General features: G+C 38.6%; 3 long non-coding RNA genes across 4 annotated transcripts; 2 read left to right on the plus strand and 1 right to left on the minus strand.

The window, feature by feature from the left end:
- Nucleotides 1–4,582: 4,582 nt before the first annotated feature.
- On the plus strand, nt 4,583–12,321 carry LOC124902924 (uncharacterized). Its single transcript, XR_007063285.1, has 2 exons — nt 4,583–7,580; nt 10,771–12,321. It is a non-coding gene; the product is annotated as an uncharacterized LOC124902924 (long non-coding RNA).
- A 7,434-nt stretch (nt 12,322–19,755) lies between these two features.
- Nucleotides 19,756–24,967, minus strand: LOC124902925 (uncharacterized). 2 transcript variants are annotated; one of them, XR_007063287.1, is made up of 2 exons: nt 24,926–24,967; nt 19,756–20,135 (listed from the first exon to the last, which is right to left on the minus strand). It is a non-coding gene; the product is annotated as an uncharacterized LOC124902925 (long non-coding RNA). The 2 variants fall into 2 exon arrangements; XR_007063286.1 differs by lacking the exon at nt 24,926–24,967 and adding an exon at nt 23,956–24,157.
- Nucleotides 24,968–33,184: 8,217 nt separating this feature from the next.
- Nucleotides 33,185–35,383, plus strand: LOC107984466 (uncharacterized). The gene is made up of 3 exons (XR_001749082.2): nt 33,185–33,478; nt 34,072–34,252; nt 35,090–35,383. It is a non-coding gene; the product is annotated as an uncharacterized LOC107984466 (long non-coding RNA).
- The last annotated feature ends 36,706 nt before the right edge of the window (nt 35,384–72,089 follow it).

Below are 72,089 nucleotides of genomic sequence, written 5' to 3' on the forward strand. Positions count from 1 at the left end.
CATGCAAAGCTCCTCCTATTATCACATCCCCTACCAGAGTGGTACCTTTACTACAAATCTACATTAGCATGTTATTATCACAGTTTACATCAATCTTCATGCTTGGTGTAATTCTACAGGTTTCAAAAAATGTAAATGACAGAAATCCACCATCACAGTGCCATACAGAGTATTTTCATTGTCCTAAAAATTTTCTATGTTCCGCCAAATCATCTCTCTCCTCCTTCAAATCCTGTCAACCGCTGATCTTTTTACTATCTCCATAGTTTTGCCTTTTCCAGAATGTCATATAGTTAGAATTATACAGTATGTAACTTTCAGATTGAGTTCTTTCACTCAGAAATATGCTCTAAGGCTCCTCCATGTCTTTCTGTGGCTTGATAGCACATTTCCTGTTAGTGCTAAATAAAATTACATTGGCTGAATGCATTATAGTTTACTCTTTCATTTCGCTACTAAAGTACGTCTTGGTTGCTTCCAAGTCTGACAATTATGAATAAAGCTGCTATAAAGGAAGCTGCTCTTCCTTTCTTTATGTATATTCAAATTTCTGACATATTTTCCTTCTTTCCAATGTATTTTAAACATTTTCAAATGTTTTTATTTATTTAATATTTATTTATTACAAATAAATGTAAATATTATCTATCATTTATGTATGCATTATTACATATTATATTTAAATAAATATAAACATATTTGTTATATTAATCTTACAAATAAATATAAACATATTTGTTATATTTATCTTACAAATAAATATAAACATATTTGTTATATTTGTTATATCTTACAAATAAATATAAATATTGTCTTTACTTAATATTCATTAAATACTTTAAATATTTCACTTCACTCTCTTCTTATTTGCAAGGACAAAGTTGGCTATATTTCTTGTCTTTTATCCTCTATAGGTAAAGTATTTTTTTTCCTCTTGCTTCTTTCAGGATTTTTTTTAACCTTTGAATTTTTTGCAGTTTGAATATGACATGCCTCATTGTTGAGTTTTTTGTTTGTTTGTTTGTTTGTGGCATTTACCCTGCTTGGTGTTCTCTGAGTTTCCTCAATCTGTGGTTTGGTGTCTGACATTAATTTGGAAAAATCTCAGTCATTATTACTTGAATATTTCTTCCATTCCTTTCTCTCTTTTTCTCTTTCTGGTATTCCCATTATGCATATGTTACCCCTTTTATAGTTGTCCCACAGTTCTTGAATATTCTCTGCTGTTCTTTTTTTTCATTCTTTGTTCTCTTTGCTGTTTAGTTGTTCTTTGGATGGAATGGTGACTTCTAAGCTCCTTACATGCCGAGCCAAAACCAGAAGTCTTGTTTCTTTCTTGACTCTTCAACAAAGCTCCTTTATATTGAGTGCACACTGGATTTTTTGGAGTGCTGAGTCACACCTGGCGTTTTTGTTTTAAAAAATCACAAATGAATTTACTCAGCTTGTGGTGGTTTGTACAGGCTTGATTTGATATTTGACTCTTGAGCAGCTTCATGCCCTTCAATGAAGTGAAAAAGAAAAGATTAACCAGGAAGAGAGTTTCATGTCATGTTGCCAGTCACTGTCAATGACCCCACTCAATAGTGTGGGACTTCTAACATCCTGGGTGGCTCAGGACAAAGTCCAGGACAATCCCTTGCACTAAAGTGCCCTCTGCATTTCTGGTGTGCCTATATTCTTCCAATGATCAACGGGCCCAGATTATTCCTTCGTTTTAAAACATATCTCCTATAGGCATACTCAACTTAACCTGAAACCAAACATTCATTTGAAAACCAAAAGATTCCACTATTTTTTTTTCTGTACAAAATAGAGTGACTTGCAACATTTTCTTAGTAAAATTTTTCTCTCGAGTTAGTTGTCTGTTGCAAAAACCCAGGTGAGATGTCATTAATAGCTAAAGGTTTCTTCAGAAAATGCTGCCACCCTAATTATCAACTGCCTTAAAAATATGTATGTGCTTTGGACCAGCATTTTTATATCTAGTAATTGACCAAAAGGAAATTTTAATCCTAAGGAAACAGATATTTAGCTGAAAATGTTTACCATAGTGCTGTTTATTGAAAACAGTCCAAATGCTAAATGTAGAAAATGGTTAAATATTCTATGGTACCTTTATACACAGAAATTCTATGCCATCATTAAAAATGATGTTGTAAAATAACATTTATTTACCTGAAAATATATCATGAGAAATTGTTAAGTGCAAGGATATAAACACCTGGCCGGGCGCGGTGGCTCATGCCTGTAATCCCAGCACTTTGGGAGGCCGAGGCGGCCGGATCACGAGGTCAGGAGATTGAAACCATCCTGGCTAACACGGTGAAACCCCGTCTCTACTAAAAATACAAAAAAAAATTAGCCGGGCGTGGTGGCAGGCACCTATAGTCCCAGCTACTCGGGAGGCTGAGGCAGGAGAATGGCGTGAACCCAGGAGGCGGAGCTTGCAGTGAGCCGAGATCACGTCACTGCACTCCAGCCTGGGAGACAGTGAGACTCCATCTCAAAAAAAAAAAAAAAAAAAGGATATAAACACCTGTATGTCCTGAATGGTAATGCCTAGGTTTTCTTCTAGGGTTTTTATGGTTTTAGGTCTAACGTTTAAATCTTTAATCCATCTTGAATTGATTTTTGTATAAGGTGTAAGGAAGGGATCCAGTTTCAGCTTTCTACATATGGCTAGCCAGTTTTCCCAGCACCATTTATTAAATAGGGAATCCTTTCCCCATTGCTTGTTTTTCTCAGGTTTGTCAAAGATCAGATAGTTGTAGGTATGCGGTGTTATTTCTGAGGGCTCTGTTCTGTTCCATTGATCTATATCTCTGTTTTGGTACCAGTACCATGCTGTTTTGGTTACTGTAGCCTTGTAGTATAGTTTGAAGTCAGGTAGCGTGATGCCTCCAGCTTTGTTCTTTTGGCTTAGGATTGACTTGGCGATGAGGGCTCTTTTTTGGTTCCATATGAACTTTAAAGTAGTTTTTTCCAATTCTGTGAAGAAAGCCATTGGTAGCTTGATGGGGATGGCATTGAATCTGTAAATTACCTTGGGCAGTATGGCCATTTTCAAGATATTGATTCTTCCTACCCATGAGCATGGAATGTTCTTCCATTTGTTTGTATCCTCTTTTATTTCCTTGAGCAGTGGTTTGTAGTTCTCCTTGAAGAGGTCCTTCACATCCCTTATAAGTTGGATTCCTAGGTATTTTATTCTCTTTGAAGCAATTGTGAATGGGAGTTCACTCATGATTTGGCTCTCTGTTTGTCTGTTGTTGGTGTATAAGAATGCTTGTGATTTTTGTACATTGATTTTGTATCCTGAGACTTTGCTGAAGTTGCTTATCAGCTTAAGGAGATTTTGGGCTGAGACGATGGGGTTTTCTAGATAAACAATCATGTCGTCTGCAAACAGGCATGGGCAAGGACTTCATGTCCAAAACACCAAAAGCAATGGCAACAAAAGCCAAAATTGACAAATGGGATCTAATTCAACTAAAGAGCTTCTGCACAGCAAAAGAAACTGCCATCAGAGTAAACAGGCAACCTACAACATGGGAGAAAATTTTTGCAACCTACTCATCTGACAAAGGGCTAATATCCAGAATCTACAATGAACTCAAACAAATTTACAAGAAAAAAACAAACAATCCCATCAAAAAGTGGGCGAAGGACATGAACAGACACTTCTCAAAAGAAGACATTTATGCAGCCAAAAAACACATGAAAAAATGCTCATCATCACTGGCCATCAGAGAAATGCAAATCAAAACCACTATGAGATATCATCTCACACCAGTTAGAATGGCAATCATTAAAAAGTCAGGAAACAACAGGTGCTGGAGAGGATGTGGAGAAATAGGAACACTTTTACACTGTTGGTGGGACTGTAAACTAGTTCAACCATTGTGGAAGTCAGTGTGGCGATTCCTCAGGGATCTAGAACTAGAAATACCATTTGACCCAGCCATCCCATTACTGAGTATATACCCAAATGACTATAAATCATGCTGCTATAAAGACACATGCATACGTATGTTTATTGTGGCATTATTCACAATAGCAAAGACTTGGAACCAACCCAAATGTCCAACAATGATAGACTGGATTAAGAAAATGTGGCACATATACACCATGGAATACTATGCAGCCATAAAAAATGATGAGTTCATGTCCTTTGTAGGGACATGGATGAAACTGGAAACCATCATTCTCAGTAAACTATCGCAAGAACAAAAAACCAAACACCGCATATTCTCACTCATAGGTGGGAATTGAACAATGAGATCACATGGACACAGGAAGGGGAATATCACACTCTGGGGACTGTGGTGGGGTGGGGGGAGGGGGGAGGGATAGCATTGGGAGATATACCTAATGCTAGATGACGAGTTAGTGGGAGCAGCGCACCAGCATGACACATGTATACATATGTAACTAACCTGCACAATGTGCACATGTACCCTAAAACTTAAAGTATAATAAAAAAAAATTAAAAAAAAAAAAAACCCCAAATCACAAAACAATTTAAAAAAAAAAAAAAAAACACCCGTATGGAGTATGTACAATATGCTCCCGTCTTTGGAAAGTATATACATATATGCCTAGAAAAACATCCAGAAACCTATTAGACAAATGTCAACTGTGGTTAATTATTGGGTGGTGAAATTGAGTTTTAATTTTCTTGTAATTTTTAATTTATGTTTATTTTACAATAAATGAACAGTAATTACAAATCTTTAAAGACTTTTGGAAGACCTTTTGGAAAAAAATTATTGCTGCTCTTGTGAGAACCACTGATAGATATTGTTTCAGTCCTTCTGCTCTGAGAAGTATGCAAGTTATGGTCATAGAAACTCTGTGGGCTACGAAAAAGTGCACATTAAGGTTATTCAAAGGGCTGGAGTTTATAAGGCACCAGCATAACCTTGCCACAAACAGGTTTACGCTTATGAAACAAATCTATCTAGGTGGATTCATCTTTTACTAAATATTTCCCTGTTGACACAGCTTTACTCGCCAATGTTTAATTGCTTTGTATAATTTGTATTAAGCACTATAACATTATGCTACACAGTACTTCAACCCATAACAAGACTTGAACCTGCAATAATGTCATTCCCAAGGAAGATGACCCAGGATTTTTGTATAGGTACCTCCACAGAGCATGGTGGTTAAGGAGGTTCTGTCATAGGCTCTGAGCCTGTGTAGAAATTAGCAGGCAAACCCTAGGTCATGATGGAAGTATGCATCCAGCAGAATGGAGAAGGGTCATTATGGCCTTCAACTGCAGACATTAACAAGTGTGTCCTAACCTGCTTCATTCCTGGCATGTGGGAACAGAACCTTGAAGATCTGGATTCAAGTCAAGCTTCTTGAATGTTAAATATGTAAACATGTAAAAATCTGGAATCCTTTATAGATTATTACATTTTAAAGCTGATCGTTTACATATAGAGCATTAAATTAAATAGGCACATTCTTTATATATAAACAAACAAACTCTCTAGTGATTTATTTTCTCACCATGGAATTTCAATTTCTGATGGATTTTGATGCACATATTGCATCATTTATATAAAAATTTCATTTGAAGGTGCCCATAAAATTTAAGCTGCAGGTGAACTATCAAGAGAATACGTGAAAGTCATTTACAAAATTAGAACGAGCCCAAGACAGGATGGAAAAACCCAAGCTTCTATAGATATTTTCCAGAATTTTTAGGGTTCAGGATGATCATGTTTAATTCCCAAAGCCGCAATTCCTAGCAGCATAGGAGCTCTCAAATATGCAGAAGGAAATGATTCAGAACTGAAAGAGGATAAGTCATCCAATGAATGGTAAGAATTAAGCCTAATGTCAGTAGGTGGCATGCATGCCTTCAATTATTTGACATACAGTTACTGAGCACCTGCTCAGTAAATCATAGGGCCCAAAGATAATTTCCTGGAGGAATGTGTGACTCAAGGCTATTTGGTCTGCCTGTGTCCTTCCTCTGTAGCTCATAAGCACTCTACATGTGCAAAGTCAAGTTTAAATGAAAGTCAAGGGGAACAGTGAGAAAAGAAGCGAGAAAGGTGCAGCATCGTGTGAGAGTGTGTGTGTGTGTGTGTGTGTGTGTGTGTGTGTGTGTGTGTGTTTGTAATGGAGTGAGAGGTGCCAGAAAAATTTAGCTTTCCCTTCTTTCCAGGTCTCTTTGCTTCAGGAGCTGGGGAAGTGTTGCAGTCATCTCCTTTTCCCTTTTTAGCTCTTCTTCAGTCCCCATGCCTTCAAATAACCTCTGGAGCTTGGAATAATTTATCTGATTAACTGTTCTCAGGATAACCGTGTGGGCATAAGAGGAAAGCAGGTTACTGATGCTACTGTGGCCTCCTAGCAACTGACACAATCAATGCTCTTTGGTTTGGGATGTTAGGCTGCAACCGTCCTTAGGGAGCTGTATATTTTCCATATGTGTTGAGAAGTATAGCAAAGTCTAAGAGAATTAAATGAGAGAATTTGGTTACCCTACTTTCTGGCTTGCTAAGGGTTAACTTTCTAAATTCCAAAATCCTTTTTGTGTCTCCTGTCATTAAAATTATAAAATAATTCATTTCATTTTTTGTCTTAGCAAATAGAGCATTTTGACAATAACATAGGATGTTGTGACTGATTAACATGATGCACACTGTAAAGAACTAAAGATATCAAAGGATGTTGACATTAAACGCACCTTATAAGTTGTTATGATTTTTCACTTGTAATTTTTTCCATAACATTAGACTATTGACTATGAAAGACAAAAATCTGATCACTTGAAGATTGTTATTTTTTAGATTATGATTATTCTAGACTTACTGCACTGTTAATGAACCTTTAGTAAATTTGATGCATAAGTGTTTCCTGGAGTACAAAAAATAAATGATTCTTTGATAAAGAAAGACTCAAAATGTTTTTCCTCATTTTTCCAGTCAAATTTTTTTTTTTAGTTCAGATCTTTGAAAAATATCCCACAAGTTATAAAGATTAATAAAACTGGACAAATATAAAAGTCTCATGATTGAAGTGACATTTTCACATAAATTTCATTAAAGGAACCATTAGGCTAAAGTGTTTTTATGTGTATTAAACTGTGCTATGTAAACTACCAGGGACTTTTTTTTTAAGCAGCCTAAATAAAAGAGAAATGGGTCAAGAAGAAGCTAATTAAGTAATTTATTGAAGGCTCAAGTATAAACAAGACAACAATCCAAGATTCTTATTTTGCAGATGGTATTTTTCACTGCTTCCTTCACCTCTTGGATGCTTCATATTTCACATTATTTTAAGAACAATTCACTCCCAGAGGATCATGGATGTACAGTCAGTTTGGTCTTGCTGAGTCAACGTGTGCACGTGTTCTCACAAATCTCCAGGCAACATTCACTGACAAGGCAGGGGGAGCTGTGCTCAGCATTTTCTTCAAATTGCTGTCTGAACAGTGGTGTGAAAATGATGTTCACTGTTGTTTGTTTCACCCATTCTCAGTACTGAGAGTTGTCAAAATTACTATTTCTGAGTACAGCATGTGTTCTAATTAAAGATAAAGTGTCTTTAAGACTCAGGTAGGTGTTTCATTAAATGTGATATATGCAGCAATGTATAAAGTATATCATTTATTCACCTTGAGATGCTATTAGGAATGTGCATTTGTGTGATGTCTAACTGATATCATATGGTGCACTAACACAGGGCTTTTCTATTTAAGAACCATTTCACTATGGGTTTGGGGAAAGTTATATATCTCAGGAAGTATTTAGCTTCCAATAGCTTTTCCTCTCTTTTTTAAGTGCAGTAATATATCTTTAAAACATATATGTATATGTATGCATGTATGTGTGTATATATACAGTAAATATATATACACACTATATGTATACTGAAATGTTATGCAGCACATAACATTTAAATATAGATACACACACACAGAGTAATGTGCTGTATAACATTTCAGTCAACAACAAACCACATGTGTGACATTCGTTCCATTTTAATGGAGCTGAAAAATGCCTGTTGTCTAGTGACATCGTAGCCATCGTAATGTAGCATGATGCATTACTCACTTATTTGTGGTCATGCTGGTGTAAACAAACCTACTGCGCTTCCAGTCGTATAAAAGTATAGCACATACAATTATGTACAGTATATGATACTCAATAATGATGATAAACAACACAACTATACTAGTGGTTTATGTATTTACTATACAGCTCCTCTTCAGTCCCCACCCCTTCAAATAACCTCTGGGGCTTGGAATGATTTATCTGATTAGTTGTTCTCACAATAACCATGTTAAGCTATATGTTGAACTATACTTTTTAACATTATTTTAGAGTTTACTCCCTCTACTCATGAAAAAAAGTTAACTGTAAAACAGCCTCAGGCAGGTCCTTCAGGAGGTGTTCCCGAAGGCATTGTAGAAGATGATAGCTTCATGTGTATTATTGCCCCAAAGACCTTCCAGTGAGGCAAGATGTGGAGGTAGAAGACAATGATATTGATGATCCTGACTTTGTATATGCCTAGACTGATGTGTATGTTTGCATCTTAGTTCTTAGCCAAAAAAAAAAGAAAAAAAAGGTTTAAAAAAATTTTAAGAAGAATAAAAAAAAGACATTTTAAAAATATAAAGCAGCAGCTGGGTGCTGTGGCTCATGCCTGTAATCCCAGCACTTTGGGAGGCCAAAGCAGGTGGACCACTTGAGTCCAAGAGTTTGAGACCAGCACAGGCAATATGGTGAAGGCTTATCTCTACAAAAAATACAAAAATTGGTGCACATCAGTAGCCCAGCTACTAAGGAGGATGAGGCAGGAGGATTGCTGAGCCCTGGTGATCGAGACTGCAGTGAGCTGAGATCACACCACAACATTCCAGCCTGGGCAAGAGAGACAAACTCTGTCTCAAAAATAAATAAATAAATAATACAATATAATAAATAAATACTGGACATGGGAAGGCGAGAGACATCTGGTCGACCTTAGACATGAGAAGGTGAGAGCCAGCTGGTTGACCTTAGACATGGGATTTATATATATATATATATATATATTTTATATATATGTGCATGTACATATGTGTGTATATATATGTACATACACATATATACAAAGAAGCTTATGGAACAAGGCTATAAAGAAAGAAAATATTTTTGTCAGCTCTACAATGTGTTTGTGCTTTAAGCTAAGTGTTATTACAAAAGATTCATAAAGTTAAAAAATGCAAAGGTTTATAAAGTAAAAATGTTACAGTAAGCTAACGTTAATTTATTATTGAAGCAAGAAAAAATTTTTTTATGAATTCAGTGTAGGCTAAGTGTTCAGTCTTTAGAAAGTCTGCAGTAGTGTACAGTAATGTCCTAGGCCTTCCTGTTCACTCACCACTCATTCACAGTGGAGCTTGCAGGACTGGAAGATGCTCTGGGTGAGTCAGTGATTGAGTAGTGAGTGAACATGAAGGCCTAGGGCATTACTGTACTTTAAATATTTATACCGTTTAAATCTTTATACCATTACTTTAAATCTTTTACACCATACTTTTGCTGTACCTTTTCTATGTATGAATATGTTTAGATTCATGAATACCCAGCATTGTGTCATAATTGCCTACAGTATTCAGTACAGTAGCATGCTGTACAGGTTTGTAGCCTAGGAGCAGTAGACTTTACCATATAGTTTAGGTGTATAGTAGGTAGGCTATACCATCTAGGTTTGTGCAAGTATACTCTATGATGTTTGCACAATGACAAAATCACCTAGTGATGCATTCCCCAGAACATATTCTTGCTATTAAGAGATGCATAATATTGTGTGTATATATAAATATATTTGCACACACATATGTATAAGAAGTAAATAGAATAAAACAAGATAGATATTATAAATACTTGGAGGTCATGCCACAGGAAATTTCTTCCAATAAATGAGAAGTGAAATTGCCTCTGGTAGTTAAATTTTAAATCAACACATTACTAAGATAGGCAATCAGTCCCCTTAAAGAAAAAGTATGGCTCCCAGGCTGTGGTGTATGGGTCATGAAAGACAGGATGCATAACTGACCAAGGGCTCTAGCTTCCATGCTCTGAAATCATTCGCCATGTTGTACTGAGGCCAAGCTTCCCATGGGCTGCTCCCAGCCATGATTGAGTGCAACAGAAACACTAAGGCAGATGCATTTCTGCAAGATAGGGCATTTCTACAGCCCACTTTGCCACAAGTGACCCTTCTTGCCCCACATCCTGCCCCCAATACCTTGATGAACCTTCCTCCAACTGTAAATGTCTAAGATGCTTCCTCCTGCCCTTCCCCTTTCTCCTTCCTTCAGGGTCAGGCTTGCATCATAGACCAATGACTATCCCAGCTTTCCTCAGCTCCCTCCTTTAATAAAATCCATGCATGTTTAATCCCATCTTGACATGTACTTCCCGGACTAACACACAGACCAAACTATAATTGTATCATTGATTAATACACTAATGTAGCTTAAAAATAAAACATGTAAAATAAAACAGTAACCTCTCAGAAAGAGATTGGTCGGCTCTGGGAGCTGTGAAAAAAGGTGCCAAGCAAAGCTGAACCTGCTCAGTTCATGCTTCTGTGACAGAGGAGGTGACAGCAATGTACCAGCCCAAACACTATCCTTGTTTTTGCAATGGATATATCTGGTGCCATAAAATATTTAGTTCATCCAGTAACACACCTTGTTCTGAGTTCATGCTTTCCAGATGATGTTGAGTTGACTTTTTGACTTCCTCCTAGGCCTATCTCCAGGGAGCAATGTATTAGTTACATGGATGTAGCCCAGAGGGAATTTTTGGAAATTTGGAGAACTGCATTCTAGAGACTCAAAACTGTGACTGCTGAGTGGACCATCTATGGGCAAGAGCAGAATCACTGAATACTGGAGGAGGGTTGCAAGGTGGCCTGGTTTCTGTGGCAGTGATCTGGTAGGTTCTGCTGAGGAAAACTGGATGGTGTCTGGCATGTCTTCAGTAAGTAATAAATGCTAGCAAGCACTTTTGTTATTGGATTATGGCTGGAATTGTCATCTAAAGGGAGAAACGTTAAGTTTTCTTTAAAATATTATTATGTTAGTTTCCTAAGGCTGCCATACCAACCACTAACTAGATAAGTTAAAGCAAAAGAAATTTATTCTCACTGTTTTGGAGGCTACAAGTCTGAAAGGAAGATGTCAGCAGGGCGGGTGCCTTTCGGGGGCTCTGGGGGAGAATCTGTTTCATGTCTGTGTCCTGGCTTCTGGTGAACATAGGCAATGCTTGGTGTTCCTTGGCTTGTAGATGCATCACTCCAGTCTCTGCCTCCAGCTTCACGTGGCCTTCTGCTTGTGTATCTCTGTGGCTTCACATGGCTGTCTTCTCATAGAAACACCAGTCATATGGAATTAGGGGTCTACCCCACTCCACTATGACCTCATCTTAACTTATTACATCTGCAAGGACCCTATTCCCACATAAGGTCACATTCTGAGGTATTATAGGTTAGGATTTCAACATATTTTTGGGAGGACACACAATTCAACTCATATTGGACTTTATGACTCTATGAAATTACTCAAGAGAATAGCTTCATAATGCATGAGAAATAAAAATTGGGGTGATTCAAGACATTACAAACTTTATAGTTAATGTTTGTTCAAATTAACTTAAAGGAGGGGGTGGGACCCAGAGAAGGAAGGGGCTCAAGAGAGCTCATAGCTTATTTCTACAAAATAAAGAATTTCCTTGCTGTCTGTGAGCACTTGGCAACTTTAGGTTGAGGACTGTGCTCTGAATTGTCTTCTCATCTCACATCCCTGCCTAACTGTACACTTACATTTTGTCATACAATCCATCTCCACACATTTTCTTCCTTCACCTTTACCCCCACAATCCCTCCAATCCTGCCTGGAGGCTAAAGCAAATGAAATATATCTACTGTTCTGTACATTTAGCTAATAAAAGAACACTGAGTCTCCACATTCAAATTTCCTTGCAATGTTAGATTGCTTGCTCTAGTTTAGCCTATTAACTATGGGCAAAATACCTTGAATATATTTTATTTCTCTATTTTGTGACATTAACATTTGACTTTCAGCTAATCATTTAAATGTGTGGCACCGGAAAACACATCTTCATAATTGCCTCCTTATTTACATTCCTCAGGGCTGAAGCATGGCAATTTGAATGGATGCAGTTTAAGAATTAATATAGATAGACAAAAATGACAGAGGATTGTAAAGAGGCCCCATGGTTTTGGGAGCTATTCCCTGGCAATCCCTTGTGTTTGATTATAAAAAAAAAAAAAATAAAGGCAGATGTTGAGTGCTGTAGGCTATTCTGCATTTATGGAATTTTCCACTAGGTAATAAGCATTCAGGTCACATACACAGTGAGATTTTCTGCAGTGACAGTACAGATAATAAGGCTGTGCAACTTGGTGACAATTTGCTCCATTTAAGCAAACCATCAACTGGTGCATTTTTACAGCAATTGTCTCAGAAGCATGAGAGATGCTTTTGTGTGCATGTTTTAAATATGGATTCATTAGCACCCAAAGAACAATAGGATGCATTCTGAAATGCATCTTAATGAGAAATAAGCATTGATAGGTCTTCTGAGTTCATGTTTCTATACCACTTTTAAGCCATTAATTAATTAATGGTATTTCTTTGGTCAAATTTAGAAGTAAATAAACCTCTTCCCATTTTTCCTCTTTTTTTTTGAGATGGAATTTCACTCTGTGGCCCATGCTGGAGTGCAGTGGCACAATCTTGGCTCACTGCAACCTCCGCCTCCCAGGTTCAAGCAATTCTCCTGCCTCAGCCTCCCAAGTAGCTGGGATTACAAGCATGCACCACCACGCCCAGCTAATTTTTTTGTATTTTTAGTAGAGACAGGGTTTCACCATATTGGCCAGGCTGGTGTCGAACTCCTGACCTTGTGATCTGCCCACCTCAGCCTCCCAAAGTGCTGGGATTACAGGCATGAACCACCGCATCCAGCCCCTCTTCCCATTTTCTAGGAGTGGCTTTCCCAGAGCCAGATAACATAGTTTAAATATCCATTATTTCTACCAACTATTATTGGGTTAGTACAGAAGGTTTAGCATCTCCAACCCATTAAATGAGAAGATGAGAAAGAAAGGGATTATTAAAGCAATCCATTTTTATTTTTTAGTTCGGTGTATAATCTAGAGTCAAGATGAATGATTGTGTACTGTCCATTAATATCTGTGCTTACCACTCCTAGTTGCTAACCATCAATGTCATCTAACCTTTTGTGGCATATCTGTTGGACTTTTAAGTCTTTCTAAAAGATAATCTCCTTGGTATGCAATGTTGCGCTCGTAGAAGTATTCTTTTTCAACCCACTGCATATCAGCAAATCTGCCTTGGGGCTACATGAACATATGGGAACTGGCACAAAAATGCCTGGACTGGTGCAGCAGGAAGTCAGCCACTGCAGGGAAAGGATGGACATAACACTGAAGCTATCAAGCATATTAAAAGTTTCTTGCAATAAACAAGATAAAAAATGTCCAACACAATTACATCCAAAGAAATTTGTGGCAAGTCAGACTACTTCCTGAAAACATGCTTTTGCAAATAAAATTGATATTAAAATTTTACATAAATTTTCAAAGCCAGAACAAGTCTCAGAGAAATGATTGTGTGTGTGTGTGTGTGTGTGCGTGTGTGTGTACACATAGGTTCTCTTTGGAAAGAGAAAGACAGGAGCATGACATTACTGGAAGGAGCTTTAAGGAATATCAGGACACCTGGCTTCTGATCCTTTCTCTAATCTCACTAGTTCTGAGTGTGAACATTCAGATGAGTTCTGTGAGAAGGAACAAGATGCACTGAAGTTACTTCAAGAAAAAGGAGGATCTTCGAGGGGTAAGCATGGATTAGAAATGAGCAAAAACTCAGAAACAGACACAGGCTGATGGATTCATTCTCTCTCTCTCTCTTTTCAGTACCTCCTGGCTTTGGCATCTTAAGTTCTCCTTGCACTTCTGCATCTCCCTCTGCTGTCTACATACCTGCACTGTCCAATACAGGAACCACCAAGCACATGTGGCTATTCAGATGTAAACATACATTAAATAAAATTAAATAAAATTTATTCAGTTCCTCAGTTGCACTTGCTATGTTTCAAGTGCTCAACAGCCAACCTGTGGCCAGTGGATATTGCATTGGAGGACACCAATTATAGAATTTCCGTCATGCGGCCAGGCACAGTGGCTCATGCCTGTAATCCCAGCACTTTGGGAGGCTGAGGTGGGTGGATCACATAAAGCCAGGAGTTCGAGAACAGCCTGGCCAACATGGTGAAAACCCGTCTCTACTAAAAATACAAAAATTAGTTGGGTGTAGTGGTGCTCATCTGTGATCCCAGCTACTCAGGAGGCTGAGGCATGAGAATGCCTTGAATCTGGGAGGGGGAGGTTGCAGTGAGCTGAGGTCGCACCACTGCAATCCAGCCTGTGTGACAAAGCAAGACTGTCTCAAAAAAAGCAAAACAAACAAAAATTTCCATCATCTCAGAATGGCCTGCACTCCATTCTGTGGCCATTTCTCAATAATCCTGCTCTTTGTTTACCTCCACTTTACTGATTAGAAAAGTGAGGCTCAGAAATGCAAAGATTCAGGTCCAAAGTTTACGTAACTAATAAGCAGCAGAACACTCAATCCTCCAAATTAATTACTCAATTGCCTCCAAATTAATTATTTTTAAGCTACTATATCACATTTACTCTAAGTCAGTAACGAGTTTTCTTTCTGTATTAAAAATAAAGAATGAGGCTGGGCGTGGTGGCTAACACCTGTAATCCCAGCACTTTGGGAGGCCGAGGCGGCCAGATCACAAGGTCAGGAGTTCGAGACCAGCCTGACCAACATGGTGAAACCCTTTCTCTACTAAAAATACAAAAATTAGCTGGGCGTGGTGACACATGCCTGTAATCCGAACTACTCAGGAGGCTGAGGTAGGAGAATCACTTGAACCCAAGAAGCGAAGGTTGCAGTGAGCCAAGATTGTACCACTGTACTCCAGCCTGGGTGAAAGAGTGAGACTGCATCTCAAAAAAACAAAATAAAATAAAGAATGAGTAGTTAAAAATAACACAATTTAAAATAAACACTGACCAGGTGCAGTGGCTCATGCCTGTAATCCCAGCACTTTGGGAGCCCATAAAAAGAAGATTGCATGAGCCCCAGGGTTCGAGGCTTCAGTGAGCTCAGATTGTGCCACTGCACTCAGCCTGGGTGACAGAGTAATAAAACAAAAATAAAATAAACACTCCAAAATTAGATTTAATTATTTGATTTCCTAAGGTAAGCAAAGGAAAAATTGCATCATTAATCAAATTATCAGTGTGTTGATGGTTTCAATTTAGTGTTAAAAATGGTTACTTTTGGTTTTTTAGTTTTGGACCTTTCCTTTGACCTGGATGGTCAAAAATTGGGACTTTTTTGTTTTCATTTTCTCCCTAGAATACAGAGATGAAAATAGTAAAAGACTAGGAAGCATGAAACCTGGAATATAGCCCTGGGTATGCAGCTAGCTAACTGGATATGACTTTGGACAGGTCAGTTACATTCTGGGTCAGTTTCCTTAGCAGTCAAAAGACAACTTCGATGAGTTTCTGTATTCAGGATTGGTGTTTACTTGGTATGTTCCAGTGTGGCCACACTGTTTATTAAATTATTGAAGTAGTCCCATACCAGTTGGCAAACAGCACCCCTTCTCTAGCCATCTAGCTCTTCCTCTGGGATCCTCCCACCACCCCACGATGTAAAACTTGAAGGGTTGATGGCTGAAAAAATATTGGCCTCTCAAGACTCTGCTGCAGCCCACAGCTGGCATTCACTCCAATTGTCAGTTTTCATGCCTTAATGATTGTTAAATATTTTTGATCCTGTACATCCTGCACACATCCAAATATATGTTTACAATGTTCCCATTTATAGTGTGTACAGCTTGCTTGTTCGGTTCAGTTAAAGTTTGAAGTATAGACTCAAAGTTGATAAACTATTTAAGTTGCCTATGAGGCTTTCAGCCAATAAGTCAGACAGCTTCTTCCCTTTGAAAAGTGGGCAGGTAGGAAAATAAGGATGAGGTTACAGTGTTCACTTTCTGGATTGCTCTCCCATATGTCAATAGCTATAAGTTCTGTGAATAAATATATGCTGTCTGAATCACTCTACATTCACAGCCAGCTTTGTCTCTTAAATGTATTTAGATAATGGGACACCTCCCCTAAAAATCTAAAAAAAAAAAAAAAAACACAGTTTAAATTATCATCTTTGGCATTTAATAAATGTCAAGATCATTGAATCAGATTCTCTTCTTATGACTCACTTTATACTTCTTGAACCAACATTAATCTACCTCCTAAGGCACATAATAACTACAGGGGTAGAAGGGTAGAACATCCAATAATTTATTCATTAAGTTCCAGTCACTGCTGGTTTTAAAAGACAGATCTGTTAGCTTCTCATTTCAAGGTCTCTCTCTCTATTCTCCTTTTAAAGATAATAATGCAATTTCTATGTTGCTAAGAAGGAACAATGTTTAGATTATATTTCAATCCAAATTCTCAAGTTCCAAACTGTTTTCAGAAATTTTGTCATTAGTCTTTCAAATACTGCCTTTGATAGGTAACTAAGGGTTTCTTTCATTAAGCTTAGCTTATCTGCTAGTTTTCCTCAGGATAGCTGCAGAAGCTCTTGGCATCACATCTTCACACACCAAAGTAAAAAGATAGGAAATATTTCCCAGAAGTCATCTTAGCTTATCCTACATCACACTGTCCAGTATTGAGTCTTTCATAAGTCAATCATTGGAAAGGAAGAAGGGATCACCATGACTGGCTAAGACGAATCAAGATCTACCCAGTGGGTCTAAGGCTGGGACCAACTTAGCTTGAGCATTTAGCTTCATAAAGGATTTTGTTTTGTTAGTAAAAAAGAAGATGCAAATGGTTGTTGGGTAGGTAATTATTATACTAGCATCTGCTACACATAACAGCTCTGTGGGATAGACGTATTTATTTCTCACAGTTTATAGTTGAGTGTACTGTGATTCGACATGGTAAGCAACATGCCCAAAAACTAGCAGTGGTCCACGGTGGAGCTGTGATTTGAACTAAAGTCTGTCTGGCACTTACATGGCTGCACCAAGTTACTATGCTCTACTAATTTCCAGGTCGTGTATTATATTCACTAAAGATATTGGGCTCCAGCTCACAGTCTTTCTTCTCACCAAAATCCCTCTTATTACCCAGGGAGATCTCCATCAAATCCTAGCCACATTTCCTGACCCCACCTGCAATAGACTTTGCTACCACCTCACTGTAGCCTCTCACTCCCTTGGCCTTACCCTCAGTAACTATTCTAATGTTGAATCTTGAATTCTAGTATCTCATGCTCTGACAGCCTCTCATACTTCCAGCCTGTCTTATTCCCACTACACCTGTTCTTTAAGGTCCCAGAGTTCTCCAACCTCCCCTCCATCTGGAATGTCTACTTCAATATATGAAATTGAAGATGTCTCAAAGCTCCACGCAGACCCCTTTCTCTGAAAGAAGAGAATGAGGCTCAGAATGCTGACACAAGTAGCCTAATGTCCCACGGCTAGTAACTGCAGTGTCAGGACTGGACCACTGGGCCCTTGTGGGTTCCAAGTCAGGCCAATGTTTTGTTTTCTTCCTACACTATCTCTTTAGGTTGAAACTTTTCTCCTGGTAAAGATTTTTAAATATCTTGGGTTGGAACAATATTTTAAGATATTAGCAATTTATACTTAAGTGTAACATGCTTTATATTTTAAAAAGATTTTACAACATATTTTGCTAATGTCTAGAAAAGGCTACAGTGATGAGAAGCTGCTAAGATGGGAAAATGTTTTGCCAATTTCCATGCTGAGAACTGGATAGCTGAATAACTGAGTGGTCAGAGGCAGACAAGTGTTCACTCTTGGGGAATTTATAGGCTAGATAGTTTAAAAAATAGCCTAAGTTCTCTAAAGTTCTCTTCAAAATAGATGTTTTCATAGATTAACTTGTTTTAAAATAAATACAAAGGAGCAGGCATAAGATGATGTTGCATTTTCCTTAGTAGCTGATCTCTGAAAGACATTGCTTAGATTTCTATTTTGAAATTAAAACAAACAAACAAATAGCATACATTGCAATATGAAAATACTCAATGATGCTATATATATACTTTAAGTTCTGTGATACATGTGCAGAATGTGCAGGTTTGTTACACAGGTATTCATATGCCATGGTGGTTTGCTGCGCCCATCAACCCGTCATCTATATTAGGCATTTCTCCTAATGCTATCCCTTCCCTAGCCCCCCACCCCCTGACAGGTCCCGGTGTGTGATGTTGCCCTCCCTGTGTCCATGTGTTCTCATTGTCCAACTCCTACTTATGAGTGAGAACATGTGGTGTCTGGTTTTCTGTTCCTGTATTAGTTTGCTGAGAGTGATGGTTTCCAGCTGCATCCAAGTCCCTGCAAAGGATATGAACTTATCCTTTGTTATGGCTGCATAGTATTCCATGGTGTATATGTGCCACATTTGCTTTATTCTTATGAGACAGAACTTCCTAGGGTATGACTATTTAGTTTGATTGATCTGAAATTATGGATTTCAATAATTTGGAGATGAGACCTTAGTATTTCCAAATGTATGCAAATATTGCTTTCATAATGCACTTGATGGGTCTGAAATAGGAATAGCACTGGGCAGGCACAGGAGGATAGAAAACCCCCAACCACAGCTAAAACAATAACTAGGCAAATAAACCATGGGCTGATGGAAAACCCAAAAGAAGGGACAACAAATGGCCAAAATCCTGGTCAGGTTGACATATCTATGACTCTTTCTGGCAAACCCGAAAAAGAGAAAAAGGGGATGGTAACAAGGGTCCCCGAAATCCTCTCCTTTTCCAGAATGATTATTCCACCCCCTAATTAAAGAAACACCCATAAAATTAAAAACCTAAACTTAATTGTGTGTGATTTGTTCTCGTCAGCACGCCTGCACTTCTCTCTCAACTGTGTACTTTCATTTTTGGAATCAAAGCTTCTTGCCTTTCGCATCATTCGGACTCATCCCCGAATTCTTTTGAACCAGGACACCAGCTGAGGCTGGGGTCTCACTGGCATCTGAAGGCCCTCCGAGCCCTCTAGCAACAGGCAGCAGGCCTTCTTAGTTACGTTTGCTGGCTTGATTAGAATCATATTGCCTTGCACAGTGATAAGCACCTAAACTGATATTAGCTTCAAGAAAACATGAAAGTGTTGATTAACAAAAAAAAAAAAATTAGGTGTTAAGGGTCCCCAAAATACTCTGCTTTGGTTTAATGTATATCGACTACAAAACATCTTTTGAGGCAAGTTTTACCTGTGTAATCAACAGTATTACTGTTTGGTGTGATGTGAAAAGACAAGGATTTTAGAAGATTTTGTGTATGTGTCTTCATGAAACTGCATTGGAAACAGCACATGGGAAGTGAAAAAGAGAAATTTCATAGATACCGTTTGCAATTCTTAGTTAAGCTAGAAACAAAGAGGATCCTGATAATTTAAACATTTGTTTAAATTGTTTCTAATTCCTGTGGTCTGGGAACAAATCCCCAACCTAGCTTCAGTTACCCTCCTCCACACCACTCCATTGACGAAAAGGGGGAAGAAGGAAACTGGGTGGGGGGAAGAATGCGGAAGGAGAAGGAGGTGCAGAAAATTTTGTTTAATTGGGGTTGTAAAAAACAGCAGATGATTCAATATCTCCCTGAGGTTTTTACTGTAGATCACAGAAAGGAATGTGGAAAAACTCTTTTCATGACTTCCACCTCCTAGTAGGATTTGCCTCAGTGGTAGGCCTGCCAACAGTGGCCATGGGTCCTGGACAGAGGATACATGTGCTGTCTGGCCCACTGGTCTGTGGTCATTTCCTATCTTTTTTTAGGGTCTGATGCTATTTTAAGTGTGCCTCTTGACTGTGTGGGTATCACAGACACATTTCTCTGCTGTCCGGTTGCAGAACGGGTCTACTTTTTGACCATGCATATTGTAGACAGTCCATGGAGGTGAGACAGGGATGGTCCTTAAAACCTAGAAATAAGGAAAGTGAGAATGCTCTTTGAGAGTTAAGCTATGACGTAAGTCCAGCATAATTTGGAGTAAAGAGAGATATTTAAAGTCACATTAAGATTGCAAGCAAACTTGAATTGTGTGTGTCCAAGTCATGCAACAAGAAGTGGATTTACCCAGGCTCCCTGGCCAGCATATTCTTATTATAGTGATGGATACATCACACTGCCAGAGTTGATGTTTGTTGCACATTCTTTTCACATAACCAACTCTCCTGATTCCCCAAAGTAAATGTCTCAGGTACTTTGCACTGATCAGACTGACCTAAATGTGAGATCTCCTTGACAGTCACATTTCCCTTTAAAATCTAATACACTGGAATTCTGTGTTTCTACCTCATGGTAAGTTTTGTTAGCTAAAGGTCTCATCTTTAAGTCCAAAGAATGTTGGGTTACGATGAGTTTCAGAGCTGCTATCATCCACATCATGCTGGTGTCTCCCAAAATTTATATGTTGGAACCAAACCTCCAATGGGATAGTATTGAGAGATGGGGCTTTGGGGAGGTGATTAGATTATGAGGACAGATCCCTCATGCATGTGAATGGTGCGTTTAAGAAAAGAGGCCCCAGAGAGCTAGCTAGCCCCTTCCACCATGGGAGGATGCAGCAAGAAGGCATCATCATCTGTGAATGAGAAAATGGGCCCTCACCAGACACTGAATCTGCTGGCACCTTGATCTTAGACTTTCCAGCCTCCAGAACTGTGAGAAATAAATGTTGTTTATAAGCTACTCAGTTAATGATAATTTGTTATAGTAGCCCAAATGAACTAAGACAAGAGCTTACAAGTCTAAGGTCATCCCCCTGGAAAGCAGTGGACAGGCTCACTGAGAAAAACATCTCTTCGTGAGGACCTCTCTGGATGGCCAGCCAGCCCTCTTCAGGCCCCGCCCTATCTGTGCCCCTCAAAACACACCTGCTTCACTGCCTCTCAACCAGCCTCAGGAGAGGATAACACTGCTACCATTTGTTTTTTCTGAAGGAATCCTTCAAACATTTCATTTGACAGTTATTCCTATTTCAGTAAGACCTTGTGAGGCCCAGCTTCACAGATGGATAATGGCCCCATCCTACAAGTGGAAGAGGATGTGCCTGTGTCTTAGTTGGAGAGAGAGAAAAAAGCAATCTGTCAACCTGATGGAAAATCCATCACTGTGGGGATTTACAGGAATAAATGACCGTAACACTTCTTCCTGGCAGCTTTGTGCACATGGATAATAAGTAAACCCTTGTTCCTTTATAGAATGGTTTATTTCAAAGAACTCGTGACCCACAAGATTTTCTATTTAACCCCTAGGCTTTCTTGGCTTATCCAATTCCATAGCTATCACACCGTGTTCATCTTTAGAGCCAAGAAATTCAACTATGCAGTGCCCTTGCTCTCAAGAAAAAATTGTGACAGGAACCTTTGTGAATTGTCTTTATTTCATTAGAATTTGTCACCCCAATTTAACTTTTTGCATGTGACCAGAAAATGTTTTGAATTGTTAAATGCTCAAGTTAATGTCAAATTTTCAAATGTGAAGTCAACATAAGCTTCGTACAGCTTGGTAACTTATGTTAATATTGTCTTAATAAGACAAAGAACTTAAAAGAGCAGTATGTTTATTTGAAGTAAAAGTATATTTTTAAAATAAAGAGGCCTAGGGGTGCAGGTCATCTGAATCATAGCACCCATGTGGATCACACTCCATGATTTCAAAATTCAGAGATGCTCCTGATCTATCAATCATTAACTGTTGACCTTTGAGCAGCTAAGAAGACTGTGTTATATAACAGTTGTCCCTGACTACTAAAATGATTAATTTGGGGGTGGAAGATGGGGACATTTTTTAAAATATTAAATCTACTAAATTCAGGTAAAATTACTTTGTAACATTTCCAGGTCTAATATCTCATAGGCCAACTAAATATATGCAAATTCATTTAATAATCAGAGAAAAGAAATGGAGTGTTACTAAACCAATGAAACACAAGCAGCTCTTTTGCTCATTTGCTGTGTGTCCAGAACTGTGGGAGACATGGGATCTTCAAGCATTTTACAGAAAAAGGGCTCATGGAACAGAGGGACAACCAGGGCTGGGGCAGTGCTGGCAGTAAGGACAGTGGTAACCTGCCCATCATGGCAATTTATATTTGTGTGTGTTTCATTCCTTTACAGGTGGGGAATGTCCTGAAGAGCAGGACTTATGTTCATTTACGTTTGAATCACCCTCACCTCTGCCCCACCTCAACTCTTCATTAGCTCTCAACACCGTGATTGGCATGAATAAATAGAGGAATAAGAGAGAAAAGGGATGACTGAAAGAGAGACTGAAAACTATGGCACTTCTATTTCTTCCTATAGAACAAATACTAGAAATAAGTCCTCAGGGATTAAAGTCTTATCTTACTTTTTTCCTCCAACGAGTGGCTGACTAATCAGTGATTTTTAAGTTCTTGGAAGTCACAATTCAATGGCTTCTGCATTGCTCAGCTTAGGTTCCTTTTCTCACCCATTCCCCCTCCCTTCTCATCTCCTTGTGCCTATGGAGTAACCAGGTCAATTCCTATGATGGAATGGGCTGATCCATTCAAACAACTGGTTGACATGGCTTATAAAAATAGCCAAGCTGGGCTTGTTGGCAAAGGCTAGACTTCAAGGAAGATGATAGTGGTCTGAGTCAGCAGCTTGTGAAATTCAAGCAGGCAGTTAGAGTGACAAAAAGGAAAAAGAATTGACGGTGACCAAAATGTCCCCAGATAACACATCACCCCACTGAGGAAAGAAGACAGAAGTAAACAAGTAGGTGGAAACATGTGCCAGTCAATTTTTAAAGAAAACAACTTCACCTGACATTATATTTAAAAAGATTATGTTGACCTGCACATGCTGAAACATAAAAATAACAATTAATGTAATGACTTTTAAATATGAGAAGTAGCATGGAGATAGAGCAGTATACATTGTCTAAAAAAAATTCTTACTATTCCCACAATCTGATTTTTCATTAATAAACTTCACAGGTCTTTGGGAAAGTCTGTGGTTAGATCAATGCATGGATTCAATTCTAAAGCTGGAAAGAAAGATTTTATTTTCTCTTGAGTTTCTGTCTAGCCAGCAGGTTTTAATTCCTGTGTAATAGTGGTTCGTTATCCTTCATCTGTTGAATAACCATTTTCTTGAAAGGCCAGAATATTGTAACTCCAAGAAATAAAAAGAGGTCAATTTTGTTGAATACTGTTTATTTAGATTTTTTGCATATTTTGCACATTTTCTCGAGTATGGGTAAGTAATCAAGTAATCCTACATACTGGTGGCTGCCTTGTGGATATCTCTTATTAGCATCGTGCCAAAAAGTGTGGAAGGCAAAAGGACAAAACTTAAAGCAAGACTTGAAAAAGTGGCCAGGGTATAAGTGGTGTATTCATTACCAAGCGTGGCCAAAATATGTTTGCCTATTTATACCAAAGTCTCTTCAGATTTACCAATTAGCTTCAATAATTTATTGATTGAGGGGTGATGTTAATGCTTTTTAAAAAGCACTTCTTAATATTTGTAGCCATTAAATACTTGTAGTCAATACCTGTAGAGTATGTCTGCAAGGAGACTTATTTCATCTGGGTAGGAAGAAGTAGGAGTGGGGAGAACTTGCCTCAATTTCTTTACTTGCTTCAATTTCTTTACTATCAGGAACAGATGACTAGTTTAGCAAGAACATCACTGGCTCAAGGCACCCCTTCTCCTAAGCAGCGCATGTCTCACAGAATATTTCAAGGTTCACAGAGCAGTTTCACCTACCTTAGCAGCAATCTGTGATGTTTCACAGAGGAGGAAAGGAAAGCACCCAGATCTGAAGTGCCTCTCCCAGGAGATCATGGAGCCAGCCAGAGGCTGACACTGCATTGAAGTCCAAGTCTCCTTCAGAACCTAAGCCCTCTCCACCGTACTTCTTGGCTGATCCCAAGCAGATAGCTCTCATTTCTCAACAAACGTAAATAAGGCAACGTGCAATCTTAGAATACAAATGAAGTATTTCTCCTAAGGCATCTATTATAGGCAACTTATTGAATAAACCTCTTAAGATCAAAAAAAGATTCTTAAAACTGCTAGTCGTTATTCACAAACACACAACAAAGCCTTCCAGATTTATAAATTTACATGGAGAAATAAAAGTCATCCCAGAATAACTTTAAAATTGTTCAAAATAATGTATATACATCTATATTTGAAAACATCCTCAAGGCTGTTTTTTGAAAAAGGACATAAATATATGTCAAATAAAATAAAATTTGAAAAGACAAGAGATTCTGTGAGGAAAAAGGTCGTTAGATCCTTTGGAATTAACTGGAAAAATGATGGCAGTTATATGGGGAATCGGAAGGACAAAATGATATCGAATTTCTCTTTATGGATCACAGGCTTTTACTAGTGTAGTGTTATAAATAATTGAAAATATTTTTGTCTTCTTCAGAGAAGAAAGCAAAGTAGTATCAGGTCCTTACCTAGAGGGGACACACACACATATACACGCACACACACAACACACTCCTACTCATAGATCCCACTGGGAATTTGGGAAACAGAACACCCCATTAGGTAATTCTCTTTAAAAGTCAATTCAGGGCTGGGCGCAGTGGCTCACGCCTGTAATCCAAGCACTTTGGGAGGCCGAGGCAGGCAGATTATGAGGTCAGGAGATCGAGACCATCCTGGCTAACATGGTGAAACACCGTCTCTACAAAAAATACAAAAAAAAAAAAAAAATTACCTGGGCGTGGTGGCAGGCGCCTGTAGTCCCAGCTACTTGGGAGGCTGAGGCAGGAGAATGACGTGAACCCGGGAGGCGGAGCTTGCAGTGAGCCGAGATTGCACCACTGCCCTCCAGCCTGGGTGACAGAGCAAGACTCCGTCTCAGAAAAAAAAAAAAAAAAAAAAAAAAAGCCAATTGAATGGGTGGGTGTATCTTAAAGCCTTTTCCCTCTAAAGATCCCTGTGATAGTGTTTGAAATCCCTCTAAAGAGCCCTGTGACAGCATTTTAAAAAAACCCTGCTACCTACAAAGTAGATGTTTGTTACATATTTCTTGGATAAATGATTGATACAGGATTGATTCAAGACAGGACATAAAAGATCCTGGAAGGCCAGGTGGATGACTATCACAACAGTCCAGCAAGAGGTAATGATGACTTATGTGGGGGCAGTGGAAAGAAGAGGGCAGAACCAGGACCACTGCACAGGTAGAATTGACCTCGTTATTGAATATTCAGCAGCTTCTCACAATCTAGAGAACTATTGAAGGCTCTCCATTCACTTCCTTTATCTACTTCTTGGCCCACACTCATTCTCCATGCAAACATTAGTTCTCTCCTAATCATCCAGGAAGTAAAACCTGAAATACCTAAATAATTAAAATCAATTATACTCCGATAACATTGGAAGCAGCTGCTATACTCTTCATAATATATTTTACAGATTAAACATTCATTTCACATAGTCAGGTTTGTATAGATGAGTTAATATTTTATAAAGACATTTGTCTTCAGGAAACAAAAAGAAATATCAGACTATCACCTACATGAATTCTGAAGGTACATGAATTTGCCCATTACATTTTGCTACTTTGAGACATTAGAAGACCTCTCAAGAAGTCCGAACCTTTCTGTTGAGACTTGTTCTTAGATGAGACAAATCTGATCTCTCAAAAAGATGAGGTTCTCCTAAAAACAGTGTGTCAGTTCTCTGTGAACTTGGGAAAAATTGTGAAACAGAGACCTTGATTCCCTATTCAGACCTCCCATATACAGAATTCATGAGTGTCAGCTAGGATCTGTCCCCAGATATTGCATGGGCTTCATCTCTTGATACTATGGACAACTTTTGGTAGAGGAGGTAGAGGATAAAAGAAAATAAGAGATCACCTGCAATCTTAGTGCAGACTGTAAGGAGTTCAGAGAAAGTGCCAGCCTTCAGGAAATGTCAGGACAAGTGTTAGCTCAATTCAGTAACCAAATTCAGTTCAATTCAATTCAACTCAGCTTGGATGTTTATCAATAAGTCTTAACAATAATTCTTACATTAAATTATTGTCATGAAATTTATGAAACTTCTGCTGTGTGCATTTGATTTGTTTTATTCAGCATTTCTTTTTTCATGCAGTCCTAAGTTGTAAGGTGGCTTTCTTCCATTCTCATAAGAGTTAGCACAAAGAACTCTCATCCTTGTTCCCTGTTATCTCTTATGCATGCTTACTAGCAGCTGGTGGGAGCTGCTAAGAAAAAATGCCATTCTAGAGATATAATTTGGAATCAAGCAGAAGTATCTGCTGCAGAACTAATCACATGTTTGGAGTAAAGGATTGAAGTGTGAAGAAAGCGAAAGACAGTCAAGGCTACATATGGATATTTTTAAAGTAAGGCTCATGTGCAGCAGCTGAAGAAGTATGTCAGTGTTCCTTGCACTCATGTGATGTGACACTTATATGGCTCACTTCAAAGTCAAAAATGACATTGTCAATACTCTGCTTTTTTTTTTTTTAGGAAGGGTCTCACCCTGTCACCCATGCTGAAGTGCAGTGGCATGATCATAGCTCACTGTGGCCTTGAACTCCTGGGCTCAAGCAATCCTCCTACCTCAACCTCCTGAGTAGCTAGGATTAGAGGTGCACACCACTGTGCCTGGCTAATGTTTTTGTTTTGTTTTGTTTTTTTGTAGAGGGATCTCACTTTGTTGCCCAGGCTGGTCTCAAACTCCTTGCTTCAAGCGATCCTCCCACCTCAGCCTCCCACAGTGCTGAGATTGCAGACATGAGCCACTATGCCTAGCCTATTCTGCTTTTATTTTGAGAATTTCAACTTTTTCCTCTCCCATATGTCTATATAAATGATCCATCACCATGGGGAGGGGAGGGAGGTGGAGGTGGAAATGAAGTCTCCACATGTGGAAAGCAAATATCTGGAATATGCCGGAGTGTAGTACCTGCATAGGTCATACTGGGTCAAAGATTACAAACAATTCCACTTAAGGGCACGAAGAGGAATTGGTGCCTTTGAGGTCAGCGTGCATTCCAAGTTCTAGAAATAGAGTTTCAACAAGTTCTGCCAGATGCCTTATCTTGGCAGCTTTCCTATTATTATTTCCCTTGACTGCCAAAGAGCAACTCCCCCACTGCCATGCACAGGTCAGTGACTGGTGCAATCAATGAATCAATCAAATAGGCAACAACTGGTTTTAAGAACTGGCTCCATACTGAAGGCTTCTGTGGGGATTGCATTCAGCCAAACCTCCCAAGGGCACATTGAGAAGGATTTGTACTAGAACATATTATTGTTCTCAGCTCCCAGTCATTTCTTTATGAAAATTACGTTGATTATTTTTGACAAGGGAGTGTGAATGTAGGGTATTCTGTGGGAACTCTCATCTCTGCACTCCTCAAGGCTGAGATGATTAAGATCCATATGTAACAAAGTTTTTCCACAATGTGAAGCAATGGAGTCAAGGATGGTGATATCCAGCCCCGTGCCACCACTTCCCCACTTGAATCCACGGTGGCTGCTATTCATCTATCGCGAAGTTACCGCCAAGCCCAGCACCACGTTTTCTCATTCCAACATTCCAGGAATTCTCTTCGCATTAGGATGTGAAACGAAACTTCCTTGCCCTGATTAGGGAGCTCTGGTTCAGGGCTGCCTAGGCTCTTGTCTTGTCAGAGCTGCCTGTGTCTTAGGATAATCAGAAGGATTATCCTAAGAAAGTTGTATTTAGGGCAGGATTCCTCAGCTGACCCCCGGCTTGCCCTGGAGAGCACACCAAGCCTTGAAGTGGTTCAGAAACTAACCAGCCTTCGGGAAATGTCAGGACAAGCAATGATGACTGTCCTGGTCCTTATCTTACTTTGTATTAATCATGAACCTGGATTTATTTCCAGAGAAGAAAAATGCCAACCTTACCTCTATTCAGATTTCACTGTCACATTTTAGACTGTTCTATAATAAGTCTGTAATTTTTGTTTTAGTGGAAAAGACAACTTTGTGATGAGTACTATTCTTCAGTAATTAAGTGAAAATTACTTTAGGAAGTTTCCTGTTCTCTAAAAGTAATCAGATTCATGGAAGCAGAAGTGATAAAAGAAGAAATCATGTGTATAAAGTAGTTCAGTGGAGGTAACAGCATTCATTCAACACATACTTCTTAAGTGCCAGGCATTATTCTAGCTGAAGGTCAACAGAGAAGAATAGCACATGAGTCCTGCTTTTTCTGAGGGTGACACATAACCACTAGCTACACCTGTGTGTAACTTCTGTGCAATATGGATGATAGCACAATATTACATAAACTGGATGCTATGAGGCCACAGTGAACGAAGAGCCTGACTCCAGGAGTTCAGAGGAACTTCTTAGTGGAGACAAAGCTGTTTAACATACATTATTGTCTCGTGTTACCCATTCTCAAACAACTCAGACACCCAACCTGTGCATAAAAAAACTGAAGACTTTTAAAGTTTGGGTTCTATAAAAGCTAATAGCTGAAAAGTATAGAGGAAAGTTACATAGAGTGTACTTCCTCATGGCACTCACTGTGATTCTGTTGTAATGTCACACTGAACCCTCTTGAAAACCTCCAGATTGAGTTTGTTTTTCAGTTTTGGTTTGTTCTTTTAGCATACGCTGTATTCTCCCTCAAGTATCATGTACTCAGATCATTATATGGCCTGGTCCAAATGTGAGGGTGCCACTGGTTTTTTTAAATGGTTGAAGCATTACTAGGAGCCTCTGGGGAATAAGTCAGAGAGCTGTCTTTGTTGGCCTTTATGCTTGGAATGGCTTGGCTTCTCATGATTGCAAGCTAATGAAACTATTCAGGATAAGCTTTGGCGCCAAATCGGGAACACTTCAGGATCCATTGAGATGATCTTTGCAGAGCTCACACTGGTGCAGCCAGAGGGAGGATCCTGATTTAGTAGTTTCTACTTCAGGTGAGGACACGAGACACAGGTCAAGCATCCAGTGTGGCAACGCAGTTAGTTTATGTGTGAAGTGAGTGCTGGCAGGTGCTCAGGCATGAAGCCCAGCTACTGAGGGAGGGATTCCACTGCTATGCAGCCCAGACTGCCCCCATGGCCAAGGGCAGCCAGCAGGTTATAATTTTGAGGCTTTTTACAATGGCAGATTTTTGAATCACTTATTTTTTTCTCTCTTAAAACAATGCATCAAGTTGAGGGGCTTTTTGCTCATTGCCACAGCCTTGAGAAACTCCTGTTGCCGATTAGTTTTATTTTGGGGCTTCTCTTTGCTCAGAGTTATCTAGCCCTGCAGGTGGATTTGATGAGCTTTACTCCAGGGTTGAAAGGAGACTAGTATTTGTGCCTTATCATTTGTTAAAGCCCACCTAATGTGGGAGCCGCTCAGTAGCCAATCAATATCCTGGGGAAAAAAAAGCCTTGTAATTGGAGTCTGAAGACCTAGATCTAAGCCCTAAGCTCTACGAAGTATTAGCTATGTCATTAAGGCAAGTGATTAAACCTCTCTGAAACTCAGTTTCCTCATATGTCGAAATGGTCCTTGGTTATATGAACAGAGAGATTGCCCCAAACTAGCAGCAGTTTTAAGAGAGATACCCATGAGTGGAGGGAGGAGGGATAGCATTAGGAGATATACCTAATGTAAATGATGAGTTAATGGGCGCAGCACACCAACATGGCACATGTATACATATGTAACAAACCTGCACAATGTGCATACGTACCCTGGAATGTAAAGTATAATAAAAATGAATAAATTAATAAAAATTTTAAAAAGAGAGATTTTCGCTATCTGGCTAATAATAAATGGGACATGAGCAGCAGCTTTAAGCCCTCATTGTCATTTTTGGAAGAGAAGTTGTCCAAACTTTAATAGCTTTTCCAACAGGTATACAACAGCTTATCTCCCTTAATTATTTAAGAAAATATTTTGCAACTAACTTTCCTGGAGGGGTTGGTAAAAATTACGCTATATGACATGATAAATCTCATAGGAGTGTCCTTGATTTATTTGGTCACCGTGCCAGACATTAAGCTAGATGCTGAGGACACTGGCACTGTCTTCAAAGACTTTACAGCCTTGAAAGGGAGAGAGGCAACTACATATAAAACTGCAATGAAGTATAATAAAACTGTGATAGACTCTTCCATAGGGTGCCAAGAGAGGCAAACAGATAATACATACCTCCTGTTGAATGTTCACGATCCCACCTCCGAAGTAGCTTTGCAAAAAATTGAACTTGAATTTCACAAGCCAGAAGAAGTGGCTCATGCCTATAATCCTAGCTACTCAGGAGGCTGAGGTGAGAGGGTCGCTTGAGGCCAGAAGTTCAAGACCACCCTGGGCAACATAGCAAGACTTCCTCTCCCTGGCCCCTCTCTAAAAGAATTTTAAAAGTCAGCTAGGCATGAATCCACTCCAGCCTGGGCAACAGAGTGAAATACTGCCTGTAAAGAAAAAATAAAGCAAGAACAAGTAACTGGGGCCTCACAAATTTGGATGAAGAGGAAAACAGCTGTGAGATTTAAATGTAAAAATAAGCCACAATCACACAGCTATATAGTTGAAGAAGGAGTATTTTAATAATCTTTGGAGAACTGTTGAGTATCCTTCTTCGACATTACAACAAAATTTAAGTGATTTTCTTAAAAATTAGTTGTAATATGGGATATGAAACCATACGAATGAATATTTTATACACTTTGAACTGCGTTGGCTATCTTTACTTTTTAAAATTTGTGTACACTTATGGATACTTTTTAAAATTTGTATACATTTATGAGTACAAGTATAATTTTGTTATATATTGCATAGTGATGAAGTCAAGGCATTTGGTGTACACATCACTGAAGTAATGTACATGGTACCCATTAAGTAATTTCTCATCATCCACCTCCTTCCCATGCCCCTCACCCTTTAGATCCTCCACTAACATTCCACTCTCTACTTCCAAGTACACACATTATTCAGCTCCCTCTTATAAGTTAGAATATGCAGTACTTGTCTTTCTGTGTCTGCGTTGCTTCACTTAAGAAAATGGCCTCTGGTTGCATCCACATTGCTGCAAAAGACATGATTTCATTCTCTTTTATGTTTATATACCACATTTTCTTTATCCAATAGTCTACTGGTGGACACTTAGGTTGATTCTATATCTTTGCTATTGTGAATAGTGCTGCAATAAATATACAAGTGCAGGTGCCTTTTTAATATAATGATTTATTTTCCTTTAGGTAGGTACCCAGTAGTAGGATCGTTAGATAGTATGGTTGTTCTATTTTTAGTTCCTTGAGAAATCTTCATACCATTTTCCATTGAGGTTGTACTAATTTACATTTCATCAACAGTGTATAAATGTTCCCATTTCTCTGCATCCTTGCATTGGGCTATCTTTAAAATAAAAACATGAAAGTACTAAAAAAACAAATAAATACTTTGATAAATTTAGGGAAGAACATTCCAAACATGACAATTAAAATGGAACCCTTTTAAATATGAGGAAACACTTTAAACAAGAGACAAATAAAATATCAGAAAAAAAATTGCAGCATATGTGGCAAAACAGTTGACATTCTCTGTACAATAAACCATTACAAATTAATGCAGAAGAAAATACACATTCAAATAGAAACACAGATAAAGGATATGACTGGGCAACTGACCAAAGAAAGAATTAAAATGGCAAATAAACATTGAAAATTTTTCAAATTGAATAATATTCTATGAAATACAAGTTGAAACTATGAGCTACCACTTTTTACTCAGAATAAACAACAGGTGAAAAGGAATGACAATAGTGTGACGGTGTGGATGTGGAAAAGTAAGAACTGTCATATACTCTTTTGGGGACTATATTAGTTTCCTATTGCCACTGTGACAATTTACCCACAACTTCATGACTTAAAGCAACACAAATTTATTCTCTTACAGTTCCGAAGTCAGAAGTCTAAAATGGATGAGCCAGGCTGTTTCTTCTGGAGGCTCCAGAGGAGAATCCATTTCCTTACCTTCTCCAGCATTTAGAGTCGGCTCTGATTCTTGGCTCCTGACCCCTCCTTTATCACTCCAACCTGTTTCCCTCTGACTCTGACCCTCCTGCCTCCCTTTTTTAAGAACCCTTGTGACTACACTGGGCCCACCCAGATAGTATGGGATAGTCTCCCCATCTCAAAATCCCTAACGTAATCATATTTTCAAAGTTCCTTTTATAACATAAGGTAACATATTCACAGGTTCTGGGGATTCAGATGTGGACATCTTTGGAGAAGGGGGTTTATTATTCAGCCTGTCATGGGAGTAAACTGGTATAAACTTTCTGGAGGAAAATTTGACAATATGTATCAACATCCTTATAAGGTACATATCTTTGATCCACTTATTCAACTTCAGGGAATTTATTCTATCAGTCAAACAAGTGCACAAAGAATAGGACTTGTCTGCAGCATTGTTTTAATAGAAAAAACTTGGAAATGTTCTAAATAAAAAGAAAAAAAATTTTTTTTTGAGCCAAGGTCTTGCTCTGTCACCCATGCTGGAGTGCAGTTACATGATCATGGCTTGCTGCAGCTTTGATCTCCTGAGTTCAAGCAATTCTCCTTGCCTCAGCCTCCAGAGTAGCTGAAACTGCAGGTGAGCACCATCATGTCCAGTTGTTTTAATTTTTTGTAGAGACGGGGTCTCACTATGTTGCTAGTGACTAGGCTGGTCTCGAACTCTTAGGCTCAAGTAATCTGCCCACCTTGGCCTCCCAAAGTGCTGGGATTACAGATGTGAGCCACTGTACTCAGCCCAAAGCAAAATTTTGGTTAAATATATTATACTTCATTAAAATAATAGAATATCATATAGCCATTACTAATGATTTTCCATATTTGTTGATATGGAAACTCTCCATTGTTAAATGAAAGTTCCAGGTAGCAAAAGAGTTTACGTAGTATGATTCCATTCTGATAAATATCAAAATTTAAATCTAAATATATATTAATTTAAATCTAATTAATTAATTTAAATCTAAATATCAGAATTTAAATCTAAATGTAGATTTGTGTAGATTTGTGCATATATATATATATATTGCATAATAAATAAGCAAGGCTATGCACAAAACTTCCAGTGCAAAATATTGCTGAGTGAAATATTGCTGAGTGACTTTTCCTTTCTCTTGTGGAAATTGTGAGAATTGACTAGGAATATGTGAGAAGATGAAGGTTTAGCCGAGTTCACAGGCCATGAATCTGCAGTGAAGAGCAAGCGAAAGCAAGATCCTGGAAGATACTGGCAAGTGGCCGGATCACAGAATCCAGGTTAGAAAGGGGGGAAAAAAAGGTCAAGAGAGGTCTGACAAATCAGGAGAAAATGAATGGAATAACGAAATGGAAGAATCTTTCTAAAGAACATAATCTCAAATTCCCTGCTGCTCACTTTTTGTAAAAATTAAGAAATATTCACCAAAAAAAAAAAAGTCAGGAGAATATGAAGCCACTCATTTTACTTCTAGAAGTTTTTCTTACAGAAAATCAATCAAGGAGAGAGAATTGTGTATTAATTTAATTGTTTGGCCTTTAGAATCATGTTCCTTAGAGGGCATCGGTGCGACGGCTTCACCATTCTGCACATCCACCTGAGTTTTAAAACACGGTTTCTACTAAACATCTGGTATCTTGTATACAGGGGATGAATGTGGTCTTGTTTCCTTCTTTAGCTGCTGGAAACCTTAGAGCAAAAAATAAGGCCACTTTTGTAACTGTGTCTGACTCAGCAGCATAACTTTTCCGTTGTCTTCCATGTGCTATCCTGTTTTTATTTTTCCTTTCCCTTGATTGCTCTCTATACATACATTTTTGAGAAGTTGTTTTTCTTTATTTTTCAAACTAATTCATTCAATACTCTCCTCCAGGTAGAGTTTATAATTGTTTGTAGTTGAGAAAATTGGACTAGAATGAAGCCTTGTGGAATCCAAGAAGAATTCGTTATTCTTTAGCTGCTTTCATCTCCAACTGTGTTAGGCATCCTCCTAAGATGGTCCCCAAGATGGCAGACCCCTGGAATCATCTGTACAATTTCCTCTCTTTTCACAGGTAAGGGATTTTATAAACATAATAAGATTTCTTTCCTGTAATTGGGTTACATTGAATAACAAAGGTGAAGGGATTACACAGATGTAATGAAGGTCCCTACTCACTTGGCTCTGAGTTAATCAAAAGGGAGATTATCCTAAGTGGGCCTGACCTAATCAGGTGAGCTCTTGATAAGAGGGTGCTGGCCTTCCCTGAGAGATTCAAAGCAGCACAAATGCTCTCCTGTTGGATTTGTAGAAACATAATGCTATGCTGTGAAAAGGGCCACTTAGGGCTGCAGTCCTCCAGCTATAAGAACTGAATTCTGCTGTTGGGGCTCAGAAAACAATATCCCAGAATGAAACCTCAAACGCAGCCTGGAAAGAAAAAGTTCTTCTCTGACCTCCTACCCTTCTGTCTCTCAGTCCCATTCTCCCCTGAGGCTATCCATAGAAACCAGAACTCCTTTTCCCCAAAGGCAGCCATAAACCTAAAAATGTTACTCTAACTTTCCCTCTGCCCTGTCTACGTAAAAACTGGCCATAAAGAAATTATCTGACTTACCTTGTTTAACTGTGGATGATAAGACCCCCATTCCAGAGAGGGTTCTGCCCTATACCCAGAAGGAAGGAATACTGCACAGAGAAGCCAAGAAGAATCTAGACAGACAGGCCTTACTGAGTTTCCCATTCAGTTTATTAGCATTTGATTGTACCTTTTTTGTCCAATCCCATTTCGACACGGCTGTCCATAATTTGCTGAACCTAGGCATAAAAATGGAAAATTGCCCCCATTCTGAAGGCTCCCGTGTTTACTTACATGTTAAATAAATTTGTATGCCTTTTCTTCTGTAAATAGGCTTTTATGAGTTGATTTTTCAGCGAACCTTCAAGGGGCTAAGGGGAACATTACCCTTGGCCACTATACTGCCAACAACCTATGAGCCTGGAAGAGGATCCCAAGTCTCAGATGAAACCAGGACCTCAGCCAACACCTTGATTTCAGCCTCATGAGATCCTAAGCAGAGGGTACAGTAAAGCCACATATGGTGCCTAACCAAAAAAACTATGAGATAATAAAGATGTGTTTTGGAAGCTGCTAAACTGGTGTTGATTTGTTACATAGCAATTAAAAACTAATATACAAACACTACGGTATTTGTTTTCTTCATTAATTAAACATAACGTATCCTCACTTCTGTATCCATCAGTAAGGCAAGGTTCTGTGATAAAGACCTGCCTGCATTGTACGTCTGTATGGTTCCTTTCCCTATCCCAAATCTTAGATGCATATTTTGATTGATGATGATTGTCCTTGATCTAAGAGATGATGTGATATCCTGCTACCCCATTCTTCAACCCCCTCAGACACTGGGATCATTGTAGAATGATTCATAACATTCCCTGGGACCCCAACACATGGTGTTCTAACGTTTCTCAGTCTACAATACAGTAGTCCCTAAATCACATGACAACTTTTCCTATTGTAGAAAAAGTGCACGCAGAGGCGATGTGGTGGCTGATCTGCGGCAGCAGATGAGGTCCTGTATTCTGCTCCTGCCCCACACTGACCAGATGCCCATTTAGACAAGGTTTCCCCTGCTTCCACTCATAGACACAGTTATCTCTCAGACTCAAGGTGGCCTCCAAGTCCTTAGCATCCACTTCTTGTAGAAGCAGTGCCTTCCCCTTTGCAGGCCAGTGACTTTTTTTAGATTCTCAAACACAAAGTGACTGATCATTCACCTTTTCCTTGGCCTGATTGACTATAGGAATACCAGAATGGTGGTGGAGAGGGGTAAGGAGTTGGTGTAATGTTTCACACCTCAAAGGTATTCACCAACACTAGGTCACAAGCTCTATCTCTCTCTCTTTCTCACACACACACACACACACACACACACACACACACATTCTCTGGAAGGTCATCTCATCACAGATTTACAGCCCTGTAATCACCCTTGAATGAACCTCTTCGGGAGGTGCTTGGGAAAGCAAGGAGAGAAGACAGCTTGCTCATTCTGTCACATGCATTATTGGATTTGGGCAATTATTTTAATCCCCATAGTAGAAACTTGCTCATATTTCCATATTGGTACAAACTCTTCAGTCTACTTAAGTGGATATCCAAGGAACTATTTAATTTCCAACTTAATAGTATCATGGGGAAAAAAGACAATAACAAAACAATTTTGAGTCAAATAAATGGTCTCATATGAATGGCATCTGCAATACCTTCAACAACTAGGCAGAAGATATATGATGCTATCATAGTTTTCTTTTAAAAAATCACCAAAGCAGTTTCATCTTTAACACCCTACCTAAGATTTCTAAATGATAGCCTATCAAATTATATCCCCATTAGGTATATAATAGCTCCTTTCTTACCTTAGATAAATATATTCTTGTTTCACAAGTTTTTTTAAAAGGCTTTGCTTGAAATTAAAATCTGACCAACAAACTAGAGCAGAGATAATTCCTCAGTGTCAATAGGCTTCCTTGGAAACTTACCCACATATAACCAATGCAGCTTCACTCGTGTATAGAATATACTGACAGAGAAAAAGAAAATACAGATGACATTACAATCATAAACACCCTATTTCCTGTTTTTAAAAAAACATGTCTTCAGAAGTGCTTTTTTTACAAAAATTTATTTTAAGTTCTGGGATACACGTGCAGAATGTGCAGATTTGTTCCATAGGTATACATGTGCCATGGTGGTTTGCTGCACCCATCAACCTGTCATCTAGGTTTTAAGCCACGCATAGATTAGGTGTTTGTCCTAATGCTCTCCCTCCCCTTTCCCCCAACCCCCGACAGGCCCCAGTGTGTGATGTTCTCCTCCCTGTGTTCATATGTTCTCATTGTTCAACTCCCACTTCTGAGTGAGAACATGTGGTGTTTGGTTTTCTGTTTCTGTGTTAGTTTGCTGAGAATGATGGCTTCCAGCTTCATCCATGTCCCTTCAAAGGACATGAACTCATCCTTTTTTATGGCTGCATAGTATTCCATGGTGTGCATGTGCCACATTTTCGTTATCCAATCTGTCATTGACGGGCATTTGGGTTGGTTCCAGGTCTTTGCTATTGTAAATAGTGCTGCAATAAAAATACATGCACATGTGTCTTTATAGTAGAGTAATTTATATTCCTTTGGGTATATACCAAGTAATGGGATTGCTGGGTCAAATGGTATTTCTGGTTCTATATCCTTGGGGAATCGCCACACTGTCTTCCACAATGGTTGAACTAATTTACACTCCCACCAACAGTGTAAAAGTGTTCCTATTTCTCCACAGCCTCGCTAGCAGCTGTTGTTTCCTGACTTTTTAATAATCACCATTCTAACTGGCATGAGATGGTATCTCATTGTGGTTTTGATTTGCATTTCTCTAATGACCAGTGATGATGAGCTTTTTTCATTTGTTTGTTGGCCACATAAATGTCTTCTTTTGAGAAGTGCCTGTTCATATCCTTCACCCAATTTTTGATGGGATTTCTCATTTGTTCTTTTTTTCCTGTAAATTTGTTTAAGTTCCTTGTAGATTCTGGATATTAGACCTTTATCAGTTGGGTAGACTGCAAAAATTTTCTCCCATTCTGTAGGTTGCCTGTTCACTTTAATGATAGTTTCTTTTGCTGTGCAGAAGCTCTTTAGTTTATTTAGATCCCATTTGTTAATTTTGGCTTTTGTCACAATTGCTTTTTGTGTTTTAGTCATGAAGTCTTTCCCCATGCCTATGTCCTAAATGGTATTGCCTAGGTTTTCTTCTAGGGTTTTTATGGTTTTGGGTTTTACAATTAATTCTTTAATCCATCCTGAGTTAATTTTTGTATAAGGTGTAAGGAAGGGGTCCAGGTTCAGTTTTCTGCATATGACTAGCCAGTTTTCCAAACACCATTTATTAAATAAGGAATACTTTCCCCATTGCTTGTTTTTGTCAGGTTCGCCGAAGATTGGATGGTTGTAGATGTGTGGTGTTATTTCTGAGGTCTCTGTTCTGTTCCATTGTTCTATATATCTGTGTTGGTACCAGTACCATGCTGTTTTGGCTACTGTAGCCTTGTAGTATAGCATGAGGTCAGGTAGCATGATGCCTCCAGCTTTGTTATTTTTGCTTAGGATTGTCTTGGCTAAACTGACTCTTTTTCGGCTCCATATGAAATTTAAAGTAGCTTTTTTCTAATTCTGCAAAGAAAGTCGATGGTAGCTTGATGGGAATAGCATTGAATCTATAAATTACTTTGAGCAGTATGGCCATTTTCATGATATTGATTCTTTCTATCCATGAATATGGAATTTTTTTCCATTTGTTTGTGTGCTCTCTTATTTCCTTGAGCAGTGATTTGTAGTTCTCCTTGAAAAGGTCACTCATGTCCCTTGTAAGTTGTATTCCTACATATTATATTCTCTTTGTAGCAATTTTGACGTGAGTTCACTCAAAATTTGGCTCTCTGCTTGTCTACTATTGGTGTATAGGAATGCTTGTCATTTTTGCACATTGATTTTTTATCCTGAGACTTTGCTAAAGTTGCTTATCAGCTTAAGGAGTTTTGGGGCTGAGACAATAGGGTTTTCTAAATATACTATCATGTCATCTGCAAAGAGAGACAATTTGACTTCCTGTCTTCCTGTTTGAATACGCTTTATTTCTTTCTCTTGCCTGATTGCCCTGGCCAGAACTTCCAATATTATGTTGAATAAGAGTGGTGAGAGAGGGCATCCTTGTCTTCTGCTGGTTTTCAAAGGGAATGCTTCCAGCTTTTGCCCATTCAGTATGATATAGGCTGTGGGTTTGTCATAAATAGCTCTTATTATTTTGAGATACGTTCCATCGATACTTAGTTTATTGAGAGTTTTTAGCATGAAGGGATGTTGAATTTCATCAAAGGCCTTTTCTGCATCTATGAGATAATCTTGTGGTTTTTGTCATTGGTTCTGTTTATGTGATGCATTATGTTTACTGATTAGCATATGTTGAACCAGCCTTGCATCTCAGGGATGAAGCCGACTTGATCGTGGTGGATAAGCTTTTTGATGTGCTGCTCGATTCAGTTTGCCAGTATTTTACTGAGGATTTTCACATCAATGTTCATCAGGGATATTGGCCTGAAATTTTCTTTTTTTGTTGCATCTCTGCCAGGTTTTGGTATCAGGATGACGCTGGCCTCATAAAATGAGTTAGGGAGGAATCTCTCTTTTTCTATTGTTTGGAATAGTTTCAGAAGGAATGGTACAAGCTCCTCTTAGTACCTCTGGTAGAATTTGGCTATGAATCCGTCTGGTACTGGGCTTTTTTGTTGTTGTTGGTGGTGGTGGTGGAGGTGGTAGGCTATTAATTACTGCCTCAATTTCAGAACTTGTTACTGATCTATTCAAAGATTCAACTTCTTCCTGATTTAGTCTTTGGAGGTTGTGTGTGTCCAGGAATTTATCTATTTCCTCTAGATTTTCTAGTTTATTTGCACATAGGTGTTTATAGTATTCTCTGATGGTAGTTTGTATTTCTGTGGCATCAGTGGTGATATCCCCTTTATCATTTTTTATTGTGTATATTTGATTCTTCTCTCTTTTCTTCTTTATTAGTCTAGCTAGCAGTCTAACTATTTTGTTAATCTTTTCAAATCCCCAGCTCCTGGATTCATTGATTTTTTAGAAGGGTTTTTGTGTCTCTATCTCCTTCAGTTCTGCTCTGATCTTAGTTATTTCTTGTACTCTGCTAGCTTTTGAATTTGTTTGCTCTTGCTTCTCTAGTTCTTTTAATTGTGATGTTACGGTGTCAATTTCAGTTCTTTCCAGCTTTCTGATGTGGGCATTTAGTGCTATATATTTCCCCCTTAACACTGGTTTAGCTGTGTCCCAGAGATTCTGGTACATTGTCTCTTTGTTCTCATTAGTTTCAGAAAACTTCTTTATTTCTGTCTTAATTTTGTTATTTACCCAGTAGTCATTCAGGAGCAAGTTGTTTCAATTTCCATGTAGTTGTGCAGTTTTGACTGAGTTTCTTAATCCTGAGTTCTAATTTGATTGCACTGTGGTCTGAGAGACTGTTATGATTTCCATTCTTTTGCATTTGCTAAGGAGTGTTTTACTTCCAATTATGTGGTCAATTTTATAAAGTGCTATGTGGCACTAAGAAAAATGTATATTGTGTTGATTTGGGGTGGAGAGTTCTGTAGATGTCTATTAGGTCCACTTGGTCCAGAGCTGAGTTTGAGTCCTGAATATCCTTGTTAATTTTTCTTCATTAATTAATTGATCTGTTCATTGATCTAATATTGACAGTGGGGTGTTAAAGTCCCCCATTACATTACAACTGTGTGGGAGTATAAGTCTCTTTGTAGGCCTCTAAGAACTTGTTTTATGAAACTAGGTGCTCCTGTATTGGGTGCATATATATTTAGGATAGTTAGCTCTTCTTGTTGCATTGATCCCTTTACCATTATATAATGCCCTGAAAGTGCTTTTTTTAAAAAAAAAAAAAAAAAAAAAAACAAACAAAAACCAGGTAAATAAGGACGTATACACATATAAACACTAAAGCATTAGCGCAAGACTTCTTAATGTGTGACCTTTAATTTATGTCTTTCTATCTAGCGGAATGAGCTCCAACCTTGATAGCTGAGGACTAAAGCAAGAACCAGGACAGAGGGAAAAAAAAGATTTTGTGTAGCACATAGAAGGTTGTGAGAGTTTCTCCCAATAGAAAAGAGTTCCTGCTGGAATTGGGATCTATCCTTTCAGAGTGATCAGTATTTTCTGAGTCTAGGATAAGAGCTGGAATTTTCCTGGAGGTAGATCTTCCTTTTGTTCTAGAAGGAACCACTCTGTGAGCCAGTTTAGTCATAGATCTATAAGGCTGTTTGTTGTCTGGGGGAAAGTCTCATGGAAAGCCCCAAACCAATAAAATGATATTAATGCAGATGTTTCAGAGTGACATGTTGAACACATTTTTTAGTGAAGTTCCTTGGCATGCAATTTTTGGCAGGACTAAGCCTTTGGGAAACCAGAACCACCATGAAGCTGCTTACACATTGGGCCCTCCTCCAGGACACCTGGCTAAGGGCAGAGAAATCAGCTAGTGCTCTGCTTACCAATCCATGAGTTGCTAGCCTTCCCAGAGAAAGGGCATCTTTTTATAATTTTTACATAAGCTAAGGTTTCTGAGAGACATTATACATACCGCTAGGCTATACAAGAAGAATCTGGGATCTGATCTGATCTTTACTGCTCACTAGACAAAGACTATGGAAAGAGAATAAACTGGGATTGGTTTAGAAGTACCTGAACTGTTTGATTTTGTTCAGTAGAGAGTTAACCCTGAATAACCCAGACTTAAGGAAATACATAGTCAACTGTTGAGAGTGTCTTATCTAAGCAGTGGGTGAGAGAGAAGGAGTGGGCAGACCATATGCTATAGTGGAGAGTGGGAGTTCCCCTAAATGAATGGATGTTCCTACTGCAGCGGATCATCCTGGAATAGGAAAGGAAACATATCTAGGACTGCGAAAGGAGGCTCTAGGTTTGTGAAAAACTGAACCCAGATTTCAGGTAAGGAGACACCAGCAAAGATCCATACAAGATGGCAGCAATTTGAAGATCAAGGAGAGAGAAGGTCACCATGGGATGAACCTGGGAATGGCACAAATAGTGGACTTAAAAATAGTCATAGATGCCGGGCGCGGTGGCTCACGCTTGTAATCCCAGCACTTTGGGAGGCCGAGGCGGGCGGATCACGAGGTCAGGAGATCGAGACCATCCTGGCTAACACGGTGAAACCCCTTCTCTACTAAAAAAAAAATACAAAAAAATTAGCCGGGCGTGATGGTGGGCGCCTGTAGTCCTAGCTACTCGGGAGGCTGAGGCAGGAGAATGGCGTGAACCCGGGAGGCGGAGCTTGCAGTGAGCCGAGATTGCGCCACTGCACTCCCGCCTGGGCCACAGAGCGAGACTCCATCTCAAAAAAAAAAAAAAAAAAAAAAAAAATAGTCATAGATATTTTTTGCCTACATTACAATCCATTCAGTAATCTCCAAGCCTTCAATGAAGTTTTCTTAAAAACCCCGACTTTCATAGCTATGTTTTGGAGAAAAAAAAAAGATGTCGGGAAACATATGTGCAGTGCCATTGTAAGGGAGAAGCCACTGCAACCTGAAGAAGCCAGCATCTGAGAGTGGAGAAGCAGTTTGGACCCAGGTGACTGGCTAAAGTGGCAAATGCAGGGAAACATTTGCGGAATAGAAGAATTAATTGAGGACTCTCAGAAATACTCGGTGAGGGCCCACTCCAGTGGCTCACACCTGTAATCCCAGCACTTTAGGAGGCCAAGGTGGGTGAATTGCTTGAGCTCAGGGCAACACAGCAAAATCCTATCTCTACAAAAAATACAAAAATTAGGCACGATAGCTCACATCTGTAGTCTCAGCTACTTGGGAAGCTGAGGTGGGAGAATCACTCAAGCCTGGGAGATGGAGGTTGCAGTGAGCCAAGACTGTGCTACTATACTCCAGGTTGGGTGACAGAGCAAGATCCTGTGAGAAAGAAAAGGGAAGGGAAGGGAAGGGAAGGGAAGGGAAAGGAAGGGAGGGAGAGAGGGAGGGAGGAGGAAGGGAGGGAGGAAGGAAGGAAGGAAAGAAGGAAGGAAGGAAGGAACAAGGGAGGGAAGGAAGGAAGGAACAAGGAAGGGAGGGAGGAAGGAAGGAAGGAGAAAAGGAGATAATTGATATGTTTAAATATAAAAAAATACTTCGCAAGAGGAACCAGATAACCTGGACTAAAAACAATTGTTCAAGTAGGAACTTGAATTAAATTAATTGGTATTAAAGGAAATATTGATCCTGGAAGGAGGGCTAAGTCATGGGGACATGTGAGATACTGAGGAAGAATGAATGGCTAGAAGGGAAAGGAATGTGGTATTGCTGACTCTGAAGTACCACAGAAAATTTTCTCTTAGCCCTTAAAAGGAAAAGCTGAAAGTTCCAGTCTTATAAAGGGAAAAACACATTGCTAGTTGTAATCTCATTTTCATTTCCTCTCTGTTATGACTGAAATATTGATTAATTATAAATACTGATGCAGAAGAATCAATATTCAGATTTAATAATTAACTATTTAAAAGTTAAAGTATATTCTTCTAAAACACATGCAAAGACCAAAAAAATTCAGGTTTTGTACCCTTACCTTTTCCTTTTTCTTTCTTACTTTATTTTTTTATTTTTTATTTTTTTGAGGTAGGGTCTTGCTCTGTCACCCAGACTGGAGTGCAGTGGTGAGATCACACCCTACTTCAGTCTTGACCTCCTGAGCTGAAAGTGATCCTCCCACCTCAGCCTCCCAAGTAGTTGGGACCACAGGTGCACACCACCATGCCCAGCTAATTTATTTTTACTGTTGGAGAGATAAAGTCTTGCTATGTTGCTCAGGCTGGTCTCAAACTCCTGGACTCAAGCAATCTTACAGCCTCGGCTTCCCAAAGTGCTGGGAGTACAGGCATGAGCCACCACACCTGGCCTGTACTCTTTTCTTTATCACTCTTTTGGTATTGACTAGGTATCTACCCATTTTCCTGTCTTCCGGTCATCTCAACTCAGATGCCTACAAAAAGCCAAAACTGCCTACAGTTTTAAAAATAAAATTAAAATTCTACTTCAGAAAATGCTGCACTATTTTATTTTAAATAAAATTGCATGTTACTTCATGATGATTAGGTCTAACCCAATCAGCAAAAGTCTTCTTAAAATAATAAAATCTGAAGAAAACAAGATGTAAACGCAAGAATACTTATTAGAATTATTAATACGTAATTTTCCTGGAATGCTAATAATCTAAAGTAATCTAAGGAAATGTTTATTTCATCAACTTGTGACTTAATCTAATTACGTTGATTGAAACTGTTAAAACTGTGCCAATAAAAGAAATATTTGTAATGAAATCATGTATTTACTATTTCCATTGTAACTGAACAATGCACAGAAAATTTCCCTCTAAAACACCACTGCCAAGCACTATGGGAACCACTTGTGTCTATTTACCTACAACATCCACGATACAACATCCATCTACAACATCCATTTAACATAAATCATGGATTTCAGAAAAGCTAATGTTTTTAATAAATGAGAATTGATTGTTAAATAAGACAACAGTAAAGCCACCGAAAGGTATATGCAAATTAGTCCATTAAGAGTATTTATTGTTATTTTATGTGAGCACACAGAACTAGAGCTAAAGTTAAAGATGTGAGTAGGGCATATATCATTTCTTCTTCACAAAGCTGACACTCTATCCTGACATTAAACAAGTAAATGTAACAAGTTACACAAAAGTGTATGAGAAGCCCAGATGTGTATAGTATGGAAAGAGGCATCAGTGAAGTGTGGGACAACCTCAAGTGCCCTGATATATGTGTGACCGAAGTCCTTGAATGAGAAGGGAAGAAATATTTAAGGATATAATGTCAGATTTTTTCCAAATTTGCTGAAATTATAAAAACGCATATTCAAGACATTCAACAAATCATAAGCACAAGAAACATGAAGAAAACTACACCAAGGTATACTATAACCAAATTTTCAGAGAAACAATGATAAAACAATAAATGGAAAAACTTTAAAACAACCAGGAGGAATGGGGTGAGGCATTATATACAGAGATAAAGATGATAGCAAGTTGCTAGCCAGAAATGACTCACGTGAGCAGACAGTGGAGCAATATCTTTAAAGTTCTGGAGGGTAAAAGAAAAGCCCTGTCAACTAGGTATAATTTTATATCCAGTGAAGCTATCTTCCAAAAATGAAGGCAAATCACATTTTCATATATACAAAAGGTGGAATAATTTATCACCAAGATATCTGCACTATAAGAAACGTCAAAAGTTTTTCAGGTGAAGGAAAAATTATACCAGAAGTCTGGACCTATATGAAAGAATGAAGAGTCCTAGAAATAATAAATATTTGTATAATAACAATATTTTTTCTTATTAATTAAATTTATTTGAAAGATAAGTGATTGTATGAAGAAAATAATAACAATATATTGTTGGGGTTTATAAAATACAGAGAAATAAAAAGTGCAAAAACAACAGCAGAAAAAAAAGCAAGGGGAGAAATCGAAGTACACAGTTGTATTGTTCTTATACTTTACATGACGTGGTATAACATCACTTTCAGGTAGACTGTGATAAGTTAGAGTTGTGTATCATAAAGCCTAAGGCAACTACTAAAAACACAATAAGGATATGTAGGTAATGAGCTAACAAATTAGATAAAATGCAACCATTAATTTGAAAATTAATTCAAAATAAGACAGAAAAAAAGAGAGAAAAGAGAAAAAAGAGCACATGGTACAAATAATAAAAGCAAGATGGCAGATTTACACACAACCACATCAACTACCACATCAAATTTAAACGGTATAAACATCCCAATTAAAAGGCAGGGATACTTTTTCCTATACGGCAAATTAGACGCTTTTAGCCTGCCTCAGGCATAAAGATTAACTCTGTGACCTTTAATTCAAGAAGGAAAATGAGAATCCACCAGAATTGTAAAGGAAACTCCAGATCCTGGGAAGGCAAATGTGGGCAAACAGCCCCTGTGATGGCATCTGGCTAATAAGTGAGTGAAGCCCCACCACACAAAAGAGGCAGACAGCCTCCCTCTGTGACTCACCTTTCCAATGGGGATTTGAGTAACCAAGGCCAAAGGAGAGCACTTTGTTTCTCCCAAGCCCTGGAGCTAACTTGGGATGAAGATGGAGATGTTGTGAGGGAAAGACACTGGGAAAACCTGAAGCCATTTTATCAGACCTGGGAACAAGAGCAGGACGCCATGTTTTATCCTGGTGCATACAATGTCAGCCATTATTTGGCAATCCGGCAGGATGGCCTCACAGGTATTTTGGTCTCAGGCCAGAGATTGGAGTGCCTGCTCTGAAGTGGGGTAGGGGCCTCCACAGCCAGAACTGTGAAAATCACCTCAGCAGAAGGCATTAGAACTGTACTCTCCACTGTGGCAGGCCTGGGGCAGGAGAGCTGCTACAGCTGCAGTTTCTCCTGGACAATAAGACTTGCAGCTACAGCCAGCTTGGTAACATGGAACCAGTCTCCATGTGCTATTGTTGGGTGCCCCAGCCTGCTCTTCTGAGATTACAGTACAGTGGAGTCCTCTCTGATCCACACCCAGGCAAATCTCCAGGTATTCAGACCACCCTCTCACCTGGATCAGCCACCTGAACCCCTCCAGCCTTCCTGTGCATAGATTGTGCTGCAGTGAAGCCCTCTCCACTCCACGTGTAGGCAGATCTCCAGATATGTGGAGCAACTGCTTGCATGGACTAGCAGTCTCAGTCACCCCACCCTTCCTGTGCAGGGATCCTGTGTGGGTTATGGGGGAATGGGAGGAGGGGGAGTTCTACTTCACACCCAGGCAGATCTCCTGGCATTTGGAGCACTCACTCACCTGGAACAGCAGCTTCACTCCCTGCATTCTTCCTGTGCATAGACCATAGTGCAACTGGGCCATCTCGACTCTACACCCAGGCAGACCTTCAGGCATCCAAAGCACCTGCTTGCCTAGACTGGCAGGCTGAGCCACTCCACCCTTCCTGTGCAATTATCTGGGTGCATAGGGGCCCTCTTTGTTTCAAGCCCAGGCAGATCTCTAGGCTTCAGGAGCACCCAATCTTCTGGATTAGGACTTTAGCCCACCCCATCCCCATGCAGAGAACTTGGGGCCAAGGAGATTTCTCAGCTTCCTGCCTAAACACACTTCTGGGCACTTGGTGGCTGCCCACTGGATTCCCCATTGGCACTGGTACTTGTCCCTGCCATCAAGGGACTTGTAAATGGACCTGCCAGGTCCAGCCTTACACATCTTGCCCCCCACCCCACAGCGTTAAGGGAACTTGGACCACTGTTCACTCTAAGAATCAGCCTACTGCCTAAGGCAACAGAGAGCTTCTCTGTAAACAAAGATCAGGTATATAACCAGATCATTGGCCATAGGCAGCGCTTACAAAAAGCACCATCTACTGGCTTGTGGGTTGAACTGCACAGCCCAATATAAAATCTGCCAACAGAAGTGCCTAGGGATATAAAAGCAAAGTCAAAAGACCCTACCCAGCACTCTCTGCAGTCACACCCCAGGGAGTAAGGGAAAGGGAAAGAAGAAAGAAACAGTAATATCACAGGAGAAGAAGGAAAGAGAAAAAATCCTACCTGGAGGAAAATAGTTACAAAAATTATAACTACAGCATCTCCAGATGAGAAGGAACCAGTGCAAGAATTCTAGCACAACGAAAAATCTGAATGTAATAACACCACTAAAGGATCACACTAACGGCTCCAGCAATTGTCCGTAATGAATATGGAAACTAAGAAATGACAGAGGAAGAATTCAAAGCATGAATTGCAAAGAAGCTGAAGGAGATCTGAGCTAAGGTTGAAAATCAACACAAAGTAACTCCTAAAGCAATTCGGGAAATGCAGGAAGAGATAAACATCTTCAAAAGAAATCAATCATAACTTCTGGAATTTAAAAACTCACTTAAGGAATTTCAAAATACAATTGAACGATTTCTCAATGGACTGAACCAAGCAGAAGAATTTCAGAGCTTAAAGGCTAGTCTTTTGAACTAACTCAGTCAGACAAAAATAAAGAAAAATAATTTTTGAAAATGAAGAGTCTTTGAAAAATATGAGATAATTTAAAGTAACTAAACCTATAAATTATCACCATTCCTGAAAAAAACGGAGGAAAAGAAAACAACCTGGAAAATATATTTGAGGGAATAATTCAATATTGTTTTCCTAGTCTTGCTAGAGAAGCAAATATCCAGATATAAGAAATCTACAGAACACTTGTGAGATACTATGCAAAATGAACATCACCAAGGTGTATTGTAACCAGAATGTCCAAGGTCAACACCAAAGAAAAAATCTTAAAGGCAGCTAGAGAAAGAGGTCAGATCACATACAAAGGGACTAACAGCGGATGTCTCAACAGAAACCTCATAAGCCAGGGGTGATTCGCTGCCTATTTTTATCATTCTTAAAGAAAAGAAATTTCGGCCGGGCGCGGTGGCTCACGCTTGTAATCCCAGCACTTTGGGAGGCCGAGGCGGGCGGATCACGAGGTCAGGAGATACAGACCACGGTGAAACCCTGTCTCTACTGAAAATACAAAAAATTAGCCGGGCGTGGTGGCGGGCGCCTGTAGTCCCAGCTACTCGGAGAGGCTGAGGCAGGAGAATGGCGTGAACCCGGGAGGCGGAGCTTGCAGTGAGCCGAGATCGTGCCACTGCACTCCAGCCTGGGCGACAGAGACTCTGTCTCAAAAAAAAAAAAAAAAGAAAAGAAAAGAAATTTCAACCAAAAATAAATTTCATATCCTGCCAAATCAAGCTTCATAAGTGAACAAGAAATAAAATATTTTCCAAAGAAGCAAGAGCTAAGGAAATTTATTGACACTAGATCACCTTTACAAGAGATCCTTAAAAGAGTTCTAAACATGGAAACAAAAGAGCAATATCTGCTACCACAGAAGCACACTTAAGTATATAGCCTACAAACCCTTAAAAAACCCATGCAATAAAAACTACCAAGGAACCAGCTAACAACTTCATGATAGGATCAAAACTGCACATCTCAATATTAACCTTGACTGTAAATGGTCTAAATGCCCTCACTTAAAAGGCACAGAGTGGCAATTTGAAAAAAAAAATACATCTACTGTCTTCAAGAGATCCATCTCACATTTAATAACATTCATAGGCTCAAAGTAAAGTGTTGGAGAAAGAGCTACTGTGCAAATAGAACACAAAAAACAGTAAGACCAATCCTAGATAAAACAGACTTTAAATCAACAACAGTAAAAAAGAACAAAGAAGGGCATTACATAATGATAAGGGCTTCAATTCAACAAGATGGCTCATGTATCCTAAACACATATACACCCAACACTGGAGCACTCAAATTCATAAAACAAGTACTTTTAGATCTATGAAAAGACAGACAGCCATAAAACAATAGTAGAGGACTTCAACACACCATTGCCAGCATTAGACAGATCATTAAGGCAGAAAACTAACAGAAATTCTGCAGTTCAATTGACCAACTGGACCTAAGAGACACTGACAGAATATTTCACCCATCAACCACAGAATATCCACTCTTTTTGTCTGCACACAGAACATACTGCAGGATCATCCACATCCTCAGTCATAAAGCAAGTGTCAATAAATTTTTTTAAAATTGAAATCATACCCATCATATTCATGAACCACAGTGGAATGAAAATCGAAATCAATACCATGAAGCTCCCTTGAAGCCATACAATTACATGGAAATTAAACAACTTGCTCCTGAAAAAATTTTAGGTAAACAAAAAAATTAAGGCAGAAATAAAAAACATTCTTTGAAATGAATTAAAACAGAGACAAAACATACCATAATCTCTGGGATACACCAAAAGCAGTGTTAAGAGGAAAGTTTATAGCACTAAATGCCTACCTCAAAAAGTTAGAACAATCTGAAATTAACAGTCTAACATCTCACTTAGAGGAACTAGAAAAACAAGAACAAACTAACTCCAAAGCAAGTAGAAGAAAATAAATAACTAAAAATAGATCAGAACTGCATAAAACTGAGACACAAAAGCCCCCAAAAAATCAACAAAACCAAAAGATGTTTCTTTGAAAGAATAAACAAAATCAACCTAAAGCTATTTAGATTAACAAAGAAAACAAAAGGTGATCCAAGCACAATTAGAAATGACAAAGGTGACATTACAACTGATCGCACAGAAATAAAAAGATTTCCAGAGACTATTATGAACACATCTTTGCACACATTTTACTGTAGAAAATTTATGTTTCTATAGTATTGGAAATTCTGGCCAGGGAAATCAGGCAAGATAAACATATAAAGGGTATTCAAATAGGAAGAGAGGAAGTGAAATTGTCACTGTTTGCAGATGACATGATTGTATATTTAGAAAACGCCATTGTCTCAGCCCAAAAACTCCTTAAGCTGATGAGCAACATCAGCAAAGTCTCAGGATACAAAATCAATGTGCAAAAATCACAAGCACTTCTATACACGAATAATAAACAGAGAGCCAAATCATGAGTGAACTCCCATTCACAATTGATACAAAGAGAATAAAATACCTATGGGACAGAACAGAGGCCTCAGAAATAACGCCACACATCTACAACCATCTGATCTTTGACAAACCTGACAAAAACAAGCAATGCGGAAAGGATTCCCCATTTAATAAATGGAGCTAGGAAAGCTGGCTACCATATGCAGAAAACTGAAACTGGACCCCTTCCTTACACCTTATACAAAAATTAGCTCAAGATAGATGAAAGACTTAAACATAAGACCAAAAACCATAACCCTAGAAGAAAACCCAGACAATAACATTCAGGACATAGGCATGAGCAAAGACTTCATGAAAAAATGCCAAAAGCAATTGCAACAAAAGCCACAATTGACAAAAGGGATCTAATTAAACTAAAGAGCTTCTGCACAGCAAAAGAAACTATCATTAGAGTGAACAGGCAACCTACAGAATGGGAGAAAATTTTTGCAATCTATCCATCTGGCAAAAGTTTAACATCCAGATTCTACAAGGAACTTAAACAAATTTACAAGAAAAAAACAAACGACCCCATCAAAAAGTGGGCAAAGGATATGAACAGACATTTCTCAAAAAAAGACATTTATGCGTCCAACAAACAAATGAAAAAAGTTCATCATCACTGGTCATTAGAGAAATGCAAATCAAAACCACAATGAGATACCATCTTATGCCAGTTAGAAAGGCAATCATTAAAAAGTCAGGAATCAAAAGATGCTAGTGAGGCTGTGGAGAAATAGGAAGGATTTTACACTGCTGGTGGGAGTGTGAATCAGTTCAACCATTGTGGAAGACAGTGTGGCAATTCCCTAAGGATCTAGAACCAGAAATACCATTTGACCCAGCAATCCCATTATTGTTTATATACCCAAAGGATTACAAATCATTCTACTATAAAGACACATGCACACATACGTTTATTGTAGCACTATTCACAATAGCAAAGACTTGGAACCAACCCAAATGCCCATCAATGATAGACAGGAAAAAGAAAATGTGGCACATACACACCATGGAATACTATGCAGCCATAAAAAAGGAAGAGTTCATGTCCTTTGCAGGGACATGGATGAAGCTGGAAACCATCATTCTCAGCAAACTAACACAGAAACAGAAAACCAAACACCACATGTTCTCACTCAAAAGTGGGAGTTGAACAATGAGAACACATGGACAGAGGGAGGGGAACATCACACACCAGGGCCTGTCATGGGGTAGGGGGGACAAGGGAAGGGATAACATTAGGACAAATACCTAATGCATGTATGGCTTAAAACCTAGATGACGGGTTAATGGGTGCAGCAAACCACCATGACACATGTATACCTATGGAACAAACCTGTGCATTCTGCACATGTATCCCAGAACTTAAAGTATAATAAAAATAAATAAATAATCCATTTTATAACTTCTAGAAATAAATCATAACTCATATAGCATGTGAGAATACAGTATCAAAATATCACATGTATCCCATAAATATGTACAATTATTATGTATCAGTAAAAAAGAACCCCTTCTAGTTTAGAAGATATCCCTGTGTCTTATCATTTAGGGTCGCATATACTTTCTTTTTTATAACATTCATTCATCTTAATTTTTTGGTTGTTATATATTTCTTAAAGAGTGTTCCATTAGCCCAGAAACTATTGTTTATTCACTATTGTATTTTTCATGCCAAATAAGTCAAAATAAAGATTCAATAAGCATGAAAAAAAAGAAAATTTATGTTTCTAGGATAAATTCCTAGAAACACATAATCTCCCAAGATTGATTTAGAAAGAAATTGAAACCCTGAACAAACCAATATTAAGTCCTAAACTTGAATCAGTTATTTTAAAAAAAAAAAAACCTACCAACCAATAAAAACCTCCAGACCAGATGGATTCACAGCTGAATTTTACCAGACATACAAAAAAGAACTGGTACCAATACTACTATAACTGTTCAAATAAATCAAGGAGAAGGGACTCCTCCCTAACTCACTCAATGAAGCCAGCATCACCCTGATACCAAAACCTGGTAAAGAAACAATGAGAAAAGAAAACTACAAGCCAATATTCCTGATAAACATAAACACAAAAATCCTCAACAAAATACTAGCAAACCAAATTCAACAGCACATCAAAAAGTTAATCACAATGATCAAGTAGGCTTCATTCCTGCGAGGCTAGGTTGGTTTGATATGAGCAAATCAATGTGATTCCCCACATAACCAGAATTTTTTGAAAAAGGTATAATCATCCAATAGACATGGGAAAAGCTTTTGATACAATCCAACATCCCTTCATATTCAAAAACCCTCAAGACTAGGCATTGAAGGAACATGCCCCAAAATAATAAGAGCCATCTATGACAAACCCACAGCCTACATACTGAGTGGGCAAAAGCTGGAAGCATTCCCTTGAGAATTGGAACAAGGCAAGGATGTCTACTCTTACCACTCCTGTTTAACATAGTAGTAGAAGGCCTTGCCAGAGCAATCAGGAAAGATAAAAAAACAAAAAAGGGCATTCAAATAGGAAAATACATCAACGTATCTCTTTTTGCTGATGATATGATTCTATACCTAGAAAATCCTAAAGACTCCACCCAAAGGCTCCTGGAACTAATAAGGGACTTCAGTAAAGTTTCAGGATACAAAATCATGTATAAAAATCAGTAGCATTTCTGTACACCAATAATGTTTCAGCTGAGAGCCAAATGAAGAATGCAATCACATTTACAATAGCATCAAAAAACTAAACTACAAAAGAAAAATAAAATATTTGTGTCATTTTATTACCTAGAAATACACCAAACCATCAAACCAAGAAGGTAAAAATCTCTACAAAGAGAATGACCAAGCACTACCAAAAGAGATCATAGATGACACAAACAAATGGAAAAGCATCCCATGTTCATGGATAGGAAGAATCAATACTGTTAAAATGGTCATACCCCCCAAAGCAATCTACAGATTCAACATTATTCCTATCAAGCTATCAATGTCATTTTTCACAGAACTAGAAAAGATTCTTCTAAAATTCATATGAAACCAAAAAAAAAAGCCCAAAGCCTAAACTAAAAGAACAAAGACAGAGGCATCACATTACCCAGCTTCAAACTATACAAGGCCACAGTAACCACAATATTCTGGCACTGGCACAAGAACAGACAAATAGACCACTGGAATAGAATATAGAACTCGGAAATAAAGCTGCACACCTATAGCCATCTGATCTTCAACAAAGTTGACAAAAACAAGCAATGAGGAAAGGACTCCCTAGTTGATAAATGGTGCTGGGATAGCTGGTGAGCCATATGCTGAAGAATGAAACTGAACCCCTATCTTTCACCATATACAGAAATTAACTCAAGATGGATTAAAGATTTAAATGTAAGACTCCAATCTTTAAGAATCCTAGGGGAAAATCTAGGAAACACTATTATGGACATTGGCCTTGGGAAAGAATTTATGACCAAGTCCTCAAAAGCAATTGCAACAAAAACAAAAATTTACAAGTGGGGCCTAATTAAACTAAAAAGCTTCTGCACAGCAAAGGAAACTATCAATAGAGGTAACAGACAGCCTACAGAATGGGAGAAAGTACTCACAAACTATGCATCCCACAAAAGTCTAACATCTAGAACCTACATGGAATTAAAACAATTAAGCAAGCTAGAAACAAATAATTCCACTAAAAAAAAGGCAAAAAAAAAAGACACGAACAGATACTTCTGAAATGAAGACATGCAAGTAACCAAAAACATATGAAAACAATGCTCCACATCACTAATCATCAGAGAAATGCAAACCATGAGATACCATCTCACACCAGTCAGAATGGTTATTATTTAGAAAATCAAAAGGCAACAGATGCTGGTAAGGCTGGGGAGAAAAGAGAGGGCTTATATATTGTTGGGGGACTGTAAACTAGTTCAGCCACTGTGGAAAGTAGTTTGGAGATTTCTCAAAGAACTTAAAGTAGAATTACCCTGACCCAGCAATCCTATTACTGGATATATACCCAAAAGAAAACAAATTATTCTACCACAAAGACACATGCATTTTATGTTCATCACAGCACTATTTGCAATAGCAAAGACATGAAATCAACCTAGGTGCTCATCGACAGTGGCTTGCATATAGAAAATATGGTACATATACATCATGGAATACTATGCAGCCACAAAAAATAATGAAATCATGTCCTTTGCAACAACATAGATGCAGCTGGAGGCCATTATCTTAAGCAAATTAATGCAATAACAGAAAACCAAATACCCATGTTCTCAGATATAAGTGAGAGTTGAACATTTGATACTCTTGGACATAAAAATGGCAACAATAGACACTGCAAACTAATGAAAGGGGGAGGGTGGCAGGTTTGAAAAACTATCAGGTAGTATGCTTTGTACTGAGTGATGGGATTAATAATACCCCAAACCTCAGCATCACGGAATACACCCATGTAATAAAACTACACATGTACTCCCAAATCTAAAATAAAATTTGAAAAATAAAATAAAAAATTAAAAATGAGAGGTGGAGCCAAGATGGCCGAATAGGAACAGCTCCAGTCTACAGCTCCCAGCGTGAGCGACACAGAAGATGGGTGATTTCTGCATTTCCATCTGAGGTACCAGGTTCATCTCACTAGGGAGTGCCAGACAGTGGGTGCAGGACAGTGGGTGCAGCGCACCGTGCATGAGCTGAAACAGAGTGAGGCAATGCCTCACTCGGGAAGTGCAAGGGGTCAGGGAGTTCCCTTTCCTAGTCAAAGAAAGGGGTGACAAGACGGCACCTGGAAAATCAGGTCACTCCCACCCTAATACTGTGCTTTTCCAATAGGCTTAACAAATGGCACACCAGGAGATTATATCCCGCACCTGGCTCAGAGGGTCCTACGCCCACAGAGTCTCCCTGATTGCTAGCACAGCAGTCTGAGATCAAACTGCAAGGCAGCAGCGAGGCTGGGGGAGGGGCACCTGCCATTGCCCAGGCGTGCTTAGGTAAACAAAGCCGGGGGGAAGCTCAAACTGGGTGGAGCCCAGCACAGCTCAAGGAGGCCTGCCTGCCTCTGTAGGCTCCACCTCTGGGGGCAGGGCACAGACAAACAAAAAGACAGCAGTAACCTCTACAGACTTAAATGTCTCTGTCTGACAGCTCTGAGGAGAGTAGTGGTTCTCCCAGCACGAAGCTGGAGATCTGAGAACGGGCAGACTGCCTCCTGAAGTGGGTCCCTGACCCCCGAGCTGCCTAACTGGGAGGCACCCCCCAGTAGGGGCAGACTGACACCTCACACGGCCAGGTACCCCTCTGAGACAAAACTTCCTGATAGCAGCATTTGCGGTTCATGAAAATCTGCTGTTCTACAGCCATCGCTGTTTTGCAGCCACTGCTGCTGATACCCAGGCAAATAGGGTCTGGAGTGGACCTCTAGCAAACTCCAACAGACCTGCAGCTGAGGGTCCTGACTGTTAGAAGGAAAACTAACAAACAGAAAGGACATCTACACCAAAAACCCATCTGTACATCACCATCATCAGAGACAAAAACTAGATAAAACCACAAAGATGGGGAAAAAACAGAGCAGAAAAACTGGAAACTCCAAAAATCAGAGCACCTCTCCTACTCCAAAGGAATGCAGTTCCTCACCAGCAATGGAACAAAGCTGGATGGAGAGTGACTTTGATTAGTTGAGAGAAGAAGGCTTCAGACGATCAAACTACTCCAAGCTACAGGAGGAAATTCAAACCAATGGCAAAAAAGTTAAAAACTTTGAAAAAAAATTAGACAAATGAATAACTAGAATAACCAATGCAGAGAAGTGCTTAAAGGAGCTGATGGAGCTGAAAGCCAAGGCTCGAGAACTACGTGAAGAATGCAGAGGCCTCAGGAGCCGATGCGATCAACTGGAAGAAAGGGTATCAGTGATGGAAGATGAAATGAATGAAATGAAGCGAGAAGGGAAGTTTAGAGAAAAAAGAATAAAAAGAAATGAACAAAGTCTCCAAGAAATATGGGGCTATGTGAAAAGACCAAATCTACGTCTGATTGGTGTACCTGAAAGTGATGGGGAGAATGGAACCAAGGTGGAAAACACTCTGCAGGATATTATCCAGGAGAACTTCCCCAATCTAGCAAGGCAGGCCAACATTCAGATTCAGGAAATACAGAGAACGCCACAAAGATACTCCTCAAGAAGAGCAACTCCAAGACACATAATTGTCAGATTCACCAAAGTTGAAATGAAGGAAAAAATGTTAAGGGCAGCCAGAGAGAAAGGTTGTGTTACCCACAAATGGAAGCCCATCAGACTAACAGCTGATCTCTCGGCAGAAACTCTACAAGCCAGAAGAGAGTGGAGGCCAATATTCAACATTCTTAAAGAAAAGAATTTTCAATCCAGAATTTCATATCCACCCAAACTAAGCTTCATAAATGAAGGAGAAATAAAATACTTTACAGACAAGCAAATGCTGAGAGATTTTGTCAACACCAGGCCTGCCCTAAAAGAGCTCCTGAAGGAAGCACTAAACATGGAAAGGAACAACCAGTACCAGCCACTGCAAAAACATGTCAAATTGTAAAGGCCATCAAGGCTAGGAAGAAACTGCATCAACTAACGAGCAAAATAGCCAGCTAACATCATAATGACAGGATCAAATTCACACATAACAATATTAACTTTAAATGTAAATGGGCTAAATGCTCCAACTAAAAGACATAGACTGGGGAATTGGATAAAGAGTCAAGACCCATCAGTGTGTTGTATTCAGGAAACCCATCTCACATGCAGAGACACACATGGGCTCAAAATACAGGGATGGAGGAAGATCTACCAAGCAAATGGAAAACAAAAAAAGGCAGGGGTTGCAATCCTAGTTTCTGATAAAACAGACTTTAAACTAACAAAGATCAAAAGAGACAAAGAGGCCATTACATAATGGTAAAGGGATCAATTCAACAAGAAGGGCTAACTATCCTAAATATATATGCACCCAAAACAGGAGCACCCAGATTCATAAAGCAAGTCCTGAGTGACCTACAAAGAGACTTAGACTCCCACACAATAATAATGGTAGACTTTAACACCCCACTGTCAACATTAGACAGATCAACGAGACAGAAAGTTAACAAGGATACCCAGGAATTGAACTCAGCTCTGCACCAAGCAGACCTAATAGACATCTACAGAACTCTCCATCCCAAATCAATAGAATATACATTTTTTTCAGCACCACACCACACCTATTCCAAAATTGACCACATAGTTGGAATTAAAGCACTCCTCAGCAAATGTAAAAGAACAGAAATTATAACAAACTGTCTCTCAGACCACAGTGCAATCAAACTAGAACTCAGGATTAAGAAACTCACTCAAAACCACGCAACTACATGGAAACTGAACAACCTGCTCCTGAATGACTACTGGGTACATAATGAAATGAAGGCAGAAATAAAGATGTTCTTTGAAACCAACGAGAACAAAGACACAACATACCAGAATATCTGGGACACGTTCAAAGCAGTGTGTAGAGGGAAATTTATAGCACTAAATGCCCACAAGAGACAGCAGGAAAGATCCAAAATTGACACCCTAACATCACAATTAAAAGAACTAGAAAAGCAAGAGCAAACACATTCAAAAGCTAGCAGAAGGCAAGAAATAACTAAAATCAGAGCAGAACTGAAGGAAATAGAGACACAAAAAACCGTTCAAAAAATTAATGAATCCAGGAGCTGGTTTCTTGAAAAGATCAACAAAATTGATAGACCGCTAGCAAGACTAATAAAGAAGAAAAGAGAAAAGAATCAAATAGACGCAATAAAAAATGATAAAGCAGATATCACACCAATCCCACAGAAATACAAACTACCGTCAGAGAATACTACAAACACCTCTATGCAAATAAACTAGAAAATCTAGAAGAAATGGATAAATTCCTCGACACATACACCCTCCCAAGACTAAACCAGGAAGAAGTTGAATCTCTGAATAGACCAATAACAGGCTCTGAAATTGAAGCAATAATCAATAGTTTACCAACCAAAAAGAGTCCAGGACCAGACGGATTCACAGCCGAATTCTACCAGAGGTACAAGGAGGAGCTGGTACCATTCCTTCTGAAACTATTCCAATCAATAGAAAAAGAGGGAATCCTCCCTAACTCATTCTATGAGGCCAGCATCATCCTCATAGCAAAGCCTGGCAGAGACACAACAAAAAAACAGAATTTTAGACCAATATCCTTGATGAACCTTGATGCAAAAATCCTCAATAAAATACTGGCAAACCAAATCCAGCAGCACATCAAAAAGCTTATTCACCATGATCAAGTGGGCTTCATCCCTGGGATGCAAGGCTGGTTCAACATACGCAAATCAATAAATGTAATCCAGCATATAACAGAACCAAAGACAAAAACCACATGATTATCTCAATAGATGCAGAAAAGGCCTTTGACAAAATTCAACAACTCTTCATGCTAAAAACTCTCAATAAATTAGGTATTGATGGGACATATCTCAAAATAATAAGAGCTATTTATGACAAACCCACAGCCAATATCATACTGAATGGGCAAAAACTGGAAGCATTCCCTTTGAAAACTGGCACAAGACAAGGATGCCCTCTCTCACCACTCCTATTCAACATAGTGTTGGAAGTTCTGGCCAGGGCAATCAGGCAGGAGAAGGAAATAAAGGGTATTCAATTAGGAAAAGAGGGAGTCAAATTGTCCCTGTTTGCAGATGACATGATTGTATATCTAGAAAACCCCATCGTCTCAGGCCAAAATCTCCTCAAGCTGATAAGCAACTTCAGCAAATTCTCAGGATACAAAATCAATGTACAAAAATCACAAGCATTCTTATACACCAATAACAGACAAACAGAGAGCCAAATCATGAGTGAACTCCCATTCACAATTGCTTCAAAGAGAATAAAATACCTAGGAATCCAACTTACAAGGGATGTGAAGGACCTCTTCAAGGAGAACTACAAACCACTGCTCAAGGAAATAAAAGAGGATACAAACAAATGGAAAAACATCCCATGCTCATGGGTTGGAAGAATCAATATCGTGAAAATGGTCATACTGTCCAAGGTAATTTATAGATTCAATGACACTCCCATCAAGCTACCAATGACTTTCTTCACAGAATTGGAAAAAACTACTTTAAAGTTCATATGGAACCAAAAAAGAGCCCACATCACCAGGTCAATCCTAAGCCAAAAGAAAAAAGCCAGAGGTATCATGCTACCTGACTTCAAACTATACTACAAGGCTACAGTAACCAAAACAGCATGGTACTGGTACCAAAACAGAGATATAGATCAATGGAACAGAACAGAGCCCACAGAAATAATGCCGCATATCTACAACTACCTGATCTTTGACAAACCTGAGAAAAACAAGCAACGGGGAAAGGATTCCCTATTTAATAAATGGTGCTGGGAAAACTGGCTAGCCATATGTAGAAAGCTGAAACTGGATCCCTTCCTTATACCTTATACAAAAATTAATTCAAGATGGATTAAAGACTGAAATGTTAGACCTAAAACCATAAAAACCCTAGAAGAAAACCTAGGCAATACCATTCAGGACACAGGCATGGGCAAGGACTTCATGTCTAAAACACCAAAAGCAATGGCAACAAAAGCCAAAATTGACAAATGGGATCTAATTCAACTAAAGAGCTTCTGCACAGCAAAAGAAACTACCATCAGAGTGAACAGGCAACCTACAGAATGGGAGAAAATTTTCACAACTTACTAATCTGACAAAGGGCTAATATCCAGAAGCTACAATGAACTCAAACAAATTTACAAGAAAAAAACAAACAACCCTGTCAAAAAGTGGGCAAAGGATATGAACAGACACTTCTCAAAAGAAGACATTTATGCAGCCAAAAAACACATGAAAAAATGCTCGTCATTACTGGCCATCAGAGAAATGCAAATCAAAACCACAGTGAGATACCATCTCACACCAGTTAGAATGGCAATCATTAAAAAGTCAGGAAACAACAGGTGCTGGAGAGGATGTGGAGAAATAGGAACACTTTTACACTGTTGGTGGGACTGTAATATAGTTCAACCATTGTGGAAGTCAGTGTGGCGATTCCTCAGGGATCTAGAACTAGAAATACCATTTGACCCAGCCATCCCATTACTGCATATATACTCAAAGGACTATAAATCATGCTGCTATAAAGACACATGCACACTTATGTTTATTGAGGCACTATTCACAATAGCAAAGACTTGGAACCAACCCAAATGTCCAACAACGATAGACTGGATTAAGAAAATGTGGCACATATACACCATGGAATACTATGCAGCCATAAAAAATGATGAGTTCATGTCCTTTGTAGGGACATGCATGAAATTTAAAATCATCATTCTCAGCAAACTATTGCAAGGACAAAAAACCAAACACCGCATGTTCTCACTCATAGGTGGGAATTGAACAATGAGGACACATGGACACAGGAAGGGGAACATCACACTCCAGGGAAAGTTGTGGGGTGGGGGGAGGGGGGAGGGATGGCATTAGGAGATATACCTAATGCTAAATGACGAGTTAATGGGTGTAGCACACCAACATGGCACATGTATACATATGTAACAAACCTGCACATTGTGCACATGTACCCTAAAACTTAAAGTATCATAATAATAATAATAATTAAAAATGAAAGGCAGAGATTGTCAGATTGGATTAAAACAGAAAAATGCAAGTATATGCTGCCTAAAAGAAACACGCTTTAAATATAGAGACACAAATAGCTTAACAGTAAAAAGATGGGAAAAGATACACCATGTTAACATAGTCAAAAGATAGCTGGAGAGGCTATATTAATATCAAAGTAGATTTCAGAGCACAGATTATTACCTGAGATAAAGAGGGTCATTTCATATTAGTTAAGTGGTTAGTTTAAGAGAATACAATCCTAAATAATTACACACTAATAATAGAGTTCCAAAATACTTGAAAAAAAATCAAGGATAGAGAAATCCACAATTACAGCTAAAGATTCGAACAACACTACAAACCAATTTTATCTAATTGACATTTGTATAATACTGCACCTATCATCAACAGAATAGACGTTTTTTTCAAGTGCATACAGAACATTTACCAAGATATATTCTGGGCCATATAACAAGTCTCAATAGATTTTAAATTACTCAAATTGTATGATGTGTGTTCTCTGTTTACAACAGAATTAAATTTCTAAAATAAGCAACAGAAACATATCTGGAAAATCTTCAAATATCTGAAAGTTAAATAACACACTTCTAAATACCCCATGTTATAAACAAGAAATCAAAAAGAAAATTAGAAGGTATTTTGAACTGAATGAGAATGAAAGGACAGCATACAAAATTTGTTGGAGGCAGCTGAGGTAGTATTTAGCTTATGTAGCTTGAGGTATTATTTAGCTCAGTTTATGAAGAAATAATTTAAATTATTTTTACAGACATGACTGTCCTTGGAGAAAATTTTATAGAATAAACAAAAATGCCATGACAGTTGTTTTTCTTTTCTTTTTTTTTTTTTTTTTAAATCTTCAGGGGGGTAAATTTTAAGACCTCCAGTGGATGTCTGAAACCTCAGATGGTACCGAACTATATATACTACATGTACGCTACCTTTTTCCAGTGTAAACATACCTAAGATAAAATTTAATTTATAAATTAGTCACAGTAAGAGATTAACAACAGCTAATGTTAAAATAGAACAATTAAGTAAAATAAGGGTTACTTGAACTGTGATACTACTGAAATACCACAACAGTTGATCTTGTAAATGAGATGGTTACTAAGTGACTAATAAGTAAGGAGCGAATACATTTGGACAAAGGAATGATTCAACTTCTGAGCAGAATGGAGTGGGATGGCAAGAGATTTTATCACACTACTCAGAACAGCGCACACTTCAAAATTCATAAACTCTTTATTTCTGTAATTTTCCATTTTTGAACCACAGTTGACCTTAGGTAACTGAAACCATACAAAGTGAAGAATAAGGGGGGACTACGGTATAGCTACTATGTGAGTTTAGCAAGGTTGCAAGATACAAGACCAATGTACCAAAGTCAATTGCATTTCTATACACTAGTGATGAACACTATTAAAGTGAAATTCTTAAAAAATAATGCTGTTCCCCTTAGCATGAAGAGAATATTTAGAGATAACTATGACAAGTAAAAGATCTGTACTCTGAAAACTATAAAATAGTACTGATCAAAAAATAAAGATGTAAATAAATGGAGAGATATTCCCTGTTCATGAATAGGAAGATTGAATATTGTTAAGGTTTCAGTTCTTCCCAAATTGAACTATAAAATTAATGCAATGCCAAGCAAAGTCTTAGCGAGCTTGTTTTGTAGAAATCAACAAGCTAATTCTAAAATTCATATGAAAATACAAAGGACTTTGAATAGCCAAAACAACTTTGAAAAAGAATAGCAAAGTCAAAAACTTTAACTATTTGATTTCCAGATTTATTATAAGTCTATAGTAATCAAGGCAATGTGGTATTAGCATCAAAATAGATTTAAAAAATCAATGAAACAGAATAAAAAGTCCAGAAATAGACCCACACATGTAATCAATTGATTTTTGACAAAGTTGCAAAGGCAATCCAGTGGAGAAATGATAATCTATTCAGCAAGGAGTGCTGGCACAACTGACTAACCACATGCAAAAAAAGTCTTCAAATGAACTTTTAATTATTCCTTGCACCATATACAAAAATTACTTCAAAATGGATGATAAACTGTAAAACCTAAAAGTATATAACTTTTTAAAAACTGGAGAAAATTTTTGTGATTTGGGCTATACAAAGATTTCTAGGGTATAACAGCAAAAACACAGTGCATAAAATAAGAAATTGATTAGTTAGTTGATGGTCACTAACTATCCCTGCCAGTATTCATAGATTAATCGCTAGAAGTAGATGAATATTGACAAATTATCCTCCAGAAATGTGTCATCACTAACAGAGTATGAGTGTCTATTTCACTGTCATATTTTCTATATTGGATAATATAATTCAACAGATATTTGCCAATATAAAAGGCCCTTTATCAGGTACCTTATTGTTTCTTTAGTTTGTCTTTATTATTATAAAAGTAATAAAGTGATTTTGTAAAAATAATAAAAAGTGATTCTATGTGTATGTTTATTACCCACTGGTGTTTCTTCTTTTGTCAAATGTCATTTCATGCCAAAGATTAAAATGACAATGGCGAGCTCCAACACAACGGTTGACCTTCCAGAGGTAGGAGATGAAATAGCAGAGAGTTTCATGAACTAGACCTCCAGGCTTTCCCTGTCTATATTTACTCCATGCAGTAAGCTAAGGACACTTCATTAATTTCTGCAATAAAAACCTTTTAGGCTATTTTGGGCAAATACTCTGATTTTCTGCCCTGTCTCTGCTGACACTCCAAGGTGTCATCCAGGTATACAGCAGGTAGAAGGCCTTATTGATCTCAGGAAGAGGGAATGGTGGAAATTGGGTATTTACTCAGCCCCTTGAACTGCCCTCTGTCCACTTTGGTATGCACAATGATGTCCCTCCCTTGGCTGCTTGCTTCTCCCAGTGCCTGTAGCTGATGCACCATTGGCTTTGGGCTTGATTTGGGATGGTGGTCCTCTCTGTGACTTTGTCCCCATTATAGCTACAGGCCCCTGCATTGTGGTTTTGATTCCTATTTGGTTGCTGGCTGAGGCAGTCCACCCTGCAGTCTGGACTTGCTGTCACTTCATTGTACTGCCATAGCCCACCCTGGTCTACTTCTGAGTTATGCTTTCAACCAACTTCCATGTCCCAATTCCATATTCCATGTCTCACAGGAACCAAGACAGATCAGAGTTAGGAATCTTTTCTCTCACTAACTGTGCTTATAGACACCATTACTCTGATGCAGCTTGAGAAGCATTCACTGTTAGGGGTCGCAGATGTTACCTGGAACAAAGTCTGCTCTCACCATATCCCTGAAAATACCTAACATATTCTCATGTTGTGGAAAGTCAGTGGCAGGGAGAACTCATAACCCAGCTATTTAGCCACACATCTTCCCTACCTACATCCCCCTTCCTCTTCCCACAATCTCCGAGACCAGGAAAAAAGCACACTTTCAAACTTCTCAAGATTAAAGCTCTATGATCCATTCTGATATGTCAAAGGAGGAGCTCTATCACATAGAAATTTCTCTTTCTCTCAACAAAGCCCAGTTTTTAAAATCATTATCTAAAGATGCGAGAAAAGTCATCTGGTTTGAGACTCAATGCTGATTGGTGATTTTCTTATTTATTAATTAATACATTCAAGAAATATTTCTTGTGAAAATTACTTCTCAGGTGTGGAAATGCAATGGCATACAAGGAAAAAAAAGGTCTTGACCTCATAGAGTTTAAATTCTAGTACAGAAGACATACAATGTAATAATCAAATCCAGTTTGTAAGTTTTATGAAAATAAAGCAGGGTAAAGTGACAGAGAAAAATAGAATAAGAGAGGATATAGGTGTTATTTTCAAAAAGTAATCCAACAAATTTCTCTGTGAAATAAAATCTAACCTGCCACCTGTATGAGGTGAAGGAAGGATCCAAGAACAAGACTAGAGAGTTTCCAGGCACAGGGACCAAAGGCTTTGGGGTGGGAACCTGCTTGAAGAGTCCAAGGACTGGCAGGAGGTTAGAACAGAGCTAGAACAGAGAGTGAGAAAGTAGAGATGGTTACAGATAAAGTCCAAGAGACAGGTAGGGGCCAGATCATGTTGAACTTTGTAGGTTAGCTGTTTCAACGTGTCGTCTGGGGAACCAGAGGGATCCCTGATATCCTCAGGGGTTCCATAAGGTCCTCCTTTTCCCAAATACTTTTTTCTACCAGGTTGAATTTTCTTCATATAGTTCAATCAAAACAATGTATTGCAACAGATTGAATGCAGAAGAAAATATGAAAATCCAGCTGTCTTTTATTAAACCAAATATTCAAGAGATTTGCAAAAATGTAAAACAATGTCATTCTCCTCACTGTATTATTTTTGTTTTTGAAAATATATATTTTTTCACGCCAGGTGCAGTGGCTCACACCTGTAATCACGGCATTTTGGGAGGCCAAGACAGGCAGATCACTTGAGCCCAGGAGTTTGAGAGCAGCCTGGTCAACATGGCAAAACCCACCTCCACAAAAAAAATTGTTTAATTAACTGGGTGTGGTGGTGCACACCTATAGTCCCAGCTACTCAGGAGGCTGAGGTGGGAGGATCACCTGAGCCCAGGAGGCAGAGGTTGCAGTGAGCCATGATCATGCCACTGCAGTCTAGATTGGGCAACAGCACCCATATATATATGGGTGCTCAAATATATATATATTTGAGACAGGGTCTCACTCTATTGCCCAATATATAAAAAATATGTCATTTACATTAACATATAATAGGTTTTTATTGTTGTTTTAAAAATATTTAACAAATAAATATGTTTACATATTCTTAGTTATAATTTTAAATAAATTACATATTTACAGATATAGCCCACGTAAACAAAAGCTCTTTGGAGCCCTTCCTCAATAATTTTTCAGAGTGAAAGGGATTCTGAGATTAAAATGTTTGAGAATCATTTTTATAAAACATAAGATTTTATTCAAAGGATAATACGATCCATCTGGAAGTCTTGAACAGAGTGCTGATAGACTCTATTGCTTTTAGAATATCCATCTGGCCGGGCGCGGTGGCTCACGCCTGTAATCCCAGCACTTTGGGAGGCCGAGGCGGGCGGATCACGAGGTCAGGAGATCGAGACCATCCCGGCTAAAACGGTGAAACCCCGTCTCTACTAAAAATACAAAAAATTAGCCGGGCGTAGTGGCGGGCGCCTGTAGTCCCAGCTACTTGGGAGGCTGAGGCAGGAGAATGGCGTGAACCCGGGAGGCGGAGCTTGCAGTGAGCCGAGATCCCGCCACTGCACTCCAGCCTGGGCGACAGAGCGAGACTCCGTCTCAAAAAAAAAAAAAAAAAAAAAAAGAAAGAAAAAAAAAAGAATATCCATCTGACTGCTGAGTGGGAAATTCACTGCAGAGAAGGAAGAGATGATGCAAGAAAATGGTAGAGGTTGTTGCATTAGTCCAGGCAAGAGATGACTGTGGCTTGGCCTCAGATGATATAAGTGGAGATGGTTAGAAGTCACATAGAATAAATACTTTAAAGGTAGAGCCAATAGAATGTGTTGATTAAATGAATGTGGGGTATGAGGAGAAAAGGGGCCAAGGTTGACTCCAGGGATTCTGGTCTAAGCCCCTGGTTAGATAGTGGCACAATCTACTGAGAAGGAGGAAAGAGGTTTCTTTTTTTTTTTTTTTTTTTAAACACAGAATCTCGCTCTGTCACCCAGGCTGGAGTGCAGTGGCGCGATCTCAGCTCACTGCATGCTCCACCTTCCCAGGTTCACGCCATTCTCCCTCCTCAGCCTCCCGAGTAGCTGGGACTACAGGCGCCCGCCACCACGCCCGGTTAATTTTTTTGTATTTTTAGTAGAGACGAGGTTTCACCGTGTTAGCCAGGATGGTCTCCATCTCCTGACCTCGGGATCCGCCTGCCTCGGCCTCCCAAAGTTCTGGGATTACAGGCGTGAGCCACCGCACCCGGCCAGAAAGTGGTTTCTAAGGTACTACCAGCTCTCTCTCTCCCTGGAGCAAGAAGCCTTATGAATCTATCTTGCACTTTAAAAGAATGCAAGGAAAAAAGAGATAAATTAAAAGGTATTAATTTAATATTTCCAAAATGTTACCCCTGTTACATTTCATATAGTTTCATCTTAACTATCTAAAACAAGTGCATAGAAAAATACTGGAAGGAAATATCAAAATGTTAACAGTGGTCTTCACTAATTAAAGGTTTGCCAGAGGATTTTATTTTCTCTTGCATAGGTTGCTTCTATATCTCACAAACTCTTACAGTGAGTGTTTATTACTGTAATTTTTCTCAGAAGTAAAATTATTTTAGGAAAAACCATTCAAAGCTCAGATGCACTATGTGGTGTCTATGAACTTGAAGATACCTCCATTTGAAGAGATGTTCTCCCTTGAGAAGATGAGTCGGTGGAAAGTGCCCTATATTATGCATCAAGCATAATTTCCATCTTGGTTCATCTGGGATATTTGTACCTTTACAAATAATTAATTTTTAATTAATTTTTATACCTTTAAAAATAATCACAGATAATTATTTTCTGCCACAATAGTTTCTTCAATTTTTTAATTAAAAGTCAATCCACCTTAGACTCGACTCTTTGGGGTGATAAAAAAGAGTTCTTGAATAAGGATTCTGAAAGTCCCTAATACAGCCCTCAAAGAAGTAAACTAAGTTTAAAGTTATTTTCTTGTTTCTTATGTCTCCATGCTTGCAGAGTAAATTTAATGCCAGGTTTTGGAGAAATCTATCTTAGAATAAAAACACAGTTATCAGTGAAGCTACACATGTGACACTTAAATAAACAGGGAACAGATAGAAGGAAGTTCTCACTGATGCTGGTGAACTGGATGTCCTAGTGAGCGTGCCACGTCACCAGAGTTGATAAGCAACTGACTGAAAACCTTGGTCTGGGAAGCTGCTGTGGTCAGAGATCAAAGTGAGAAGGGAAAGGGAAATGCCTTTTCCACACCTAATAAGATTCATTTTTCTTGTTTTCCTTCACCAACTCCACAAGACTGTCAAGGTAATTTTTTGGTTTGCTACTAAGCTAAAAAAGGACTCAACCATTTTAAAGTTAGTAAGACATGGGAAATAATTACCTTTCAAGACTCCATAAGAGTCTTCAGAGTCAGGGAACATTGACCACCTGCTTGATTATAAAAAATAGTCTTTGTTCACCAAGGTAGCCCTATAGCTTCCTAGTGTCTACAGCATTTACACATCTACTTTCTCCTTCACAGCCTCTACCTCTGGAATAGAGATTCTTCTGGAATATTCCAGAGGTTGTAAGGGGTGTGACTGTTGCCCCATGGGGAAAATAGGGGCTGCTTGGTAAGTTTCTAGGCAGTTTTTTTTTTTTTTTCATAAGTGGACCCATTCTGAGGTCTGTCCTTTCCCCTCTCTGAAAGGACCAGAACCTGTTGTTCTGGGTTTAATTAAGAAAAGAAGACATGCACTCATGGCGTTCTTGATCTAAGGCATCCACTCACCCACAGGAAGAGTCTTTGGCAAGACGGTCTCCCGAGGTGTCTTCTAGAGCTATAGTTCATGTTCAATAAGGGAGAAATTACTTAAACTCATCTCACAACTTGATTACATTCTCACAATAATCTAGATAATGAATACATGGGAGTAGTAAATGAAAGTTCACTTTCTACTAAAATTTCAGAAAGAAAATAAGTAAGTCTGTTCTCTAGAAAGGAAAAAGTTTTCTCATTTATGTAAAATGAATGAGATTAGTCATCATGGAGGTAAATCTAGAGATTGTAAATCTTTACCTGGAGAACTTTGACAACAGTCAAAACTCTAATCAAAAGAATGGTGTGATTTCTAGGAGGCAGGATTACAACGTAAGGGAAAATCTAGCCAATTTTACTTACCCTGTCTGAACCAAATTGGGTGGCCAATGTGAAGCATAGAAAAGAGAAACCCAAGATTCATAAAATGGTAATATTTGTCAAACTACAGCCTATGAGGAATTTGGATGAATGAAGATAGATTATTAAGATGTGTGTGTTCAGTTAGGATAGGAGTAACTCACAGAGCCTCACCTCCTAATAAATATCCTTCCAATTTTTCCATAGGCTTTTTCATTCATCATAGTAGTCACAAAGTGACTCTGTAATTACTAATTCAGTTTCTCAGCTACTTCAGTATTAATAGAAGGTATTTCAGATACAAACACAATCTGGTCATTAAAAATAAAAATCTCTTACACCTCTAAACCTAGCATGTTGGGAAGCCAAGGCAGGACAATTGCTTGAAGCCAGGAGTTTGAGACAAACCTGGGCAACGTAGTGAGATCATGTCTTTGCAAAAACAAATATAAAACTTAGCTGAGCATGGTAGCATGCACCTATAGTCCTAGGTACTCCAAAGGTTTCAGTAGGAAGATCACTTGAGTCCAGGAGTTTGATGGTGCAGTAAGTTATGATTTCACCAATGTACTCCAGTCTGAGTGACACAACCAGACTTATCTCTAAAAATAAATAAATAAATAAATAAATATCTTACTTTCAATAAATATAAATCCTCTACTGGTATTATGTGGATAACAACACATACTTTCAATAGGTTGTGATGAAGATCAAAATAGAGAACATATTTAATACATCTGACATATGCCTGACCCATAATAAATATTTGGTAATTCTCCTACCTTTTTGCCTCTCTTTGCTTTTATTCAAATTACAACAAATAAAAGATACAGAGTAATATTATCCAGCTGATATGGAGAACCTGCTCTCTAACACTGACTACCTCTGTCCTTGGGCAAGTCATTGATCTCTGGCCATTGGATTCCTAAGATAAAGCAAGGATTTGGACTAGATGATATCTGATTTCTTTTCTATCTCTAATATTAAAAGAGACTGAGTATTTAAGATTGGTCCTTGGGGTGTCATTTTGATTCCATTAAGCCTGAGATTCAATTATTCTGCTCAATTGATCTTTCTTAATAATAAACAAAATCAAACAACTTAGACAACATTCAGGTTAACAAGGCAGCAAATTAGCAACACATAACAGACCTTCTCTTAACTTCCCATTAAAACACCTACGAGGATATACAAAAAGATAAAAACTGGCACCAGTATTGTAAACTGAAAATAAGAGAAGAAGATATGTCAAAGTTCAGAGGGACTTTCCACTAATCGCATCATTAATGGATAGGGATTGAGAAATATAATCTTGGATGGCACAAACACTACCCTTTGAACCAGAACAGCAACAACCCCAAAGCAAGAGGAAGACCTTGGCTCTCCCCCACTGGCCGAGGTCAACTTCAGGACAAGGGGTTGCCCTGACCGGAAAAATAGGTGCCATCCCCCACTGAAATAGAGTTATCATCTGAGCAAGCCAACATCATAACCTCTCTTTTTTCCCCATCAGCAGTTCTATTTCTGTATCCATTTAGAGTCTACAATTCCCAGTGAGGTACTAATCTTGAAGTAGAATAACAGTTGGTTAACAGTGTAGTGAGTACTAAGTAGGGGTTGGGACAAGGTGAATACTGAAAACTGAGTGTGGTGAGCGTTAGGAAGCAGGGAGGAAGAGTGTTATCTTTCATGTACTGATATTTCATACGAATTGCATTTTAATCATTGTCAAAAATTGCAACTCTTTCAGCAGATGTATGCTGTGCCCATACTGTATCATATACAGGACCTTTAACCCTCCTTGGCTAGAGCTAGGAAGGAAAAATTGTCAGTCCCTGAGTGGGCAATGAGAGAGTCAAAGACCACATCACTCACCCTGTCTATTGGTAACCCAATACTGGATCTTTGAAATTATTCTGCAACATTTAGGGAATGAGATATTTATACTGAAGGCTCAAGGGAGAGCTTATTTTTTAAAATTATCACTATGAAGACAAATAGAGCAATGCTTTATTTATGAAACAATTTCTTCAAAGTTTTTACTAGCTAAATATTCTCAGGCTCTTTTAGTGTTTGGTGGCCATTTCCCGGTTGATTCCACTCACATGGGATGTTTTGATCATAGCTTTTCACAAAAATTTGCCAAGATACCGTATTAACTAGTGTAACTATATCACCCTTAATGGTTCTGTCAACTGGCATATAGCAGATATAATTCGTCAACTTTGCAGCAGAATGCATTCTTAATTTGAAAGTAAAAACCAAATGGAAATCCTTGTTGTGTTCAATAATGCATTAGACACAGTATAGACTGTTACCAGAAGGATTTGGTTCTGCTTTCTCTTCAATAAGTCATGTTAAAAGAATGACTGCAATATTCCAAACTGTTATATTATTGCAATCAAACTGATGCTGGAGAGGTTTCGAATCTGGATATTTCCTTATAAAATAACAACCTGAATAAATGAAAAGCAATTCATAACTTTCCCATTTTTCACTTTACCATTAGGATAGCAGATAGCCATATTTTAGGTCCTTTATTTTTCCTCCTAAACTGATGTATATAATTTAACATAAATAATATTTTAGAAATATGTTAATAATTAAGAAATTTCTCCCTTTTCATATTTTTAGTGGTTTCCCTACAGGAATTTAGAGGCGGCAGAGGGGGAAGGAGTGGTGGTGGTCATAGCTAACACTTGTAGTGACACTTACCATGTGTCACATATTATGCTCAGCATTTTACTTACATTCTCTTGCACAATCTTGATGATCATTCTAGGAAATAGATATGTAATTACCTTTATTCTACAAATAGGGGGTGAAAATATCAGGCATCTGGAAAGCGTTGTTTCAGAAAGAAAATCTGCAAGAGTGGAAAGGTATTGGCTCATAGAATGTTGTAAGAAATTAAATTTTATGTATAACCAAGAGAGTTTCTACCTTAATTAAATTTAACAAGTATTTATTGTATGCCCACAAGGCAATTTTCTAGGCAATTAGGGACAAAACAATGAACAAAACATATAACACCATCATGTGACTTACTTTCTTCAGTCTATAAATGAACAAATGAACAGGTGATGGTTTCCATGAAAAAAAAACATGATAAAAGATTTGACAGTGATGGTAAATG

The sequence above is a fragment of the Homo sapiens genome, chromosome 12 (genome assembly GCF_000001405.40).
Source record: "Homo sapiens chromosome 12, GRCh38.p14 Primary Assembly".
Lineage (NCBI taxonomy): Eukaryota > Metazoa > Chordata > Mammalia > Primates > Hominidae > Homo > Homo sapiens.